Source organism: Malus domestica, chromosome 15, assembly GCF_042453785.1.
Source record: "Malus domestica chromosome 15, GDT2T_hap1".
Taxonomy (NCBI): Eukaryota; Viridiplantae; Streptophyta; class Magnoliopsida; order Rosales; family Rosaceae; genus Malus; species Malus domestica.
In genome coordinates, this window is record NC_091675.1 from 30988666 (window position 1) to 31049613 (window position 60948).

The 60948-nt window shown below is 40.9% G+C and overlaps 4 protein-coding genes, 1 non-coding gene and 1 pseudogene across 6 annotated transcripts; 3 read left to right on the plus strand and 3 right to left on the minus strand.

The window, feature by feature from the left end:
- Positions 1 to 3089: 3089 nt before the first annotated feature.
- LOC139191852 (uncharacterized) lies at positions 3090 to 3602 on the minus strand. The gene has a single exon (XM_070812879.1). The coding sequence runs from the start codon at positions 3600 to 3602 to the stop codon at positions 3090 to 3092; it is 513 nt and encodes a 170-aa protein (XP_070668980.1).
- A 2320-nt stretch (positions 3603 to 5922) lies between these two features.
- Positions 5923 to 10569, plus strand: LOC103431627 (putative U-box domain-containing protein 50). The gene is made up of 8 exons (XM_008369797.4): positions 5923 to 6369; positions 6591 to 6703; positions 6824 to 6951; positions 7031 to 7445; positions 8436 to 8576; positions 8656 to 9195; positions 9428 to 10141; positions 10244 to 10569. The coding sequence occupies exons 1-8, from the start codon at positions 6207 to 6209 to the stop codon at positions 10439 to 10441; spliced, it is 2412 nt and encodes an 803-aa protein (XP_008368019.3). The 5' UTR covers positions 5923 to 6206; the 3' UTR covers positions 10442 to 10569.
- A 698-nt stretch (positions 10570 to 11267) lies between these two features.
- Positions 11268 to 17890, minus strand: LOC103431626 (nucleobase-ascorbate transporter 11). Of its 2 annotated transcripts, XM_008369794.4 has the most exons (10): positions 16891 to 17890; positions 15956 to 16053; positions 15701 to 15871; positions 15361 to 15461; positions 14798 to 14933; positions 14623 to 14673; positions 13596 to 13883; positions 13023 to 13257; positions 12497 to 12777; positions 11268 to 11776 (listed from the first exon to the last, which is right to left on the minus strand). In XM_008369794.4, exons 1-10 carry the CDS (start codon positions 17576 to 17578, stop codon positions 11564 to 11566), a joined length of 2262 nt encoding a protein of 753 aa, XP_008368016.3. In that variant the 5' UTR covers positions 17579 to 17890; the 3' UTR covers positions 11268 to 11563. The 2 variants fall into 2 exon arrangements, with proteins under 2 accessions (XP_008368016.3, XP_008368018.3); XM_008369796.4 differs by lacking the exon at positions 15701 to 15871 and having other exon boundaries at positions 16891 to 17836.
- A 4612-nt stretch (positions 17891 to 22502) lies between these two features.
- LOC114821857 (U6 spliceosomal RNA) lies at positions 22503 to 22610 on the plus strand. The gene has a single exon (XR_003769696.2). It is a non-coding gene; the product is annotated as a U6 spliceosomal RNA (small nuclear RNA).
- A 16370-nt stretch (positions 22611 to 38980) lies between these two features.
- Positions 38981 to 42189, plus strand: LOC103416066 (exosome complex exonuclease RRP46 homolog). The gene is made up of 8 exons (XM_008354341.4): positions 38981 to 39284; positions 39519 to 39632; positions 39750 to 39850; positions 40492 to 40512; positions 40895 to 40967; positions 41045 to 41112; positions 41627 to 41756; positions 41867 to 42189. Exons 1-8 carry the CDS (start codon positions 39179 to 39181, stop codon positions 41965 to 41967), a joined length of 714 nt encoding a protein of 237 aa, XP_008352563.3. The 5' UTR covers positions 38981 to 39178; the 3' UTR covers positions 41968 to 42189.
- A 7530-nt stretch (positions 42190 to 49719) lies between these two features.
- Positions 49720 to 50455, minus strand: LOC103416074 (uncharacterized; annotated as a pseudogene).
- Positions 50456 to 60948: the final 10493 nt, after the last annotated feature.

Here is a 60948-nt window from a genome sequence, read left to right on the forward strand (position 1 = left end):
TATTTGTATAGGCAAGAACTAAAAGACATATATACAAGTATGAAAAATATGAAAGAATATATAAATACTCGTGATTCATCATTATTCCTCCACGAGTAGATAATGTTTACACTTACATTATCGTTTAGATTTTTAAAATCCTCCAAACCCTCATGATTAACGTTTTTTATTTGAGGGCAAAATTAATAAAATTAATAATAATTATTGTAGAAGTGTAGAAAATGTAACAAAAATATAAAATCACTCATAGTGACAAGCTTTACGACTTTCATGAAGGGGTGAGCTTCGAAATCCAACACTATAATCCATAAACCTTAAATTTATATTTAACCGTCGATTGTCATTTACGCTTTATTCTTCTTACTGAATTTCGTTTTTTTATTTTCTTTTTTGAAAACATGATCATCTCGCGGATGTAAGAAAATGAACGGTTTAGATCTTTAATATCACGTTTCGATATTTACGGTTAACTGAAATATGAGTCAATGTCATATAGTTTGTAGAAACTTTATAAACATCAAGCAACATTTTCACTAACTGTAAAACTCTGAATATAATATCAACGATCCAAACCGTTCAACTTCCTGCATCCTCTAATAGATCATGTTTTCAAAAAAGAAAATTTGAAAAAAATAAATAAATTTGATGAGAACAATGAACCGTAAATGTAAACAACAATCAACGATTAAATTTTGATTTATGATTTATATGATTATAGTGGCGAATTTCGAAGTTAAGCTCTTCATGAAAGTTGTAAAGCTTGTCATTACGAGCGTTTTATATCTTTTCTATATTTTTTACACTTCTACATTAATTAAAAAAATATTAAAGACTTTACTTAAATAACAGCCGTAAGATAAATGAGAGTAAATCTGTACCTTTGGATTCTATTTCACTTATATTATTAGAACTTTTTTGGACGGAAAAAACCCTTTCTCTATTCCAATATTTTCCAATTTTACCATTTGATCAAATTAGGTAATCAAAAATATACTTAAAAGAAAATTGCATTTTTATGTTTTGGATGTGACAATATGGTATGTATATACTTATTTAGTATTATGTTTTTCATTTGATTATTTATTGGTTTAAGATATATTTTCCTTAACGGGTAATGAGTCGGGTCATATTACCTATTAATATTATCAGGTCGATTTCGGGTAGAGTCATTTTACCCGTTTATTTTAACGGGTGTTACACGACACGACCCGTTAAGATATCGGGTATGACACAAAAACAACACGAACACAGAAAACACGACACGAATGCCAAGTCTACTCGAGGGTAATCTTGTCTTTTTCACCCAAAAATCCATGTGTCGCCTCCATATTTTTCTTGATTTTTCTTGCTCCACAAATGCCCCCACACCTGTTGGGCTGCTCGCAGGAAAGGGCAGCAGGTGTAGAGATCTTCTTGCTTTAGGAAACGTAGGATTGTTTCCTATTTTGATGTAGATTCCCTCTTTAATTAGAAATTAGATCCTTCTAGGAAAAGGAAATAAATCACTTCTAAAGTCTATTTAAGTCTACCTTAAGTAGATGATTAAATCAACTTTAGAAAGCAATTTATTCTACCCTACAAGAGAGAGAAAGCTAGAGGATATTTGTTCCCCCTCCCCTAGCAATCTTTACACTTGCTTGTGCAAATGACCGTCTTTCGTTGCTTTCTTCATCTTCTCCGCGCCACACTAAGGTAAGAAAAATTTAATTTTCCTTGTCTTCTCATTGGATAGTGTTGTCGCGAGGTAGGCCAGTAATAGCCTGCGTTAAGAGCCCTTTGTGCTAAGGATCGGCCTCCGGAGTGATTTCCACAAACGCTTTCATAGATTAAGCTTAGAACCTTTAGGTTGTTGAGAGGCGTTAGCCAGTGGAGATATGGTCCAGTGTAGGATGTCGTTCCACATATAGTAGCTTGTTGCCTTTATTTGGAGCTTTCTAGACTTCAACCTTTCCGTAGGGAGTGTGCCATTGACTAAGTAGTCTATAATAGAACTTTGTCAGTTTGGAGTTGTACTAACCTGTGACACTTCGATTGCCGGCTCCACCTCTATGCTTAGCTTGTCTAGATATTCCACCAAGATATAGCGTTTGAGTTAGTGGTTGAGGGCAGAGCCTAGGCCAGCTAGAGCATCCGGTTGGGCGTTGTCTGCCAGCAAAACTTGAGTAAGGGTGTAAGTCTAAAATGCCTAAAGTTACTTGCATACTTTCTCTATGTATTGCATTATCCTTGGATGTTTTTCCGTGTACTCCCCAGTAGTCTGGCTGGTGATTAGCTGGGAATCGGAATGAATTGCAAGCTTTTTCACTGCCAAGTCTTTTGCCATTCGGAGGCCTGCTAGTAAGGCTTCGTACTCTGCTTTGTTGTTGGATGCCTTGAAGCCTAGAGTAATCGCATGCTCAAGCATCGAATCATCTGGGGTGACAAGGATTATGCCTGCTTCTGAGCCTTTGTAGTTGGATGCGTCGTCGACATGCAAATGCTAAAAGTCTCCATCGGGCGAAGCAGGCGTGGCTAGGGCATCCTTGATTACTTTCGGAGCGTCGTTGGGTCTCTCTGTTGCATCGCCTAGGTTAGGAGTGAAGGCGTGGTAAGGAGCCATGGAGCTAACGTACCAAGAGATGCTCAACTGCTGGTATCGGGCAGCTTTAGAGCTAAATTATAGAGCAAGGGTCGGCTGGGGCTGTGTGACGTGCAGCCGGATGTGGTGCTCAACTTGCCAGTACATGTTGCTCCTATGTAGAATCTTTTGGGGCGACGAGGACAAAATTTGCTTCCTAGTGTCCTTCTAGTGTTCGTCTGCCATTGGCGTGCCTTTTGAGCCAAGTTGTTACGTTCGTAAAAAAACTTTGCATCGCCAATGTTTGCGCCTTTATCGTTGAACATCTAGATTGGGCGGAATAGTGCATCATGAGGATGACTACATGCGTCTGAAGGTATAACTTAAGCTTCCGGGTTGCAACAACTGTAGCCAAAGTTAGCTGTTGAATTTCTGGTAACTAGTTTATGCATTGAGGAGAGCTTTTAAACTATGGAATACAAGTAGTTGGGCCCCCAGCTCTTCTCGTATGAGGGTAGAGCTTATTACTGCTTCAGATGCGGTTGTTTATCCAGTCAGACCTTGAATCTTCTTCAGAGTAGTGGGGGACTTCATATTCAAGATCGTTTAGATTTGCCTTGAATGTGCATCGATGAACCTCATCCCAAAGTGCATGTTTCTCTGCCAGAGCAAAAGAGTCTGCCAGAGTTATATCTTCTTTCATGATCAATTCTCCGAACAGTAGGTGGTCTACTGAGAGTCCTTTTTGGAAGGCTGTTCTAGCTATCGAGTCGTTGCATTCAACTATCTTTTCCTTTTCTGCTTTGAACCTCTTCACATAGTCATGAAGCAACTCATTTGGGTTATTCTTGACGTTGAACAAGTGGTAGGACTTTTTCTTAATGGAGTAATAGGATGAATATTCTTTGGTGAAAACCAAAGAAAATTCGTCGAAACTCCAGATGGATTGTGGTGGCAGGGTGTAGAACCAATCATGCGTCTTGCCTTGTAAAGTGGTGGCGAATATCTTGCACATGAGATCGTCGTTGTTTCGATAGAGGATCATTACGCTTCGGTAGTGCTTTAGGTGTCCATTCAGGTCTCAATCCCATTTGAAGGATGTGAAACATGGCCTGTTGAACTTGCATAGAGGCTCTGCCTGCTCAATCTTATCCGTGAAGGGTGAGCTACTTATGTTGGTCATGTCCCATCGTAATGCCTCGTTAGTGACCTTGTTACGTTGGAAATAATGCAATTGCTCGGTCATGAGCCTTTCTACTTCTTCCTGAATTTGCCTTTGTTGAGGTAACGAATCTCTCAGTTGCCCCAGTCGTGACCTACTGGTCTAGGCTGCTCTTCTACGTGCTTGGCTCGTCTATGCCTCAGCTGCGGTGCATGTGGTTCGTTCCTAACAAGCAAGGGAATTCTTCGTAAGCTGCTGGTTGAGCTTGAGCCGGACTAAGTGACTGCTTCTCTCCGTCCTTCGTGCTGCCTACTCCAATGTGAGGTAGAGAATGCTCCTTATGGGCCTAGCCGCAAATGAACACTTCGCTTGAAATGATGCTCATGTTGACTATCGGAGTGTGACCCCAACCATGAATGTATGCTCGTCCGTGGGCCTAGTCGAGAGCACACACTCCTTCGCGCGTTAAGACTTGAGTATACACTATCTTAGGGGCCTAATCAAGAGTGTACACTGGTCGAACGCTCGATTCTTGGTTGGTCGAGTGACTGCTTACCGGGACATTGCTGGAAAGGTTCTTCGTCTGCCCTTGTCCTACTTCGGGACACCTCGTTTAGAGCACATTGCATCTCGGTGAGCTGCAAAAGCTGATTCACCAAGGTCATCTGTTGTGCGAGGGCGCTCGTCAATGACTTTTCGAGACAAGTGTTATTCTCCATTTGGGTTGGAAGAGCTTGGAATGAATGTGTCTCCTTGAGCAATGGAAGTGTGGTAGACTCCAGGCGCGAGATTTGAGTTAGGAAATGTTAAATTCACGAAGAAATGTGGTGAAAATGCTTCTGGTTCAATTGTAGGCCCAGAAATTTGAAGCCATGATGGTTGAACTAATCTTGGACCGATTTGGGCTGCTTAGAAGGCCACGGGAACAGGCTGGGCCACAGGAAAAGACTAGGCCGTGAGAGCAGACTGGGCCACGGGAGTGGGCTGCTCGGCATGTGGCGCACGTGGGTGTGAGGCTAAGGATCGGCTTGGCAACGCATTGGGTTCGCGTCGGGCTTAAGTGGCTCGGGCAGTCTCGCCTTGGGCTTTGGGCCCATGTGGGCTTGAATGGCATGACTTGAGCTGTGGTTATGGCGTCGTAGGCCTTACCGAAGGTGGTTGTCATGGTGGCCACATTGGTGGTTGCCACAGTGGTGCCCTGTGGGGGTGGTGCCGCTCCACTCATCGTTGTGCTGAGCCTCGTAGATTATCGCGGTCCTAATCCTTGAACGTTGGAATTTCCGTTTGTTGAGGTTTCCGAATCTCTTGCCATTGTACTTTTCTTTTACGTCTTATCGAAGAATTTTTAAAAATAAAAATTCCAAGAATAAGAACGTACGAAAAATCTACAAGTGAACAAGAAAACGAAAAACCTTAAATGCGAGTCTTCTACGAGTGTTTGATCAAGACTCTCAATGAAAGCACCAATTTGTGGATGCAAATTTCTTCCTTCTTGTTCTTGGACGAAAATGCACCTGCAAAAACAATTAACACCTTAGGTCAAGGCTAAGAGCCTCAGTCGCCCACAATGAATAGGGGGAGCTTTGGCCGAAGAACTTCTAAATTTAGAATTTTGAGGGAAAAGTGTTTAAAGAATTTAGAGAATTTTGCAGGGGGATTCCACTTAGGTTTTTGGAGAAATGAAGTGGTAATTATAGGGGTGTGGCCAACCCCCTTTGGAGAGGTGAGAACCTGCCACATTTGGTGGTTTTTGGGTGTAATTGCAAGATATTATGTCACCATAATATCTTGCAATCAATTAGAAAATTAATTAATTAATTAATTAGGAAATCAATTAATTAATTTAGGTAATTAATCCTACTTTGAATGAATATTTGGAGGTTACCCTATGAGGAGGATTTGATGAGGATGGATAGGTTTTGAATAAATACCTATTTTGATCTATTTAGACCTGGATTGAGTGATGATTGTCCGCTGCTCATGCGTAGGGGTTCCGATGTGTCTCAAGGGTAATCTTATTTTTTTTACCCAAAAATTCACATGTTACCTCCATATTTTCTTGATTATTTTTTGCTCCACATAAATCACCCTCTTTCTTTCGCTCTCTAAGATTGTGATGGTGATCGTGAGGGCATGTGGGTGTACTGTCGAATGTTGATTTGTCATGCCCTCTAAAACACAAAAAAGTCCAAAGGTGACCCTCCTACTACCATAAAAAATTAAAGGCAGTTGAATCCTTTTCCAAATTTCTAGTCCATTTGACAAATCCATACAAACCTTGAGAAAATAATGAACCCAACGCTCCCACATCAACTTTATCTTTCCACTTTTTGTCAAAATCTTACTGACTACATACCTATTTTCAATCCTTCTCTGCTGATTGGTGTGGTATGTATTTATTTATGCAGTTCAGTGCATATATAATTAACGGAGGGCCTTACATGTTTCTGGAAACCAAACATATGATTTGAAATACCAAGGAAGACAATGGATACTCAAGCAGAGAAGGTGTATGTTGCCGTAGGGAATGATATAGAAGATGGATTTAAGACCTTGGAGTGGACCCTAAAGAAGTGGAATTCCAAGCCAATTTCCATTGTCATTCTCCATGTAACTCACAACATTTCTCAGGAGTTTGTGTACACCCCATGTAAGTTGCATAATTGGATTTCAATTTCCTTGATTAATTTCAGTATTTTTTGTACGAGCGAGAAATTGGCGCAGGGGGAATCAAACTGGGGACTTTGGATAAATGGTGTGAATGCTCTTAACCAATTGACCTACAAACCTACAAGGCCCTTATCATTTTCCCAAGGTTTAGTTTGATAGGAATTTCTATTTAATTTGCTTTTATTTTTCATTTTGGTTCAGTTGGGAAGCTCCCTGCAAGTTCTGTGAGTGATGAGAAATTGAAAGTTTTTATTAAGTATGAGCAGGAAAAGATTGACGAGTTACTGTCCAAGTACATATCATTCTGTGGCCAGGTTTTTGCAATTGCTTGATTTTTTCCTTTGATTCCTGCTAAAACGGGATTAATTATATTGTCCTAATTACCATCACAAGTTGTTTCTTATATTTTCCAGAACTTTATTTGATGTTCATAGGTGAAGGCTGAATTGCTGAGAGTAGAAAAATGTGAGCAACCAATTCATACAGTCGTCACAGAGTTGATCCTTAGACACAAAATAACCAAACTGGTTATTGGATTTCCATTCCTGAAGAGTTCATCTTGGTCCGCTTCTTCATTTTATTGTATTCTTTTTCATTGTCATTGATTAATTGTGCTCAACTTTTCTCTCTTTGCCATGTAGGAGAATGAAGAGTGCGGTAAGTGGATCATTTTATGTTCATAATCACAAGCCCGATTTCTGCGAATTATTCGTAATTTGTGGGGGAAGACGGGTTTTCCTCAGAGGGGAGAACAGTAAAGGAGTCATAGAGGATGATCAAGGTGTGACGGTTGCAAAAATCAGAGAAAAATCCAGTTTCAAAGCTTGGCTAGCAAAAATGTTCAATGAAAATCCAGCATATTCCCTTGATACAATTTCTCATCCCTCTCTCGGATTTTCAACAAATCCCTACTCCTCAAGCTCACAGAACCAACGGGGAAATTGTGTCCACGAACTTGAAAACTATTTCCAGCATTTGTTGTCTTTGAAAATGGATGAAGGAGTGCACAACAATCCAATGGAGTTGGCTACGCCCGAACATGCGGACTCTGATATGGTAAGTATAAAAATGAGTGCAACTTTGCTCGCCTTCATTGATTGTCATTAGATTAGTATGATTTAATTAATTCAAGACATAAATCTGGAAATTTAAACTAATCTAACGACAATCAATAAAAAAGTGATTATCACCCTTACTTTTAAGTGGTGAGCAAATTTGTTCCCTTATAAAAAAAAAATTATTTAATGCTACGAAAACTATCTTTCTTGGTCTAATTTTGAAGTAGGTAAAGAATGATGAAGCTATTCAACGGCTCCACTAAGCTCTCTTTTGTACCAAATACCATCATTTTGTTTCCTTGCTTAAATTTCTTTTTGACCTTAGAAACATATGATTGTGATGATTATACTCCAAACCTTCTAACGCGTAATGAGTTATTGTTTTTATCTACAAATCACGTGTAATACATATCTTACATGTAATACCAGTTATTTTACCATTTAGTATTACGGTTTGGTGATATTCCTCTTCACTTGAAAGTAAGAGGTCTTAGGTTCGAATCTCGTGGATAGCGAATTCAATACCAAATTAGGTTGCACATTATGTGGTTTAGCCGAACTCCCCATTCCCCTAATGTAAAAATATCGATGTACTTATTTTATTTTACAAACAAATCACATTATGACACATGCAAAACTAATTCATTAAAATTACAAAAGAATAGTTTGTGAACATGTCAAATTTTAATTTGCATACATAAAGAAATAACTTATAGCATGTCAAGTTGTAATTTGTGTGGTATATTAAGTATAATTTGCTGTAGAGCCTCCTTGTCAAGTACAGTTCATGCCTATCCTGTCCATGTGTTTAGACTTTGCTTCCCCAAAATTCAAATAGGACCAACCCCTTGTATTTTAAATTATAGGAGAACCCAAATTAAGTATTCTATATGAAATTCCTTTGATCTTAACGTATAGTAACAGTTCATGTTAAACTGTTCTATTTCTAATATCTAAAAGAAAAATGCCACAACTTGGCTCGTATCAGATTGCTGCAGAAGATATAGAGTCTAGGAAGAAAACTTTAAAGGAAGCTCAAGAGATGATCAAGTTGAAAAGAAAGGAAGCCAAGGCCAATCTTGAAAGAAGCACTAAAGCACAACGGGCAATTTCTTTATGCAATCGTCGGGTAATACACATGATATAAAACAAATCAATTTTGTTCTTCTTTTTTTTGTGAACCTGTAATGAATTTTCATGTTTTATAGGCTGAACAACTTGAAGCAAAGATAAATGAAGAGGCGACTAAGCGAGAAGAGTTGAAGAAAGCATTAGACTCCGAAAAGGAACAACTTCATGAAGTTATATTGGATACTGAAGAAAGCAAGAATAGGCTAAGTTCACTATTGGAGCTCCAGTTTGAACTCTCAAACAAACTTCAAATATCTACATTTGCAAAATCAAACAGTGAGGCCCAACTAGAAAAGGCGGTAAGTACCCGAGCGGAGATGGTTAGAGAGATTGAGGAACTGCGGCAGCAGAGAGATGTTCTTCATCGTAGAATCGAGTTTTGCAAAGAAAAGGATGCAATTGGAATGGTCGCAAGGCTTAGCGACACGAGCTGTGGTTTCAAGGAGTACACAGCCGAGGAGATCAGATTGGCAACAAATGATTTTTCAGAGCGTTTGAGAATTAAACCAGGAGGAGATTGGACTAGTATATATAGAGGGCGCATCAACCATGCCACAGTTGCAATCAAAATGCTCAACTCTGGTAATGAACTCTCTAAGCAAGATTTTCAAGCCAAGGTAAACCCTATACAAGAAAATGTTCATGTTCTATTATGTTGTATTGTGAGGAATGTGTTGTTCCAATTCATAATCCGATAATATAACATATTTGACTGTTTACAGTGAGATCATTACACATTTCCTAAAATATATGCCCCTATAACCGAAGTAATTGATTGATTGGACACCGCATATCAGTTTTGAGGTTGTTTCAAATTGACTGAAAAACGTTGATGATTTGCATATGTAGGTGACAGTCCTTGGCCACATTCGGCATCCAAACTTGATCACAATGATTGGGTTCTGCACTGAGCTAAGGTGCATTGTGTTCGCATACATGCACAATGGTAGCTTGAGAGATATATTCTTGAGGGACATATTGTTCTCCTCCCACCTAAGCTCGAAGACAAGAAAAAGAACCATAGGATGGCACGACCGCATACGTATTGCATCCGAAATCTGTTCGGGCTTGGGCTTTCTGCACATGGCAAAGCCAAAACCGATTGTTCACGGACGGCTTTCCTTGTCCAACATCCTTTTGGACCGCAATCTCGTAACAAAAATCAGCGGTTATGGCCTATTACTTAGCCATGATGAACAAAGTGTTCGATCCGACATTCGTGCTTTCGGAGTTTTGATGATGCATCTTTTAACTGGAAGGAACTGGTCGGGGCTAGGTCAGGCAATGAACATGGACCAAGCAGCTGTTATCCGAGATTTAGATGACTTGGCTGGACAGTGGCCATTGGATCTAGCAGAGAAACTAGCAGGTTTAGCATTGACGTGCTTGACAAGTAACCGCAGGCCTAGTAGAGATTTGAACCTGGCAACATTGACGGAAGAGCTTCATGAGTTGAAGAAAAGAGCTGATGATTTAGTGGCAAGTGAGCGGGTGAAGGAAGAAGGTGTAAAAGCGAAAGACACGCCTGATGTACCTAGTTTTTTCCTGTGCCCCATTTTTCAGGTGTGTTGTCCCTTCAACTCACATAACAGTGTTTCGTTTGTTTTACTGCTAATCATACAAGAAAATACATAATTTACTAACAGAGTGCGCTTAACATTGCAGGAAGTGATGAAGAATCCACATGCGGCAGCGGATGGGTTTTCATATGAACTCGACGCCATAGAGGAATGGCTAAGAATGGGGCATGATACATCGCCCATGACAAACTTAAGGCTCAAGCACACATTTCTTACCCCTAATCACACCCTCCGTTCCCTCATCCAGGACTGGCATAATAAGAGATTACTTCCACCCCCATAACATGTATATACTGGATCAGATTGATTTAATTTCCGTAGCAATCAAGAAAAGAGAACTGTCATTTCCGCCCAAGGAACAATTAATCATGCATGCTGATAATCAATCCCACGTTTCTAATTACAGTTGTATGTCTGCAGTCTCCCTGGTGACACTATAGATATCCAACACCAAGTTAAATATAATATGCATCTCACTCCCGGAAAATCTATATTTTCAAGTCACAGGACCAAGTCTGCTGCATGTCAACGACTCTAAAACTAGGCAACTGTAAGTCCATTACATCGTTTACAACTTCTTTTTGCTTCTTTTGCCACCCTCCTATATGCATTCCCACTTTTTGAGACCATCGGCTATCGAACTTCGAAGCCAATCAGACGTAGGTGCACTATAATCTTATCCTTCCGTTCTGTCAATGTCTTTTGTCCAAGGAAAAAACACTCTTGGTTCTTCATATTCTTTTACATTATGATGAACTGCAATGGAAAATCAACTTTTGGATAGTGCACAGGTTAGTCCTGAATATTGGCGGATTGCTTTACGGCTTGCTTCACCGTTGAACTCGTCGATCTGAGGGAAGTAATGGCATGATCTGCATGAATCGAGTTCGAACTCTGGGTTGAATGACTGCAGTGTCACTATCTTTTCTTTAACATCCTCCACCTCATCTTGTTAAGACAAGGTCTGGTAACGAGGTCATTTGTTGGAATGATGAGGTTAGTCCAAGACCTAGTGGGCCGTAAAACTAAGTGGGATGTTGCTAATATAGGAATCACACTCCTACGTATTAGGTCCGAAAAATTGAATAATTTTTCCACTAACGCAAGAGTCGGTTAATAAATTTCTATTTAGGAAGAATAATTGTATTATAAAGTTACAGATCACACAGCTAAATTTGTAGCCCTTACTAAACTTTCCCAGTCATTTGCAGAATCAATTGAATTGATTGCATACTATTATCTAACCTCGTAATTTTAAAACATTTCCAATTTGGTGTAGGCAGCTAATTGCTATGTGTATATGGTTATTTTTCTTCACTCGAGCCGTATCCAAAATCTACCAAGTGCCCTTGAATTTTTATTCTACTCGGAGCTCGTACGTGTGGTCTGCTAAAATATCACCCACCTAGACGTTTCGCCTGGCAAAAATATCTGGAAGCTTTCTTGGCAAGGAATAATCTTCAAGCGAGGATGGATCCGTCGAAATGTCTTCTGGACGTGACCATAAATAAACCCCTCGTTCTTGCCGGCTGCCTGGGACAGTGTTTTCCAATACAAATGCTACCAGAAACGTCACCACCATGTTCAAAGACATAAGTCCATTCATAGCAAAATCAAGCTGTCAGACATTTAAACAGTGAATCAGCTCGTATCTAACTCGAAGGACATAAACAGAATTTGAAACTGTTCAAAGAATAGACTCGGACAATAAGTTTCTTTAGTTGTTCTAAAATGGACCCTGGACACGTCATATTATGATCATCTTTACCTGCCTAGCAAAAAAATTATGGGCTTTTTACACATAAGCCGCTGATAACATCACAATTTGGAGAAAAACACTTCAAACCCAATGTCTTAGAGAAAAACCCAACTTATTTTGCAACACCAAAGGATTTTTCACAGGTAAGAATCAATTAGAGTATGACAAATGGATAGATGATGGTTTTTTCCTCCAACTGAGCGCTTGTCGTGTTTTTTTCTATAACATATAGTTGTGGGGATCTTTTCTCTTATTTACTACAAACTTAATACCTAAAAATGATTTTAACCATTTTCAAAAACCAGGTCATCAGAATAAGTGGTCTTGTAACTAACTAGAATCTGAACTAAGCTGGACAGTCCATGACAATCAAGATAATCAGCAGGAAAGTTTATATAAATGATATCTCAAAACTAGCATGTTTCAGCGGTTCATCACTATTTTCATAGAAACTTCTCTATTTATTTTTCTTTCTTTCTTTGTCTTTTAATTTTTAGGGAGGGGTGGTAAATCTCTGATATTTCATGTGTTTGTAAACTTAGAACCATAAAGGAAGCAAAGATAAAATAGCTTTCTTACTTGTTTAATGTTGGTGTGGACAGGTCCATTAGATGCTGCAGCATAGGGAACAAAATAGCTAGGCAGAATGAGGCTGGTTTCGGGTTGATATTGTTGAAAATATGCTGGGATAGAGAAACCAAGGAATAAGGAAACACCAACAATCATTATGTTTCTAAAACTTGCTGCTCGACTATATTGCAAAGTTGAGAGACCCAGTGCCACCACAAGGGCCCACGTGAAGCAGAGTACGGAAGCAGCCAAGGATAGTGGTATAGAGGCAAGAATGGCACCCACTTTTCCTACAGCATGAGTGAAAGCAATACATGTTATTCAGAAGAAGAAAAGAAGTTCTAAAATATCCACCAAGAATTGCCAGCCAGCTAACTATATCTGTCAACAAGGGCAACCAAATGGCATGCGAACTGGTATTCAAAAATTGGGATCTCATATAATATGTTTACATGCACTAAATTGTCAAATATGATACAATATGTATCCAGTACATATCATAATTTAACACTTATTACTTTGTGCTTCACTTTACCTATAAATGAGAAGAAGATTAGGAGAACTGCTCCAAGTTCCACGGCCCTGCGACTTGCTACCTTTGTTATGTCAACCGTATGCATATTTTCTGTCAATGTTGTTGACCCAGTACCTGAACCCCAAACTCCAGCTAATATACTGCAAAAACCCTCCAGTGCAATTCCTCTGCTGACAATTCCTGGGGTTGGAGGCTTCAAATTAATTCGCACAGATGTAGTGTGGTATGTTCCAACCTAAACAAGTTATTGTACCATATGCATCAGTGTCATGGTGGTATATCAAAAATTTTGCTTATATACCATCCTAAACATACAGATCTAAAATTTCTTTAGCATTAACAAGACAGGGATTGGCCTTGGTCAAGTACAAAGCCTTCACCATAGCACAAATTCATAGCGTTCTTCAAGGGCATTTTACTAATCCCCTACTCAGAGACTGGAAATTTTGGGAGTTTATATGCTTGCCTTACCAATGGCCTGACATAAGCAGCAGTGGTGTGTGCACAAACACAAGCATGTGACATCATATTTAAAACTGATTTTCAGCTGCATTTGAGTTACAAGCTACCCACCGAATCAACTGATGCAACAAGCGACACAAAGATCAGGATAATAGAAGTCCTGAAATGGAAGATAGGAATACCCCACTGTAAAGGGTAGGGAATCCGAACCCATGCAGCAGTTCTCAATGCATTCGAAACATCGGTCCTGCAATGTCTCATTGTATATGCATGCTTTCTGCAAGCATCTATTAAGATATTTGAACTAGGTACATCAGCACTGCAGCCCTTGTAATCATATGCTCCACCGGCTGTCAAAAAGAATGCATAAGTCCAGATGATCATAACACTCAATGGAACCTGCAATGAGAAAATGTTTGCAAGATCAATTAAGTCACAATCTCGGCTTGTACCAAAAAAAGTTACAAAAACATTGTAAGTGATACCGACAACTAGACAGAAGGGAGCAGAGTGAATTATCATGTTATTCTTTCTTCTTTTTTAACTATCAAATGAAAAACTGTAAATTGTTTGGCCTTCTTGTTCATGGGCAGGGTTTTAGGAGAGGCTTCAGATTGGTGGTTTGGCTTGGGTAGGTTTTTAGTCCTACAATTTGTCCAATGCATCTCTTATTAAGAATTTGGCACGTCAGACAGTCATGGGCAAAACAGTCGTGTCCAACACAGTCCATAACTGATGACCATAATGATATACAACAAAATTACCCGGCCAGGATTTGGAAAACAGATACAGCAATAGAGCTTAGATGTCAATTAAAGTACATATTCGAACCTGGGAGTAAGAACTTGGATACTTTTAATCTTGTCCCAAAATGGGCAAAGCTTAGATAGCATTAGAGGCCTCCCCTAGAATGATGTTGGGAATTCAAGTTTCCACCATGGCACAATACGTGGACCATATGACCTCTTTTGCCCATCAAAAGAGCAGGTAAATTATAGGATAGGGTTCAGTCACACATAGCAAACACTGAAATCTTCAAGCTCAAAAGACTTCAAAGAACAATATCTAATTTAATAAATAAATACGGTTTCACTAAAATAACACGTTTGTAAGGAAATTAGCATTTGTTAACACTTACCGCATAAATCTGAAAAAAGCGATTCCCAAAGATGGATACCCCTCGAAGGTACTATAATTGAAGCAAAAAAGTAAAGGAATTAGCATTTGTTAGCACTTACCAAAAGCATTTAAGACAGTCGATGAGGTATAGAACTACAGGCTTCATAGGCATATGTAGTACCAAACATACTCACCAGGGTGAATGTGAGAACCAAAAGTATCAGTGGAACACTGATTTCCACACAACTACCAGCTTGAGGAAAGCCATAGCTAAAAAACGCTAAACCTACTGCGGCAACTGTTGGTGCAATGACAATGGGATTTATCAATCTGAAAGGAGTTATCATACATATCAGAAAGGGAAATTGCATAACTTATACATGCACAAGCAAACATTAATCAGTTTTAAAGTATTAGCCATAACAAATGCACTAGGCCTCCTGAAACAAACTATATATGCAATCATGATTTGATTTCTCAATACTACGGCTATATTCTATCCAATTATCTTTGCTACGTCCCCATGACATGATTAAACAAGCAAAATATGCAAAAATAATATGTCTCCTAAGTTGTTTTACACTGTCAATTGTCATAAATAAAGAAAATGAAAGATAGATAATCCAGTAGGATTAGGAGCAGAGCCAATGTATCCAAGAAACACATTTTCATTCCAGAGAATATATATTATTTGTCTTTTCAACAAGCACTGAAATATTCGCAGAACGAAAATTTTACAAGAAACCGCTTGGATTACCTCAGCAGAAAGGACATTAAACCACTAAATCCCAGGAGGCTTTGAAATATCGAACCAACAATGACAGCTCCTTGCAGTTCTCTCATTATATGCCTAAATTTCTGCAACAAAATTAATGAACAATAAAACTATGAGGTCCCTGTTACTTCTAACATGAAAATAAAGACAGTCAACTTCGTTTATAAAGGGTATAATTTTTAAATACTCAAGATGCAACAGCAAAAGCCACTAATTCAAGTAGGAAATTCACCTAGATGTAAACTTTCTAGATAATTATGGCAAAACTCAAGGAAATTACAGTTGATAGAATCTCAACCATTGTTTTTTCTACTGAACTTACATGCTCTGTAAGATTTCGATATTCCTGAGCATTAATGATAACTAAGGCCGGTGCCAAGTATACAAATGAACTTCCTTGAACTAACGGAAGTCGGGTTCCAAAGTAAGAGTGTAGTATTGTTGTAATGCCAGAAACCAGCAGCACTGTTGAAATAACCGTGGCAGTATCCTTCTATGGTTATATAGGCAAAAACATACAGTGAGTTTTCCAGTTTAAGTTGACAGACAAAAAGAACGCAAGACAACACATGCTTACATCTGTTCCACCCATGGCCGGTACCATGATCAGGGGGATGAATATAAGTGAGCCAGCCAGTGATAAATAGTGCTGCAGACCATAATACAATAGTGGGACTGCAATAAAAAACAACCAAATGAGAGTAAGGAAAACAAAAGTTGTGATCTATTCCAACAACATTCAAGAGTGGAAATTCATTCTTCCAAAAAATGTTTTTCAGTAGTAAGAATGCTTTTCAATTACTAAACAAAGCCAAAGGAAATCAATCAATTTATTCTAAGAGAAGACTGCAACTTATTTTACTTTTGAAAGCTTTGTCTGCACTACATAATAACATGAAGAAAAAAAACTTACGCTAACCCACTAAGCTTGAATCTAAAGCTGGGAATCTTATTTAAACTAAAAATGTTCGAGAAAACGTTTTCAGCTATGCCTCTCTGGAAAAAGAATAGTGGGATAAATTACAAGCATGTGTGTTCTTTCTCTCTGCTACTTGCCCATATCTGTTGGAAAGGAATGGAGGTTGCTTAAGGGAATCCAGCCTCCCCTGTCACAAGAATCCGTCTATTTGTTATTTGCCGAGGTTTACTCATATTAAAGAGTGAAACATTGAAAGTTTAATTCCCCCATATCAGCTTCTTTTCCCTAACCTTTTCAAGTACTGAAAACTTAGCAAATCAACAACTTTGTCACATAAGCATACAAAATTTGACTTACTATAGAATTTTACAAAGAATAAAAACAAAATAGCTGTCTTTTTACTAAGATGGCTAAAGCTATTAATAAGGCTAAATTGATTCTGTCCTATGGAACATTATTGTATATTCCTAAAATTAATGACTGCAACCATCACACAGCAACTGCATAAACAAATACGATTATGTGAATCAACCTATGAATCGACACAAAGACCCATCAACAAATTAGCACAACAAATGGGCGAGTACACTAACCAATCCCCGGATTTTCTCTCAAGCCAAGCTTCATTGAAGACGGTCTCTGCCACCCTCCATCAAGAGGTTCTTCCCCATCTGCATACAAATTCATTTCCACATCTCTTTCATCTCTCCCATCAATTATCTTCGGCTCCACCGCCGTAGCAACTGCTGTGACTCCATGCACATTCCCACTCCCATTCCCACCCCCATTCCCACCCCCATTCCCATTCCCATCCCCATTCCTATTTGCATTCCCACCATCTGAAGCGCCCAAAACAGGCACATTCCCAATCCTCCTCTTACCCTCAGCCCTCACCGCTTCATCACCCTCACTCCTCACCCCTCCATGTCCAGCCCCGGCATCCGGCTCAATCTCAACCCCTTTACTCGGTTTAGTGCGACCCAGAACCGGGTCGATCTCGATTTTCGGAGAGGACCCGCCGCCCCGCCTCCTATCAACACCCCTGCCCAAACCGAACCCAGCACTATCATTCCTCTCACTGCCACTAGCAGCCGTCTCCCCTGAGAAAGTAGAGACGAATCCGGTTCTTTTGGCCCAGGATTTCAGCTCTCTCGGACTGTGATCCCTCCTCGGCACAAAAGCCGAGATCTTGGGTTCAACAGAGCCGATTGCAGCTCCACCCCTCGGACCCCTCCCCCTCTCGGCCTTGGCCAGTGATTCGGAGCCCGACCCAGGATCCATTTGAGCTTCTTCTCAATTGGGTCCAAGTTTTTTTAACCAAATGGAGCTCCAAAATCAAAGAAAAGAGTAGCTTTGCCTCAGTTACTCGCCGGAGAAGAACACCAACTAAAAAACCAGAAAATAGAAAATATTAAATTGGAAAAAGCTAGAGGGAGAGTGAAAGCAAAGCAAGAAAAAATTATTATGTTGATGTGTGGAATTGAAAAATCTGAATTGTAATGATGAATTGGTGATCAGGTCGGCTGGTGATTAAGATTAGTATGTGAGTGAGTGAGGATTTGATTTGAGCATCTTATTACCGCTTTTGGATGTACTTTGCCGCTCGCTAGTTGCTTTCAGCTGAAGGTTTTGCCTTTTTGCTGGAATTACTGAAACGCCCCTTTTTTCTGGCCGTTAGAAAGAAACTGCCATTTCAAACTCGGTCATTTTCGTATGCCATTTGCCAATGTAGTACCCTCTTTTAGATTACGTATCAGTCAACAATTGTCAATTATCTTCAACAGCGTACTACCGACCAAAGCTTCATGTAGACGTGTCAGCGGTTTATTACTAATCACTAACTTATTTGTTTTTATATGCACAAAATGTTAACTGTGAGGGTTTGCTTATAAAAAGTTTTGCTGTACTTGGACGTGGAATTATTCAATATAATTCTTAATTAATTGTGTCCATTTTCTCATGTAGGTATTACTCAATACGCCTCTCGTCAAGTGGAATCACCAGGTAACATGCAACTAATTTCACATTGGTCATTCAAGTGTGGAACAAGGGAAGGTGGTAAATCTAATAAATCAACAAAGGCAAAGTAGACCCAATTCGAGTCCAATCAAACGACTTGATCTGATAACATATTAAGTTGTTCAAAGAGACAACCAAGCAATCGACCCACATATGCGATTCAGTAGGTGTGGTGTTTTATAACAAAAATATCTTTGTACAATTAGGATTAAAACCATTTAATAGAAACGGCATGTCATTTCATGTTTCTTGTTTGTAACTCATTATTCAACACTCGCTCGCATGGAACCATGTCATAGACCACACGTGAATCCACTCCACAACGGGTTAGTCAGGCTACACACATGAATATTGTATACTTGGTATAGAGTCAATAATTTGCGTCCAATTCAGCCTATATTAGAAAGTATGTGACAAAGAATAAATGGTAGAGTAAAATGAAGAGCAACTTGACAAACAAAAAAGAAAATTCTATTTGAATGCAATATTTATCTCTCTGCACCTAACTTAAAAATTAGATATGCATTGCCTAATTTACTGTAATATGAAATAATCATTAAAGACAAATGTGTATAAGATTTAAAAAAGTCCCTGTTTTTTTCCAAAAAAATTGGGATAAAACACATTTTGATAAAATCCATGTTAATACAGGGTCCTTTTCCGATCCTTAGGAACAATACATGCCCAAGAGAAGGCCTGACTAAGGCCTAGGGAAAGGAGAAGACCAAGGCCCAAAGATTGAAGGAAAACCCCAAGGCCCAAAGATTGAAGGAAAACCCCAAGGGCCCACATAGAAAGGGATCTCGCTGAGCGCTATTGCCAACTGCCACCAGCTCGACTCGACTATGTTACATAAACTACTTTCCGACTAACATGAGTACATGGATGGACTGACAACTTTATAGGACAAGGCTCAAGGAACATGTTTATTCAATCGTCAACTCACGACACGTAACAATCATCATTCAATGTAAGAGTCTATGACGGGACGTAGGTGTGAAGGGAACGATACTCGGTTGGGCATAATTGGGTAACCGAGCCCAAGCAAGTCGCTTGGCTCCCATCACTTATAGAGGGATGCACACCCGAATGTGCAACTGTCACTTTATCACTGAATAATTGACTAATGGATTAGAGCAGCACTCGTCATGTGGTGCTCTGCATGAAGCACTAGGCAAACTACTAGGAGGATACTCTACAAACGACCGCTTCCCGAGAAGCTCTACAACTAGACTACCATTAAATGAAGGCATGTTAAACAAGGCAAAATATTTATTAGACTAGATATTTATTGGATGGATAAAAGGAGGCCACGTCACCTTCTCCTTGAGGCCACACATTAGAAAATGTGTTTATTTGCCTATTTAAGGGGAGTGAGGCAGAGGGAGAAGGGGTTGGCAGAGTTGGGGTGAAATGGGGGCATTTGCTCCACCGTTTCACCAGGCCAACTTAGGGTTTTGAGCCACTTTGTATGTAACCCCGATTATGGGCGAATCATCATATATCCTTGTGTAACTATTTAGCCCAGTATTTCACATTGCATGTCCCAAGCCCACCAAGTGCTCAGTATCTTTGACTGTTTCGTCTAGAATCTGTGAGCATCCACCCGGATTCGTCCGAGTTTGACTTGCAAATTTTGAGCGTTAACAATCCATATTGCAAATCCTAATCAAGAACTATCAGAATTGAGACCTTTAATTCATGCAAACCCTAATGGAGAAGTTGCTTCCTTGGATTGAAGAAACCAACATGATCACATGCTGACATTTTGTTTTGATGGCATGCTTATCTTAAACAAAGTAAAGCAGAAACTTAAGACCATCCATTAGTATCATTTCTTGGGATGAAATGAAACTAATCAAACACTAATGAAAGGAAGATTAACACACTAATGAAAGGAAGATTAACACAAACACCGATGATGATGGTGATGATAATATCAACGAGAAAAAATCGGAAGTTATATGGACTTTTGGGTTTGTGTATCCAAAAATATAGGGTTGTAACATTTATATGTTTTTCCTTTGTTTGGTTGGGTGTAGAAAAAGTAATAAGAGAATCAATGTGAGACGTGGATCATAGTGATTGAAGGTATTTAAGGGTTTAGGGAGATTATTTATTTATTTATTTATTTAACAAACAATATTATCTATCTTAAGAAGGGAGTGGGCTTGTAACATCCCGCATCATCCAGGGAAGAGGATCATGTAAGCCTTATATGTATATTCTCATCTCTACCTAGCACGAGGCCTTTTGGGAGCTCACTAGTTTCAGGTTCCATCGGAACTCAAAAGTTAAGCGAGTTCGTGCAAGAGCAACTCAAAAGTTAAACGAGTTCGCGCGAGAGCAATCCCATGATGGGTGACCCACTGGGAAGTTCTCGTGTGAGTTCCAATAAACAAAACCGTGAAGGTGTGGTTGGGGCCCAAAGCAGACAATATTATGCTACGGCGGAGTCGAGCCCGGGATGTGGAAGGGGCCCGAGCCAGGATGTGACAATTTGGTATCAGAGCCAATTCCTGGCCGAAAGTGTGCCGACGAGGATGTCGGGCCCCTAAGGGGGTGGATTGTAACATCTCACATCGTCCAGGGAAGAGGATCATGTAAGCCTTATATGTATATTCTCATCTCTACCTAGCACGAGACCTTTTGGAAGCTCACTAGCTTCGGGTTCCATCGGAACTTCAAAATTAAGTGAGTTTGCGCGAGAGCAATCCCATGATGGATGACCCATTGGGAAGTTCTCGTGTGAGTTCCCAAAAACAAAACCGTGAGGGCGTGTTCAGGGCCCAAAGCGGACAATATCGTGTTATGGCAGAGTCGAGCCCGGGATGTGATGGGGGCCCAGGCTGGGATGTGATAGGGCTAAACCTCATAATGGGCTAGCAATAATGTGGTTCGAATTCGCCTTTAATAAGAATCGAATTTAAAACCTCTCACTTACAAATCAAAATGAATACCACTAAGTTTAGAGAGAAATGTTGGGTTCAAATATAATCTCCCTAAAAACAACGTGAACATTGGGTGTAGAGTGGATTATTTCACTTTCTAGGTCAAAAACTGCGCTTTTAGTTTTGAGGGTATTGTGAAATTTTCTTTGTGTTTTGAGGGTATTTTGAAATTTTCTTTTGTTCTCAAATTTATTTTTCTTCTCTTTTAGTAAGAATTCCTATTCCTTGCAGTGACATTCATAGCTTAAAAGCGATTAAAGATGTTATTAGTGAATGTTACTTTTAAGTTAAAGACAATTAAAAGATGGCTTTTTTGTTGTTGGAATTAAAGGATAACTCACTCAACCTTTGGTTCGAGGCTTTATACACATAATTAAAAGTTAGTCAAGAGATTAATTGCTGGATCTCTTCACTACTGTTTGGATACTTTTATTTCAGTTATAATAATCAAAGAATAATCCCCAAGTCTATTTCTCCATTATTTTGCTTCTTTTCACTTTTAAATGAATCTAAGCCAGAGATTAGAGAAAATAATGAAGGAATATAGTAGTAAATGATGCTTTATTGCACTAGTGAAAAACAATTATGCTCATGTACTGTGGTGGGGTTCGATCCCCATTGATTCTTTCCTTAATAACTAAGTATTTAACTCACTAACGCTATTACTTTATTAGTCAAGATCTCAAGTCAGTCTCATTGCTAGTTGCCAGGCAAATTCAAAAGAAACTTAGCTTGTAAGAAAACTCAGACGTATGAAAAATACATTTCGTTTCATTCACTTGATAATTCAATGTACACATTTGACCCTAACATTTACAGCTAATTACAAGAAAGCCCTTGACTAACTCACTCCAACTATACTAGAACTATTAGACTCTTTACACCCCCTCAAGCTGAGACTTGGTGCATGAAATGTTCCAAGAGGAAGCTTGGACTGTAGGAAACTAAATCTTTGCTTGGACAAAGATTTTGTGTGTATATAAGCTATTTGGTCTTGACCGTAAAATGACAATCTCCTAGTCCTGTAATTATCGTCTAATCCGAAAGAAATTGGGTCCTTTTGCTTTGCTTAATTATTGTCAAAGCAGTGGAGACACTTATCGTGAAATATAAGTAAGGTCGTTGATAAGATAAAGACGTTTTTGTAAGATTCCGCATCTTCGTTTTCCTTTCCTTAATAAGTGATTGGCCTACCACAAAGTTATTTTGGCCAACAAGAGCTACCATACATAATTGTTCTTTCGGGAACATTCTACAAAATTAGAACGATGCAATGAAGATTAGTATGACTCTTGTGCAAGGATGACATGCATGAATTGAGAGTTAGCATATAATCAATTATTACCGACAATGCCATGAAATTCCATTCACGATCGGCAGTTGAACTTTAATTTTTAGAAGACAAAAATAGGACATTTTCTTTATCTTGGGGATAGAAATAAGACAATTTGGCCATGTACAAGCCATGCACACCATGCATAAAACTGAAATTACTAAAATACCCACATATAAATACTAAAAATTATCAACTCATTCCATCACTTTTCTCATTTGGAAGAGAGGGATGTCGAGAGAGCTCTATGAGCTCTAAGTTTTTGAGTTGAGCTCATATTTCGAAGAGAGGGAGATCCAAAGAGAGGCGAGAAGAGTGAGCTCGGTTTTAGGTTGACCTCATACCTCTAATTTTGAACAAAGGGATGTGAGAGAGAGGTGAGAAGAGTGAGCTGGGCTTTGTACCAAATTTTCTGTTTTAGCCGGAAGGTTTCATTTTTTTCGGCGACTGAAGCTTGGACAAGCATAGTAAGGTAGAGTGTTTAGTTCTGTTTGTACCATACTTGACCAATCCCGAAACTACCGAGCACCGGCCAACGCTATACTGTCAAGGACCCAGAAGAGTTCCCCTCCGACCAGGAGGCCAATCACTACTCGACACGTGTCAAGATTAGAAGCCAATCAGAGCGCAGCACGTGTCGACATCAAGAACCAATCATAACATGACACATGTCAATGTGACAAAGCTACAAGTTTTTCTATAAATAGGGGTCATTCCCCCACAATATTGGCTAATGCCATTTGTGTTAAATCATTCACAAAAACTCACTAAATTGAGAGCTTGATCCTTTGTACTTGTGTAAGCCCTTCACTACTAATAAGAACTCCTCTACTCCGTGGACGTAGCCAATCTGGGTGAACCACGTACATCCTGTGTTTGCTTCTCTGTCTCTATTCATTTACGTACTTATCCTCACTAGTGACCGAAGCAACCAAGCGAAGGTCACAAAACCTGATACTTTCTGTTGTACCAAAGTCTTCGCTGATTTTGTGCATCAACATTTGGCGCCGTCTGTGGGAACGACACTTATTCCTACTCTCTTCAGCTGTGTCAAGCTGGTTTCTATCATTCGTACACTTTCTTTTGACCAGGCATCCCTCTCCAACATGGGAAGCGAAGGAAGCCACAGCACACAGAATGACACCCCCCTTGCACATAGTGCGAAGCAACGAAAGAAGGAAAGAAAACGAGTTCTTCTTCAAGCTAAAGTCGATGAGTTGGAAGCTCAGAACAACAAGATAGCAATGAGGAATGAGGTCCTCCAGGAGCAATATGAGAAGCTCTTCGAGACACTCCACGAAGCTAGGCAAGCTCAGACACGCGAGCTTGTTGCCCCCGTGGAAGTCAACCATCAACTGGGTGCCCTCCAACATGGAGGGTCACATGCATTCGACATAGATATCCCTGATAGGGAACAGATTACCCCTCGACTTGATAATCAACATGAGGCTTCTCTTAACCCAGTTGCTTCGACCCGAACCATGAGAAGTGGAGGGAGACACCTCTTTGCTGAAGGGGCAGAAGGATCGAAAGCCGTCTTTCGCGATTGTCGGGATTTCCTGAAGCAACGTCGAGAGAATTCCATCCATATAAGCTCAAAGATCAATGACCCAAGGATTTCTGAGAGACTCGGTCCCCTGCCACGGCCCGAGCCGGCCACCAATTTGGGGAAGGGGCAACAAGTCCTAGAGAGACATGAGGGTACAGGGGACTCAGAGGTGTTCCGACAGACATACCCTGGAAGCCAGTACAACGAGTCCAGGGAAAAATCACATGCCCTTGATCAAACCTTCCTAATTCCAAGAGGAGATGGAGATTTACGAAAGAAAGCTCCAGTGGCACATAACTCCGCTCATGACCCCCTTGTCCTACAACTTCTTGAGGAAGTAAACAAGTTGAAGGCTGAACGTCAGGCTGAAATACCTGACTGGAACCAACCCAGGCCTGGCCCTCTTACAAGGAGGATCCTCAACACCCCCTTCAAGCAAAGACAAAGCAAAAGCTTGGTTTGCAACTTTATACTGGAAAAGAGGACCCGATTGAGCACCTTAACCTCTTTGAGTCCACCATGGCATACCGGATGCACACCGACGAAGAGCGATGTCTTCTCTTCCCCTCCACCCTCTCTGGCGGAGCTCTAAATTGGTATTGTCGTCTTACACCTGAGACGGTAGACTTATTTGAGGAATTGAGGAAACTATTTGTTTCCCAACACATTTTCCAAACCGATCGCTTGCACTCTGCAGATGACCTGTACACTATCCGCCAGAAGCCAGACGAGTCATTACGTATGTATGCTGGCCGCTTCAGCCATGAATACTCCCGGTGTGCCGAGGCAGACGACAAGACTGCCCTCAAAGCCTTCACGGCAGGCCTACGTGATTGTTTCTTTAAATACATGATCAATGCCAATACTTGGAAGACTTACTCTGAGGTGATGGCGCAGGCTTATAACCATGCCTCCGCCGAGGCAAAGACATATCAGGAGAAACCCCCTACAACCATCCTTTATCAACAAGTGGGAGGTGGAAGCCAGACTCACCTAAATGAGAAGACCTCGACTTTCCAAACAGCAGTGGCACCTCCCCATGCCTTGCATAATGCTTCGCCGAATCAACAGACATATCAATTTCAAGGCAAGAGGAAGGATTTCCATCCTCACCACTCTCATTTCAGTAAAAAGAGTAAGGGACACTATCCCGATAACCAAGGGTATCGCCACAATAACGCTCGCCCCCAGGCAGTCAATGCAGTGGGTCAAACCCGCGTCAAGATACCCCCTACCCCAAGGTATGAGACATACACGCCCTTGAATGCCACATGCGCGGCCATTTACCCCAGCATAGCTCACCTGATACCAAAGCCAAAGCCGAGGCACCCAGATTACACGCCCCCGAATAACGCGGGCATGTTTTGTTGCTACCATGAGCATAACGGCCATGATAGCGAGAAATGTATCATCCTCCGTGATCGTATTGAAGCTTTGGCACGAGAAGGAAAAATTGATCAATTCCTCCTTCACCCTCAAAGGGATAACCGTAACCAACGCCAGGTGAATGTCATATATTCCATAAGCGGCGGCACACCCATATCTGAATCTTCCAATAGGGCCATGAAAAACAGTGAACGAATTCTGAGGCCTGGTCACCAAGTGTTTCACGTGGAAGACATCAGGGGAGGGAAGTATCAAAAGCCTAACTGGGATCCGATATGTTTCTACCCTGAGGAAGAAAGAGGCATCATCTACCCTCATAACGACCCATTGATCGTGGAGGCTCACATAGCCAACTTTGATGTTCGACGAATCCTCGTAGACACAGGGGCTTCGGTCAATATCATGTTTGCCGAAGCTTTCAGGGCACTCAGTGTAGCTGAACACTTGCTCGATCGCTCGATTTCTCCTCTGATAAGCTTCTCCGGTGATATCGTGCAACCCTTAGGGAGCATACATTTACCCTTTACTATTGGTACAGGCCCTTACACGGCTACCATTACCACTAACTTCCTAGTGGTTGACTGCCCAACGGCATACAATGTCATCTTTGGGCGCACAGGCATCAATGATCTCAAGGCTATGGTATCCACGCATATGCTGTTGATGAAATTTCCAACCCCCCATGGCAACGGCTACATCAGAGGAGATCAGCTTAGTGCACGATCATGTTACAACACTTCAGTTAAGCAACAACACTTGCCCGGACCCAAGGAAACCCTGTCTGTACATGACCAAGTCACAAAGACCAGCCTAGATGAAGCGAACTTGGATCTTCCTGATAGCAACAATCAACCCGATGATCCTCGAGATGACTCTTTCACCCAGCAAGCCCAACCTGCTGAAGAGTTGGAGAAGGTACATATCTCAAGAGATTATCCAGATCGCATGGTGAAGATTGGCACCACATTGTCACCACCCCTTCGGTTAGCATTGATATCTTTTTTGAAAGAGAACACTGAAGTCTTCGCCTGGTCATACGAGGACATGCCAGGCATCTCTCCCGATGTCATCTGTCATCGTTTGAGTATTAACCCCAAGATCAAGCCGGTGAGACAGAAGCGAAGATCTTATGACGCTGAACGATACGAGGCAATGAAAGCAGAAGTTGAAAAACTCAAAGGCATAGGCTTTGTCCGCGAAGTCAATTACCCGACATGGGTAGCAAATGTGGTCCTTGTTAAGAAAAATCCGACCAAAGAAAGTCTTTTGCTTCAAAAGGTCTTGTGGAGAATGTGTGTTGACTACACCGACCTAAACAAAGGGTGTCCGAAAGATAGCTTCCCTCTTCCTCTTATTGACAGACTTATAGACTCTACGGCCGGGTGTGAACTCCTGAGCTTCATGGATGCTTACTCAGGATACAACCAAATCCTCATGAAACCTTTGGATCAAGAACACACAGCCTTCACTACCGACAGAGGACTATACTGCTATAAAGTCATGCCTTTTGGCCTAAAGAATGCATGAGCGACTTATCAGAGACTAGTCAACTCAATGTTCGCCGAGCAGATTGGGAAGAGCATGGAAGTTTACGTTGATGATATGTTAGTCAAGAGCAAACATGCTGACCAACACATCACCAACCTATCTGAAACTTTCACTATTTTGAAGAGGTATCGAATGAGGTTAAACCCCAACAAATGTGCCTTCGGCGTAGGCTCTGGCAAATTCTTAGGTTTCATGATTAGCCAACGAGGCATTGAAGCTAATCCCGAGAAGATCAAAGCAATCCTCGACATGAAGGAACCGGTAACTTCAAAGGACATCCAGAGCCTTACTGGCAAGGTGGCAGCCTTAACCAGGTTCATTTCTAAGGCCACAGACAAATGTGCTCCCTTTTTTAAAGCACTTAAGGGAAGTAGGAAGTACATTACATGGACTGATGAATGTGCCGAGGCATTCAAAAACCTCAAGGAGTACATGAGTAAAGCCCCTCTACTCTCCAAGCCCGAGGTAGGAGACATTCTCATTATCTACCTATCGGTATCAGCTTCAGCCGTAAGTTCCGTTCTCATTCGAAAGGATGGGAATATTGAGCGACCTGTCTACTACGCTAGCAAAGCCTTACAAGATGCGGAGACACGGTACTCTAACATTGAGAAATTGGCTCTGACATTGGTCATGTCTGCTCGAAAACTCCGCCCTTACTTCCAAGCGCACTCCATCATCGTGCTTACCAATTATCCTCTTCGACAGATACTCCAAAGTCCTGACACTTCAGGGCGAATGATCAAATGGGCAATAGCGTTGGGTGAGTTTGACATCTCCTACCAACCAAAGCCAGCTGAGAAGGGCCAAGCAGTGGCAGACTTCATTGCCGACTTCACATATCCGGTTGACATTGCTTCTACACCTGAAGCAGTGGCTTCATTACCCCCGGAAGCTCAGAAGATAGAACCAACAACCCCAGCATGGAGTCTGTATGTTGATGGCTCATCCAACCAACAGGGCTGTGGAGCGGGACTAGTCTTGACTACACCCGACAAAGTAGCAATGGAGTATGCTCTTCGTTTCAAATTCAAGGCATCAAATAATGAGGCCGAGTATGAAGCCCTTCTAGCAGGATTACGTTTGGCCAAACACCTCGGGGTTAAACAAATTGATATTTTCAGTGACTCCCAATTGGTGGTCAACCAGGTTACCAACAACTTTGATGCTAAGGACAGCTCCATGGCAGCATATCTTGCGCAAACACAACTTTTGCTCAAACACTTCCACTACCAGATCACCCAAGTTCCTCGAGCGGCAAACAGTCATGCAGACGCCCTGGCTCGCCTCGCCTCGGCTGTGGAAGACAAGATTGGAAGAAAAATTCATGTCGAACTGTTGGCAACACCAAGCACCATGGCCGCAGAAGTATGCAACTTACAACAGGGGGATAGTTGGATCACCCCGATCTATAATTTCCTTGCTCATGGCATCCTCCCAAATGATAAAGTCCAGGCTAAGCAAATTCGATACAAGTCTACCCGCTACCTGATCATCAATGATCAACTCTATAAGCGAGGTTTTAGCCTGCCATACTTAAGGTGTCTTACGCCTGCCGAGGCGGAAATCGTCCTTCGGGAAATACATGAGGGAGTCTGTGGAGATCATGCTGGATCTCGGTCCCTAGCACACAAGACTTTTCGCCAAGGATATTACTGGCCAACACTCCACCAGGATGCCATCAAAGTATCCCGCTCATGTGATAAATGTCAACGATATGCGGCTATTCCTCATTCCCCTCCAGAGCCTCTTACTCCTATGATCAGCCCTTGGCCCTTCGCCCAGTGGGGACTTGATTTGATCGGCCCAATGCCGGCAGGGAAGGGCAAAGTCTGTTACGCAGTCGTTGCAGTGGACTACTTCACAAAGTGGGCCGAAGTAGAACCCTTGGCAACCATTACTGAGGCAAAGATAGAAGACTTCGTGTGGAAGAACATCCTTTGTAGATTCGGCATTCCCAATGCGATAGTCACTGACAATGGGCGACAGTTTGACAACAAGAGGTTCAGGTTGTTCTGCTCTAAGTTCAACATCAACTTATGCTTTGCCTCTCCAGCTCATCCCCAGTCTAATGGACAAGTTGAGGCCATCAACAAAATAATCAAGCGCACTTTGAAAACCAGCTTGGACAAAGCTAAAGGCTGTTGGCCAGAATTTGTACCCCAAGTTCTTTGGTCATATCGCACTTCATATCGGACTTCAACAGGAGAAACTCCATTCTCACTTGCCTTTGGCACAGAGGCGGTTGTCCCTGTTGAGCTCGAGCAAGCAACATTCCGAGTCCAGAACTACATTCAAAGTGAAAATGACAAACAACTCACCCTCAACTTGGATTTAGTCGAGGAACACAGAAACCAAGCTCACTTGAGGAATGTCGCCTACAAGCAGCGCATCTCCAACTATTATGACTCTAGGGTCAAGCCTCGTTCTTTCAAAATAGGAGACTGGGTCTTAAAGAAAAGATTACTCTGCGACAGAGTCCCGAGTGAAGGCACACTTAGTCCAAACTGGGATGGATCGTATGAAGTCATTGGCATCAGTCGCCCTGGCTCTTACACACTTAGAAGCTCCGATGGCAAGACCCTTGGCCATCCATGGAACGCTGATCACTTGAAGTACTACTACAAATAGACTCACGATGTACAAGTGTTGAGCTATAGCCGTTCGACATCCTATGTAATGAAGGCCATTTGGCAATGAATTCAATAAAGAGGTAATTTAGCCAACTCAGCCCTCACTCTTTTACATTCATAGCAAGCGATGCCGGAACCCTTCTCAATCAGAAAGCAATCCGTCTTCCACAGTCACTACAAAACAAGCAAATGAAGACCGTGTCAAGCGCCAAAAAAAAAAAACAGCTTCATCCAAAAAGCTTCACCCGAAAAGCTTCACCTCCAAAGCTTCACCCACAAAGCTTCACCTAAAAAGCTTCACCCAAAAAGCTTCACCCAAAAAGCTTCACCTCCAAAGCTTCACCCACAAAGCTTCACCTAAAAAGCTTCACCCACAAAGCTTCACCCAAAAAAAAAACTTCACCCGAAAAGCTTCACTTAAAAAAGCTTCACCTAAAAAAGCTTCACCTAGAAAGCTCCCTCTACATACTTTCACCATCAAAGCTTCACCATCAAAGCTTCACCTAGAAAGCTTCATCTACAAAGCTTCATCTACAAAGCTTCACCATCAAAGCTTCACCTAGAAAGCTTCAACACCAAAGCTTCACCTACAAAGCTTCAACATAAAACCTTGCTCCAAATAAACAAATTTTGTTCACAAAACCCAAGATGCCCTTGAACTTGTACAAAAACACTTGGGTAAACATAAACATTTTTTGTTTTACACCCACAAGGGCCCAAAATTTTCCTTCTTATTTATTCACTTATATATGTTCCCAAACATATTATAATAGATCCAACAACAAGCCAAAGTCCCAAGTTTCATAATGGACAAAAGTACAAGCAATTCATCAATAATGAAGGTGCTACAAAAATTGGAATCTGCCCCAAAATAGAAATCCAACCCAAGAGACTTTTTCTCTCTCTCCCTCTTCCGCCTCCTTTCATCTATCAAATTTCTGCAACCTCTGCTCTTCTCCAATGGAGCTGAATTTTAGACACCCTATAGTTCTTGAGCATATGAACAACTTTCAAGAAGGAACCATTTCTGTTTGAGCGACGGAAATTACAGTGTTGAAGCTTCAAACATGATAGTCGGCTTCTTGCAGATTTCGAAGCTGTTGTGATGTTTCGAAGATCTGGAAATATTTAACCGTTAGTTCATCTTGAATTTTTGATATGTTATGAAAGCGTCGATGAGGAACAACTTCAATGAATAAAGCATACCGATCTGAACAAGAGAAAATGGAGTTTCGAAGCTCACAACAAATCTGACGGGTTGACAGAAAAATAATAACCAGTCATTCATCATACCTGGATTTCTGGAGTTATACTGCTCCGAGGGATCTCACATTTGGATATGGTGTAGTTCACAAGCTGAGGAACAACTTCAATGAATAAAGCATGCTGATCTGAGCAAGAGAAAATAGAGTTTCAAAGCTCACAACAAATCTGACGGGTTGACAGACAAATGATAAACAGTCACTCATCATACCTGGATTTCTGGAGTTATACTGCTCCGAGGGACCTCAAATTTGGATATGTTGTAGTTCACAAGTTAAGGAACAACTTCGATGAAGAAAGTATGTTGATCTGAACAAGAGAAAATGGAGTTTCGAAGCTCACAACAAGTCTGACGGATTAACAGAACATTGATGAACAGTTACTCATCATACTTGAATTTCTGAAGTTGTACTACTCCGATGGATCTCAAATTTGGATATGTTGTAGTTCACAAGATAAGGAAAAACTTTCATGAAGACGACTTTGCAATCTGAGCTATAGAGAAAGGTGTTATCTTGCATCCACTCAGGCTGATTAGTGGAAACGAAAAGCAATTCCACCAAAGAAAAGATGAAAAAGAGAGAAAAGCTACTAATTGCACTTGATCTTGTCTAGTCAATAGCATGCAGCATCAAACACACAAAAGTTGGAAATATTTTTAGATAAAGCATATACGAATGTGTGACATCGAAACAAGGATTCGTTACTTTGACAAATTAGTAACACGCGAGACACCTCATTCGGCAACTCTCTTCGCCTGAAGACTTGGGGGACTCCCACCATATGCTACTGCACCTTGATACTCGGCAGTCTCACAACCACTCAGTGACTTGGATTTTTCAAGTCTCCAACCGAGAAGTTTTCCTCACTCGGGAAATTAAGGGAACACTACCTCAAACTACATGCTTCACTCACAAAGTTTCAACAATACAGGTTTCAACAAAAGCAAAAATTCAAAGAACTTTATGAAGAAGGCTTTGGTGTATTTAACACAATATGTTGAAATGAAGCAAAGCTTATTTATTAATATTTTCGATAAGCCACAAATATGTACATATACATGAGTCAAAATAAACAAACAAAAGGGAGCCTTCACAAAGGTTGCTTAGGGGAAGTCTCAGCAGTCGGTAGAGCCCCAGAAAGAGAAAGCACCGGAGGGTGGTTATCCGGAGCCTCAGTACTTGACAAAACCCCAGAAGGAGGAGGCATTGGAGGTTCATCATTTGAAGCTTCATTACCAGGTACAACCCTAGAGGACGAAGGCAATAAATGCCTTTGGAACAAACCCACAAACCGCTGATGATCAAGTAAAACCTTACCATCAGATTCCTTCATCTGGTCAAGCTTCCTCTTCATGTTTGTAGCATAGTCATGGGCGAGCCGGTGCAACTGCTTATTCTCATGCTTGAGCCCTCTAATCTCCTGTTTGAGACTCATCACTTCAGCAGCCAATGATTCAACTTGGCGGGTTCTAGCAAATAGGCGTTGGGCCATATTAGACACAGAACCTGCACACTGAACACTAAGAGCCAGAGAGTCCTTAACAGCCAACTCATCAGACCGTTTGGAAAGTAGTCTGTTATCTTTGGGAGTGAGAAGGTTCATGGCCACCACTGCAGCGGTCATATCATTCTTCATCACAGAATCCCCAACGGTAAGAGGACCAGTAGGGGATATGAAGGATGGGCGCCATATGTTGTCTGGAGAAGGCGTGGCTGTCTCTTCTCCAAGGTTCAAGTCAAAACGACGGTCGGAGGGTCCAGACATTTTCAAATGTGTTGAAGAAGGAAGAGGTCAGACAAATCAAGATCTTAGAAGTGCAAGAAATGAGCTTCTACTGGTAGAGATTCAAGTGTGCTGTGGAACTTAATGCCAGCCTCTATAAAAATCTGCACTCGACGGAGCTTCAGAAATCGAAGAGGCGTTTGCTTTCTCAAAAGCTGGGCTGCTCAGAGACCACGAGGGCCGATCTCAGAAATCGAAGAGGCGTTTGCTTTCTCAAAAGCTGGGCTGCTCAGAGACCACGAGGGCCGATCTCAGAAATCGAAGAAGCACCTGCTTTTTCAGCCTCGTCAGCACCTGTCACATGCACACTCAGCTTTGCGAAAATTACGGGCAATCTGTCGAAGATTTCTGGTGAAGTAGAAAGCACGTGAATCTTACTGTTCAATCACCGCTCTCCATATGCACCATCAACTCCTCGGGTACCACATATAACTTTGTCAAAGATCTCTGACAAAGTTTAGGCACGAGAATTTCGAAGTTCCAGCTACTCTACTATTACCCATAAGGGTAAAGGAACAGCACCACTGCTTGACAACTGGAAAGTCCCTATGTGTGTCGACCTCCGTGTTTTGCGGCAAGACAGGTTGGCAAGAACGTCCAACCTTTACTCACATTCGAGAAAAGACTCCCAACATAATTACTTTCTCAAAAACCGGAGTAGCACCGCTTTCCGAATCTCGAGAGTCAGATCCTCGACGGGATTGCTTGTTCGAAAACCGAAGAGGCACAACTCTCAGAACTTTGAGAGCCAGATTTCCTTAGATAAAGCTTGTCTGTAATCTTCACACGTAATATCAGCTTTCCAGATACCACATACCACTTTTTCAAAGTGCTCTGACAAAATTAAAACACGTGAAGCTGGCAGCTCCCACTACATTGCTGTGACCAAGAATGGTAAAGGAATAACATTACTACTTGTTATTGGGAAATCCCTATATACATTGACCTCCCTCCTCAACGGACAGGCAAACCTGCAAAAATACTCAACCCTTTCTCGCATTCGAAAAGGCACCCTCAACATAACCTCTCGAAATACTCAGCTTTATTTCCCCCCGATAATACCTCAGCAAATAAGCCACACCAAGAACAAGAGTATCTCATATCATCAGGGTCGAAAGCAAGAGTATCCCATATCATGCTTTCTCCCTGTCTTTGTCTTTGTCCTTGTCCACACCTGCAGGACAAGGAGAAAGAGAGCAGTCAGTCGGAACCTGAAATCAAACCTCCAATTTGGAACTGACTGCCTGGAGCCTTTGCTTGGTTGCTTACTTAGCATTGCTCTCGAGTACTCATCCTCAACTGCTGTCAAGGTCACGAATTCCACCGGCAAATACCTCATGACAGTTGATCAGATATTGGCTCTTTACACTGAAGCTGCCAAGCGTGGATGAGTCACTATGAAGGAATGTTCTGAAGGACCATTTAAATGCAAAGGTTGCACACCACTTCTGCCATGCAAAAGATTGAAGCAGAAGGTTCAACGGTGAGCTGAAACAGATCACTACAGCACGACACCTTTCCATACCACATTCATTATTCCGTCAACAGCAAAAGTATCCCATATCATCAAGGTCGAACGTACTCTAGATTTGATGGACTTGTTTTGACCCTCAAATTTTTGAGTCGGCCTTATACTCTGAAGGGCACCAGAAAACCCTCCAGCACAGTTCAAGAATAAGCCTGTGGAAAGTTACTTCTTCAAAAGCAAAAGTATCTCATATCATCTCTTATCCATTTGCTTCTCCTTATCCTGGCAGTTGAATGAGAGACAAGGAGAAGGAGAACAATCAACCGGAAGCCGAGGTCAAACCTCTGATCCTGGGTTGCTTACTTGGAAGTTTGACTGCTTACCTTGTCTATCACCTCTTTCGGCAGATCTCCTAGCTCGGCGACTTGGGGGACTCCTACTATAGGGTTTGTATCGCACTTGACCAAACCCGAAACTACAAGTAAGCTTCAAAGTGAAATTGATACATTACCTTGTGCATCTTCATCAGCTAAATACACCATTCCCGGATGGAGGAAAGGTACTTCCAGAGAAGGGCAGATGAAAATCAGACCACACTTCGGTACTTAGAAGTTTCGTGATTACTCAAGGGATTGGATCTTGCAAGTCCCCAACCGAGGAGTTTCCCTCACTCGGGAACTTAGGGGAGCACTGTTTGTACCATACTTGACCAATCCCGAAACTACCGAGCACCGGCCAACGCTATACTGTCAAGGACCCAGAAGAGTTCCCCTCCGACCAGAAGGCCAATCACTACTCGACACGTGTCAAGATTAGAAGCCAATCAGAGCGCAGCACGTGTCGACGTCAAGAACCAATCATAACATGACACATATCAATGTGACAAAGCTACAAGTTTTTCTATAAATAGGGGTCATTCCCCCACAATATTGGCTAATGCCATTTGTGTTAAATCATTCACAAAAACTCACTAAATTGAGAGCTTGATCCTTTGTACTTGTGTAAGCCCTTCACTACTAATAAGAACTCCTCTACTCCGTGGACGTAGCCAATCTGGGTGAACCACGTACATCCTGTGTTTGCTTCTCTGTCTCTATTCATTTACGTACTTATCCTCACTAGTGACCGAACCAACCAAGCGAAGGTCACAAAACCTGATACTTTCTGTTGTACCAAAGTCTTCGCTGATTTTGTGCATCAACAAGTTCCAAGCTTCTACATCAATGATTTTGGGAATAAATGGGTTGTTTGTAAGATGACTTTATACGTAGGGTTTGAGTTTCAAGTTAGGGTCTATGGGTTGTGGAATAAACTTTACTTTTTGACATGCTATAAAACTGGGATAAAACAATTTATGGTTCAAGTGTTTAATTGTAGAAATTTGTGAAATTTTTTCCGTAATGTGCAAGTGGTGTGCATATGGTGTGCATGGCTACAACTTAAGATAAGAAGCGAGAATGTTCACTAGTTATAATGTACGTATGTTGGGTCCCGGAATTTAACGAGTATGACCACAACCTAGTTGGCATCGGCAAAAAAAAAAAAAAAAAAAAAAAAAGCTTAAAAGACGTTAAGGGTCATGCGTATCTATGAAATAACGATGAGTATCATGTTTTCTACGTTCACGGTTAAGTGACGGTTGATATACATAACAAGACTTTTCAAACTGCCACTGTTACCTTATATACGTAACAATTATGTTTTAATTGTATCCACTATGCTAATAGGTTGCCGTTTAAGTTTCTTATCAATGCAAAAAACAACTTGTTTATACCATATTTAGGGTCTCGTATTTAGACCTCGTATAAATACTCATGGGACTTAAATGTAATTATGTGATAAAGGAAATGGCAAATATGTAATAAGTAAGGAGTCCTTATTCTATAAAAGGACCCCTCACCCTCACAATTAGGGGAGGCCAATTCCTAAGGCTCCTCACCCCTCTCCAAGCTCTCACTCTCAGAGCTCTCTCTCCCTCAAATAAATACATATTCAGTGTGGATGTAGCCCAAACCTTGGGGTGAACCACGATACATTTTGTGTTATTTACTTTACTTGCAGATTCACGGTCGAATTTACGTTGTTCCAAGACCTCCGGTTTTGTGCATCAACACAACTCGTTGCTTGATCTCCAGTTATGTGCATATCATGTGCATGTACTATACATATGATGTGCATGTGGTGTGCATACAATGTATATAGTGGTGATGTCACAAGTGATGACCTCATTTTTCTGATTTAAAAAAAAGAGATGTGAGCTTTGGATTTTTGGGTGTTGAAAATTTTGACATTGATTGAAATTGAAGTTGAAGCAAATAATATAAATTTTTTGTTATATATTATGGGGTATTTTTTTTCATTTTTTTGTCTTATCCTGCTTCTTAGTCCTACAGTGCAACAAACGCTTCACTAAGCTAGTTTAGGTTAGTCTAATCTAAACCAGTCTAGCTTAATCTCTTAAACTAGTTAAGTTCGAGACAGTTCGGTGCAACAAACGCATATGTGTTCCATATAAATTGAGAACTAAGAAGATTGCTACTTTTGTAACAAATCCTAAAACTGATAAGGTATTGTAACCATAAATAAAGTGAGTAAAACTAACCATATTCAGGGCCAGTAGGTTTGGAACTGCTTGTGAAAGGGCTAAAAGCGTTGTTTATTTTATTTTTAATATACTAATATATTTATACTAAAGGATAGGGTGATAAATTATTCTCATACTCTCTCTCTTCTGCCAGGACCGGTGAGTTTGTGAGTGTAGCAAAATATCCAGCTGATACGCGTGAGACTAGTAATTATTCTCATACTTATCATTCACAAGATTCGAATCTAAGATCTCTCATTTACAAATAAAGAGAAATACCTACAAATGAAAAGAAATACCACTAATTATCATACTAAATGATTAAAAATGTTTTTGACAACCAAAAGTACATGTGAATGCGTTTGGCATAAAGAGTATGTATTTATAAAGGGAATTGTTATTAGCACTCCAAAATCTCATTTGGCACTCCAAACTTTCTATAATTAGAAAGAAAAATACACTTGTGAGGAGTGTAGAATGAGATTTTTGAAATGGTAATAACAGTTCTCTTTCTAAATCATAGAAGCACTTTACTTATTTAAGAAAAAAAAATTCCAATAATTTTTAAGAAGCACTTTTTATGTTTTTGTTTTTTTTGTATTTTTGTTTTTTTGTGAGGAGTGTAGAATGAGATTTTTTTAATGCTAATAACAGTTCTCTTTCTAAATCATAGAAGCACTTTACTTATTTAAGAAAAAAAAATTCCAATAATTTTTAAGAAGCACTTTTTATGTTTTTGTTTTTTTGTTTTTTTGTTTTTTTTTTTGTTTTTGTTTTTATAAGAAGAGTACGATATTTCATTCATGGATAAAAAAGGCATTACAAATACATATCATAAGGAATTCATCCCAAAAGGGTCCTTGCAAACTAGATCTAAAAATATTACAATAAAGCATCACAAAGCAATGAGTAGACTTTAAGCATTTGTCTGAGCTCATCAGGAGCAACACGATTACACTTATCAATAACTGTTAAACTTCATGTTACAAGGAGATCAAGTGAGAACAATATCTCAAACATAAATTGGGACAGGGGGTCAATCGCATTAGCTAATCACCGCCATGATCCCAAACACCAAATAAAGTAGATCCAGCAAATCAACTGCTCCACCCTTCACACATAAATCCAAAAGAGGCAGCACACCAAAATGAAAATGAAAATCAAGCACTCTCCTAAAGAGAGCAATCATACTAGCAAACTTTGCACATAGAGAAATCAAACTAAACTCTAGGACAATTCCTGCAAATTACTAAACAGAAGCAAAATAAAAAGACAAAATCATGTCGCCACTTCGCATCCTTCGAACATCCAAAAGTTGCATCATTGCACCGGCTAAACCCAAAATGTCGTACTGACTAAACTCGATCCCGACACAATTTGACATCTTACATGGCTTACTGCTTCAAACCTATATCGAAGGTGATAACTTAATCCAAAAACCTTGTGATAACTATGTATGTTGGCCAAAAGACGACTACATCGTTTCACATGACAATTCAACACCAAATAAAGTAAACGGAGAGTGAAAGAGAAGAGACGAAAAATGATTTTCAAGAGGATTGCTGTTGACCCCAAAACCAAAGGCAGGAGCTGCGGCAAAGAATTTTTCCTTTAATTTTCTTTGAATAAAAATTACAAATCCTATTTTTAATAGAACTTAACACAATCTGGTGTGTATTCCTACGTTTGTGCTTCATAAACCATATACTTTTTTTGTTCGAAAAGGAATATAAACCATCTTCGTAGTTGCCACTTAGTATTACAATCTAATTGTAAAGTGAAAGATCTTGGATTCTCTCTATTAGTGGAGATAATAACGTTTGTTTAAAAAATAAATAAATAAATAAATGTTGCAGTCATATTTAGAATAAGAATATGATAGTGTAAATCTTAGTAGATTTGAGAAAGTATCTTATATTCCTTTTAGGAGTAGATTACCTATTAAATGTTGTAATCCTAAAGGAAAAGATTTTTACCTATCCTACTACAATAAATAAAGGCACAATAGTTTGAATCAAACACACCTCACAATTAAATCACTCTCTCTTGTCCCTCAATATTGCCGGCCCCTCTCTCTCTCTCTCTCTCTCTCTCTCTCTAAACCCTAGATCGTTCAATCAAATAGACCTACTAAACACTATTTTGTAGTTGACCAAAATCAAACACATGAAGAGTGCAAAGTCAAAATTGACCCTCAAAAACCCGAACGGCCATTCCCTAAACCCCATTAACGGAACTCCAACTTTTGCCATTCTTCTTCTGCTTGGGCTACAATTTTTCACATCTCTCAGTATCGCTTTTGAATCTCAGCTATTTTGCCTCTCGGAAGTATCGATTTCGTTAATTTTAAAAGCCAAAGACAATGGAAATTGACAGAGTCGACGGACGCACGCCAAACCAGTTGAGACCATTGGCTTGTTCTCGCGGCTTCCTCAACCGCGCTCACGGCTCTGCAAGTTGGACTCAAGGTTCTTACTTCACTTCAAATCCGCATACATTTTCTGTATTTTCAATGTGGCCGTTAGCTGAAATGATCAGATTTTCAGTATTTCGTCAAACATTTGATTGTTAATTTTGATAAATTGAGCGGCTGAGATTTGATTTCTGGTTATTTTGGCTAAAATTTGAAATTCCATTTTCTTATCTGTGCTTTTGATTGATATTGGTATTTATGTTTAGGTTTGTTTTGTTGGTTTTGATAGGAGATACGAAAGTTCTGGCTGCAGTTTATGGACCTAAAGCAGGAACAAAGAAGAATGAAAATCCCGAAAAAGCTTGCATTGAGGTTGTTTGGAAACCTAAAACAGGCCAGAGTGGTGAGTTTTTGCCGCTACTATACTTACTCTTATTGCTCTGGACTGGACAATGGGTACGTAGAGTGGGGGCGAATTCTGTTATTTCCGTCTAATTTGAACATTTTTTGCATTATATAGGAAAATTGGAGAGGGAATACGAGATGATATTGAAGAGAACCTTGCAAAGCATCTGCATACTGACTCTAAACCCAAATACCACAACCTCGGTCATTGTTCAGGTGAGGCAATTTTATTACATGAAAAACTTCGTGTCCGAATCTTAGGCGTTGTTTTGCAGAGTCAAGTAGTGGATGACTTTGAGGATAGGTCAAATTTTAGGAGTTTTAAAGGGCTTGTGGTGGTAAATATGGGCATTGGCCCCTTTACATAGACAGGTAAAAGTTTCCAGGAAGTGTAACTGTGGTTTGGCTTTTGAGCTTGTGCATGAAAATGCATCTGCCGATTATAGCCTGTTTGGTATCCTTCTTGGATCCAATTTTGTCGTTTTCAAAAATGATGAATGTAGCTAACTTACTTAATACTCATTAGTTTCAAAACCAAAAATTGGATTCAAGAAGGATACCAAACAACCTGGTGGCGGTAGTTTTTCCAACCCGTAAGATGAATTGTTATGTAAAGCCAGTATACTTAGTGTAGTCTCCCCTTTCTAAATGCCGATTTTGTTTGAAGTTATGTCCATCTAGTAATATAGGTTCCCATCTCTTATATATCTTCATGTATGCGAATTGACCCTTTTATATGCCCAGTAACTGAGTCACCGAATACTGCTTCAGTTTCCTTGGGTATGTGTTATTAACTTGTTTACAACTATGGTTAAGTAATCGTCCTTTTATTTAAAAACATTATGTTTCTGCTGCAGGTTGTCAATGATGATGGTTCTGTATCCTTCAACGTTTTTCATTTTTCGTACATTAGAAGAAGTTTAGCAATTTTAATAGGCTAATTGGGAGCTCCAGTTTGACATTCATTGAATGTCCTTATTGCCAGTGTATTCTTTCATTATTTCTGTTTGGCCCCGGAAAAATAAATATCTTTATATAACCTTGCGGGGTGCTGGTAGTGCCGTTATTCTCTATGGGTTACATAAAGTTCCATACTGCACAAGGGACAAGTATTTTTTATCGGTGGTGAATAACCTCGAGGCATTTAGATATCATGTTTGACATTTTCACATATCCAAGAATGTGTTAGCTACACCCTTGTTTGTTATCTTCTTTTACATGTTGATACAAGTAGAAGTACCTTAACAACTACTTGTGTAGCTTCTGCCATGTGCCATAAATGCAGCGTGTGCTGCCCTTGTTGATGCCGGGACTCCTCTAAAACATCTTGCTGGTAAATGAGACCTATGTTTTGGTCTTCTATCCTATGTTTGATGAATATGTCCTGAGGTGTTTTTATGCTTTTTGCAGTCGCTGTATGTTGTTGCCTGGCAGAGAGCGGATACATCATATTGGACCCCAGCAAGCTGGAAGAGCAGGTTTTTCTTCATTCATATCTCTGTAAACATCTAATTGCATTTAGATTATACTCCAAAATTCTATAGCTTCTTTAAGCAATAAAAGGGGGGGTCGATTCACACATGCGTGTCTACATTACATCTGCAGAACTGTAGTTTTGTTTTGTGCCAAGAAATGCTTCGTGTTGTTGGACTAAAGATAACAGGCACCATGCTGTAATCTTACTGGAGTTATAGAAGTCGAGTTGTTTTCATATCTAAATGTGTGCACGCGAAAAATGTAATTATGTTAGTATAACAACTATGTCTTACTCCAACCTCAACCCCCCTGAACCTGGTGAGCCAAGAGTAAGGGTCAATCTCCGTATGTGATATGTTTGGGTTTGTGTGTATTTGTTATTCTCTACATCGGTAATACCTTGAACTATGACTCGCTACGCCTCCAACCCATACCTTACCTGGTGAGCCAAGGGAGTCACATTCTTTGGCACTACATAATTCTCCATCCTTAATGGGGTTTGAATTTGTGACGCAGAAAATGAAGGCGTTTGCGTATTTGGTCTTCCCAAACTCTCTCACAACCCTTCCAGAAGGAGGATTACTGGTGGGAGGTGAACCCATGGAGCATGGGATCATCACCTCAGTTACCCAGGGCGCAATGTCAGGTGTTTACCGCTCTTCATCTCCCCTTTCCTGGTGTTTAATGCTATTTTGGTTGTGTTGGTAAGATTTACAATACTTGATCTAATCGGGTTCTCACTCTATATTTTTCCAGTGGACGACTATCTTCACAGTTTAGAACGAGGGTGCGCCGCCACTGCAAAGATGTCGGCATTTCTCCAAAAGAGATTGCAACCACTGCTTTCAGATGATTAAATCTAAATCTGGGAGATATCGCACAGCGTAAACGTCTCTGTAGCTAGATTTCGCAGCTCTACTCGATTAACATGAACCATACGTACAATATTTTGTGTACTCCACTCTATTAGAACCTCAGATCAATGTAATACGGTAACTTTCAACGTAGCCCTTTGGTTAATTTTGGAAGAACAAAACTGTTCCTGCGGTTATAATACAGCGGTAATTACTCTGTCAAAAGCACCATTAGCAGAATAGCACATGATTAATTTCGAATAATCAGCATTCCATTGATGGTAATTTGGTATAATACATGCATAAACAGGGCCGGACAATCCATTCAGACTAGGCCTGGCAAACGGGTCGTGTCTGTCGTTTTCGTGTAACATCTGTTATTTTAACGGGTTGTGTCGTGTCACACCCGTTATCTTAACTGGTCCTTAACAGGTCGAGTCACTTTACCCAAGTTACCCGACCCGTTATGACCCGTTAAGAAAAATATTTTTTTTCTTCTTAAATTTGCACATACAACACATTGCCACATAAATATTACTTCAAAACATTCAAACACAGTTTTCGTTTAAGTACTACATCTACACTCGAAAATAAGAGTCTAATAAACAAACATACATACACCACTAGTCTATTACAAAATATTAATGGCGCGTTTACTAATCTGTAATCAAATTGAGAGGAATTAGATTGAGGGGGAATTGGATTGAGGAGGAATTGAAATGAGATGGAATCAGAATCAGATTCCTGTTGAAGTTGTTTACTAAAACTGTCAGGAATCGGAGTAGGAATGATGTTGAGTCCATATAAGTTGTTTACTAATTCATTTCAATCGGAATGAAAACTAGGTTGATTACTATATTGCCCTTACATAAATAAATTATTTTCATACTAATAATTTAATTAAATTCTTAATTAAATTTATATAATAAAATTCATCTATATAAGCATGTATAAATAGGTTTTATTTATTTATTAAAAGATGGCAAAAATGATATTGAGTCTATATAAGTTGTTTACTAATTCACTTCAATCAGAATGAAAACTAAGTTGATGACTAAATTGCCCTTACATAAATAAATTATTTTCATACTAATTAATTAAATTAAATTCTTAATTAAATTTATATAATAAAATTATCTATATAAAAAAATATAAATAGGTTTTATTTATTTATTAAAAATGACATAATGAGTGTCAAATGAAGGGCAATGTTGGGATAATAAGAAACAAGTGAGGGCATAATTGGAATAAAATATGCATTCTTGATTCCCTTGCCCTTAGGGAATTCAAATACCTCACAAAACTAGGGAATCCGGTTCCTCCAATTTCAGGAATTGGATTCCTTGTTTCGTGTGGGCTCCACCACTTTTTTGATTCCTTAATATTTAGTAAACACCGGAATACTCCGTAATCGGAATTCAATTCACTTTCTTTATTTCGATTACCCTTACGTAAACATGCCATAAATGTACAAGGATATGCAAAATGAAAGAGTTTTTGTTTTCAAGGTTGTGAAGCCTTTCACAAAAGTTTAAACCTTGTCAATGGAACTCAAAGCTTGCATGTTATTCCTTTTACAAAATCCTCAATTTTCATCGATTATCATGACATAAGATTTTGTGGTATCCACTAGTATAAATATTTTAAATTGAAGATCGAATTTATTCATTGTATTCATATATGGTCAAGGAGTGTAGCTGTAAAAGAATTATCAAAATCGGAGTTAAAATAACCGTTAAATCGTGATTTTTCGTTGATAATGGTCGAAAAGTTTTGTCCCGTTACTTGATCTCTGAATGTTTGTTTTTTGTGATTTTTGGCGTATGCAATCTTGAAGCATATAAAAACAAGTTTGATGATTAGATCGTTGAAATTAGTTTTGTAGAATGTGTATCCCATCAAAACGATAGATTCACTTTAAAATTAGTTTCGTAGAATGTGTATCCCATCAAAACGATAGATTCACTAACACTTAGAGTTTATTTATACTTTCATTAAGTATAACATAAGATTTTGAGGTATCCACTAGTGTAAATATTTTAAATTGAAGATCGAATTCATTCATTGTATTCATATAGGGTCAAGGAGTGTAGCTGTAAAAATCATCAAAATCGGAGTTAAAATAACCGTTCCATCGGGATTTTTCATTGATAACCGTCGAAAAGTTTTGTCCCATTACTTGATCTCTGAATGTTTGTTTTTTGCAATTTTTGGCGTATGTGATCTCAAAGTATATAAAAACATGTTTGACTGTTGGATTGTTGAAACTAGTTTCGTAGAAAGTGTAACCCATCAAAACAATAGATTCACAAACACTTAAGAGTTTATTCATACTTTCATGAAGTATAACATAAGATTTTGTGGTATCCACTACTGTAAATATTTTAAATTGAAGATGGAGTTCATTCATTGTATTCATATAGGGTCAAAGAGTGTAGCTGTAAAAAATCATCAAAATCGGAGTTAAAATAACCGTTAAATTGTGATTTTTATTTGATAACTGTCGAAAAGTTTTGTCCCATTACTTGATCTTTGAATGTTTGTTTTTTGCGATTTTTAAAGTATGATATCTCGAAGCATATACAAACAAGTTTGACGGTTGGATAGTTGAAATTAGTTTCGTAGAATGCGCATCCCATCAAAATGATAGATTCACTAACATTTAAGAGTTTATTCATACTTTCATTAAGTATAACATAAGATTTTATGGTATCCACTAGTGTAAATATTTTAAATTGAAGATCGAGTTCATTCATTGTATTCATATAGGGTTAAGGAGTGTAGGTGTAAAAAATCATCAAAATCGGAGTTAAAATAACCGTTAAATCGTGATTTTCGTTAATAACTGTCGAAAAGTTTTTTCCCGTTACTTGATCTCTGAACGTTTGTTTTTTGCGATTTTTGGTGTATGCGATCTTGAAACATATATAAACAAGTTTGACGGTTGGATCGTTGAAATTAGTTTTGTGGAATGCGTATCCTATCAAAACGATAGATTCACTAACACTTAAGAGTTTATTCATACTTTCATTAAGTATAACATAAGATTTTGTGGTATCCACTAGTGTAAATATTTTAAATTGAAGATCGAATTCATTCATTGAATTCATATATGGTCAAAGATTGTAGCTGTAAAAAATCATCAAAATCAGAGTTAAAATAACCGTTAAATTGTAATTTTTTGTTGATAACCGTAAAAAAGTTTTGTCCCATTACTTGATCTCTAAATGATTTTTTTTTGCGATTTTTTGGCGTATGCGATCTTGAAGCATATACAAACAAGTTTGACGGTTGGATCGTTGAAATTAGTTTTGTAGAATGTGTATCCCATCAAAATGATAGATTCACTGACACTTAAGAGTTTATTTATACTTTCATTAAGTATAATAGGGGTGGGCAAACGGGCCCTGGGCCCGCGGGTAGGGGCGGGTATTAGCGGTTCGGGGCGGGTCCTAATTTTGAAAAAGAGAAACGGGGCGGGGCGGGGCGGGCCTTTGAAATTTTAGGTTCGGGCCGGTTCCAAAAGTGTAGAAAAATGGGTACCCGGACCGGCCCGTTTGCAAAAAGACCCCTTTGTTGGGTACTGTTATTGTCTCCCAGCCTCCCAAGCCCACTTCTTTTGTTCCTCTCCGTGGGCCGTGACATTTCTCAATCTCCAACACACACACACACACCCCATTTCTCAGTCTCCGTAACAAAATCGCTCGAACCTTCCTCATTCTTCTGCTTTGTTTTTTCTCCCCCCATCTCTGCAACTCTTCTTCCCGGAGCACAAACACACCACACCCACACCCCACCGAGAAATGATATGCTGCCGCCGCCCTCCTCCCCCACCAACTCCTCCGTCTCCTCCTCTGATCTCAACACCGAGGTAACTCATTTCCCTAATTTCTTCCAATTTCGTCAATTTCTTAATTTTGATTTACAAAATTTGTGAAAAGTTGTGAAATTTTCAACCGCATGTCTAGCTTCTGGCACTCCTTGTCCAGGATGAAGATGGTCTTGGTTGGTGGGAACGAGTGCTCAAAGGATAGCTTGGGGTTCGACCGGATCTCCACGTTTGAGTCGTCCAGCTGCAGTGGGGAGTGGTGGAGAGAACTGAGAAGGCGCACAACGTGATCAACTTAAGCTTTCTCTCTCTGGCGAGGAAGTTGGATCTGTGCAGCCTATGCTCCGGCGGCGCTTTCTCCGTTTTTCTTTTGTTGCCAGATGCTCAAATGGGAGAGAACTGAGAACACCTCATTTCTGTAGTGGATTACAATATGACCCATGCTTTGATTTTGTCTGTTTCTTTATCATATTTGCAATGTTATTCTGAATGATACATCTTCTCAGATGTTATTGTTTGTTTGTTATTTTTTGATGTAAGAAGAGCAAGAGAAGCTGGAGAAGAAACTGAAAATTAGAAGGAAAAAAAAAAAAACAGGGTACCCGTTGGACCCGTAGGAACTGGCCCGTTTTATACGGGCCGGGTTAGGTCCGGTTCTCAGTTTGAAAATAGTAGAATCCGCCCCGGCCCGGCCCGTTGTATTTTCAAGCGGGTCCGGTCCGGTCCCTTCAATTTTGGGCCCGGCCAGGCCCGTGCCCACCCCTAAAGTATAACATAAGATTTTGTGGTATCTAGCAGTGTAAATATTTTAAATTGAAGATCGAATTCATTCATTGTATTCATATAGGGTCAAGGAGTGTATTTGTAAAAAAAATCATCAAAATCGGAGTTAAAATAACCGTTAAATTGTGATTTTTCGTTGATAACGGTCGAAAAGTTTTGTCCTTTTACTTGATCTCTGAATATTTGTTTTTTGCAATTTTTGGCGTATGCGATCTCGAAGTATATATAAACATGTTTGACGATTGGATCGTTGAAACTAGTTTCATAGAATGTGTATCCCATCAAAACAATAGATTCACTTACACTTAAGAGTTTATTCGTACTTTCATTAAGTATAGCATATGATTTTGTGGTATCCACTAGTGTAAATATTTTAAATTGAAGATCGAGTTCATTCATTGCATTCATATAGGGTCAAGGAGTGTAGTTGTAAAAAATCATCAAAATCGGAGTTAAAATAACCGTTAAATTGTGATTTTTCGTTGATAACCGTTGAAAAGTTTTGTCCCGTTACTTGATCTCTGAATGTTTGTTTTTTGCGATTTTTTGCTAATGCGATCTCAAAGCATATACAAACAAGTTTAACGGTTGGATCATTGAAATTAGTTTCGTAGAATTCGTATCCCGTCAAGTTCAATGGTATATATATATATATATATATATATTAAGTAGATTTAAATTTATTTATTTTGTACATATAACACTTAAGAAATTGAAAGGTATGTATATTTAAGCCGATCCAATGGTCACCACTTTTTAATATTTAATTTAATATATATATATATATATATGTTGATGCACAAAACCGGAGGGGTCTTGGAACAACGTAAATCCGACCGTGAATCTGCAAGAAAGTAAAGAACACAAGATGTATCATGGTTCACCCAATGTTTGGGCTACATCCACATTGATGTTGATATTGTTTTACTCTGAATAGTGAATATACAAGAAGGCTAGAGTCAGTGTGCTCTCTAGCCTATTTTCTGTGTGCTCTCTTCCCATGGCCTAAAACTTGGCCTCCCTTAATGAGGAGAGTGATGAGTCATTTTATAGAATAAGGGCTCCTCACTTATTACATATTTGCCCCTTCATTTATTACATAATTACATTTGAGTCCCCCAAGTATTTATACGAGATATAAATATGGAGGCCCGAAGTATGGTACAAACAGTAGTCCCCCAAGTCTTCAGTCAAGAAAGTCTTTTGGCTGGAGACTTGAAATTCTGTCCATGTGTGTGCCGAAGTAACTATATGTCGTCTAGAACTGAATACTCGATATAAGGCGGTGCTAAATGTGAAATGATGCTCAACTAGAAGTAGCACATGTTGTGAGGCTGCTCGGCTTGTGGCTTATGTTGCCTTGGTTGGCTCGGCTTGTGACGTTGAAGGTGAGGGAGTGCCTTTTATAAAATAAGGGATCGCTCCTCAATACATAAATGATGGGCTAGAGTTGATGCTCGCGGCGAGGCGATTGCTCAGCAGGCGGTGATGCTCTCTAATGATGGTGAAGGAGTCCCTTTTATAGAATAAGGGCTCGCTCCTCAATACATAAATGATGGGCTAGAATTGATGCTCACGGCGAGGCGGTTGCTCAGCAGGAAGCGGTGCTATCTTATGATGGTGGGAGAGTCCCCTTTATAGAATAAGGGCTCGCTCCTAAATACATAAATGATGGCTAGAGTTGATGCTCGCGGCGAGGCGCTTGCTCAGCAGGTGGTGATGCTCTCTAATGATAGTGAGGGACTCTCTTTTATAGAATAAGGGCTCGCTCCTTAATACATTAGTGATGGGCTAAGAGTCTCTCTCTAATGAAGGTGAGGGAGTCCCTTTTATAGAATAATGGTTTGCTCCTCAGTACATAAATAATGGGCTAAGTTCCCCAAGTATTTTTCATGAGACCCAGTTGCGGAAGCCCAATATATGATACATAGTGTAGTCCCCCAAGTCTTCAGTCAATAGAGTCTGTTGGCTAGAGACTTCAAATTCAATCCATGTATGGGCAGAAGTGGCGGTTGTTCGGAGGCGGTCTTTGTATACCATGCACTGAAGCTTTGTAGGTGAAGCTTTGAAGCTAGAGCTCTGTAAATGAAGCTTTCGAAGTTGGAGCTCTCGAAGTTGGAGCTCTGTAACTGAAGCTTTCGAAGCTAATTGACATGAGTAATGCTCATGAATGTTTATGTTGATTGACATGAGTGATGCTCATGGATGTTGACATGAGTGATGCTCATGGATGTTGACATGAGTGATGCTCATGAATGTTTATGTATGATTGACATGTGTGATGCTCATGAATGTTTATGTATGACTGATATGAGTGATGTTCATGTATAATTTTGGAGTACTGGACGTACTTTTGATCGCCTGGTTGGTGATAATAGCGGCAGGCTGCCAAATAATTTTAGAGTATTGGACGTACTTTTGATCACTTGGATGGTGATAATAGAGGGTGAACCTTAAGTGAAGGGATAGAGGTTGGAGTTTGAAGCCATATGGCTTGGCTCTTTTGGGCATATGGGCTTTCGCCCTCCACATAACATTTCAGCCCACTATTTTGGGCTTGTGGGCTTGTCGACATTTTGCCCCTTTTTTTTGGCATGTTGCCTTCTTTATTTATTTATGATTACCCTTTATTAGGGTTATACAGATGTCTCCAAAAGATAAGAAAAGTAAATCACATCATTCAAAACAAAGGTTTCGACACAAAATCTTCGACAGTTGCAGATCGTTGGTGTGTACTAGGTTGTTGCAAATCTTTTTCCATGTGCATACTGCGCCTACTGAATGTTTTACCTTTTCCTTTCTCTTTATTTTTCTTTCTTTTGGTAGATGACAGACAAGGGAATAATGAATTGTTATGAGAACAGGAATCTTATCTCCGCTTTTCTAGTGGCTTCTTCAGAAAAGTGGGAACATGCATGATGAAAGTTTTCTTTTTCAAAAGTTGATGGCATCTTCTGATGGCTTGCCTTTATAGTACCCATTTTTTCCGAGAAGTTCATCCACAAACATGTGCAGCCTGGTCATGATTTCTCTTTATCCTCCTCATTTTTCTTTTTCTTACTTTTGCTTTTCTCTTTTCCACCGTACCTCTCTCACTCATTCTCTTTTTCTTTTCCACCTATAGACATCTTTTTCCTTTTATATTATTTTCTTTCCACTGCACCTCTGTCAGCGTTTTGGTTGAAAGATTTACGGAATGACCTGAGCTTGTCCCAGTGATAGCAGCTCGAGTAATACAGAACAAATAACATAATGCAAGAGCACACAAACATGGGGATGAGACCAAATATCCAGAGGAAGAAAATGAACGAGAGGTAGAATGCTCGCAATCCGAGGGTCTAAAAATAGCTTTCGCGATTCAAGTTTTGGGCAACGTACTCGAGGTAATCCTTCTGGCCTTTCCATGTGGGCACAGTGGCTAAGAAGCTAACATGTGCATAGTATCTAATAGACTGCACATTCAAGAGAAAGGCAACAAGAAAGCAAAGCAAGATGGAAAAGTACTTGACTGAAGAGAGAATGAGACTCTTGTTCCCGTAAACTAGTCTGGATGCTGTGTTGCCGGAGTCTGATGTAGTGCTGACAAATACGCCGATGAGAGAACTGAGAGTGATGGCTGTTGTTGCCAATAGCGTAGACGCCATTATGTTGTTGCGTATCGTTTGAACAGCCAAAACACAATTCTTCAAGGGGTCAGACATGATGGATAAAACCCATTGGTGGCGAGACTGAGCGTTGAGGCCGACGACGGTTCAAATAAGATGGCGATGGATGGTGATCAGCAGCCATACGTGGTATGCACCCAGCACCAGCAGACCCATCGGCACTAGCACATAGTCCACCTGCTTCGCTTCCATCCCCTCCCTCTCTCTCTCTAAAAATAATTAATATGGAGTTTAATGGAGAATTGTGGGCATGTGGGAGGAAACTGTGAGGCGGAGGCAGAGGCTGAGGCGGAGAAGGTAACAGCTTGGAGGAAGAGTAGTAGACTAGTGTTTGAGAACACGACGTCAGAAATGCCAGTGACATGTTTGGACCTTGCTTCTCTGCTGTTTCAGTTGAGTTGTTGCTTGTTGGGTGGTTCGGTTCTTGGGTTTCTGCAGATTCATAGTGAAGGTATGAAAAATTGAGAGAGAACCGACATAACTTTTCGTGTCGTTTCTCACAGACAGCGCCAAATGTTGATGCACAAAACCGGAGGGGTCTTGGAACAACGTAAATCCGACCGTGAATCTGCAAGAAAGTAAAGAACACAAGATGTTGTAGACATCGAAATTTCGGTAAATAAATGTTGACCGATAAATCAAAGTTTCAACGCTCATGTATTACATAAATTTTACACGTTGCGTGTGTCTAAACAAAAAATCGAAATAAGTTGGAAAAGTCATCAAACAGGACACATGTCAACACCTGGCAGAAATGACTTATTTCATCTGGAATATTATATTCAAAATTAGGCCTTGGAAAATTCTATAAATAGAAGCCAATTTCATTCATTTCAAGGAACCAAAATCATTAGGCAAAATTCTTGAAGCTCTGAAGCTCTGAAACTTTGAAGCTCTCAAGCATCAAGGTTCCCGAAGAATCAAGAAAGCTCTCTTCGTTCTTCGTTCTTCGTTCATCATTCATCCTAAGATCAAGCCCAAATGGCCATTTGGATCAACAATCATCCACCAATTCAAGATCAAGCCCCGACGGCCCTTGAAGAAAGTGTTCTTCGTTCATCGTTCTTCCAAGATCAAGCCCTAACGGCCCTTTGGATCAACAATCATCCACCAATTCAAGATCAAGCCCCGACGGCCCTTGAAGAAAGTGTTATTCGTTCTTCGTTCATCGTTCTTCTAAGATCAAGCCCCGACGACCCTTGAAGAAAGCACCATCGTTCATCATCCATTCATCTTAAGATCAAGCCCCAACAGTCATTTGGATCAACAACGTCGACAAATCCACACATCCAACCGTTCTTCAAGATCAAGCCCAAAAGCCCTTGAAGATTCGTTCATCACCGTTATTCAAGATCAAGCCTCAACGACCCTTGAAGAAACACTCATCCTCAAGATCAAACCCCAACGGCTCCTTGAATATTCACTCAAATCCACCTTCAAAGATCAAGCCCACGGCCCTTGAAGAAACTTCCAACAGTTCATCCAAAATCAAGCCTCGACGGCCCTTGGATCAATGAAACATCCACAAATCAACACCTTACGGAGATCGAATCAGAGGATCAAATTATAGAGAGATTGTAACCCCAAAATCATTAAATACAAATATTATTTTGTGCACGTGTTCTTGTCTCTTTCGTTTCAGGAAAATTTCGTGTTCACAAATTTGGCACGCCCAGTGGGACAATCTCTACCTCTCATCTCTTTCTCCGTTCAAGAAAATCAAGCACACTGCCAAACTCAATGGCATCAAGCAAAGGACAAGCCGTTCTCACAAAGGGAAGAAGCTTGAGCACTTCCGCCATGAACGGAGCATCCATTGGTGCCACAACCACTCCTTAACATGCCACTTCAAAGTTGGTGCCGCTAAAGGAGCAAGGGGAGCATCAAAGGCGCGAGTCCGTCATTAACCTGACCTCGCTGGGGGCACCGAAGCATGATACTGAGGCACACAAGATGACATCACAAAGCAGCCAACGACGTTCTTTGTTAGCATCCTGGATGTCTAAAAGAAAGTCACGTCTATTGGTTACACAAGTCATGACTATCGGCGTTACCTCCATCGAAGAACAATTGGCTCAGATGAATGAAGCAATCGCAAGGCTAACCCGAACTGTGGAAGAAAAAGACTTGCAAATTGTAGCACTAGTCAACCGACTGGAGGCGCAGGACGGCGAGAAACCCGACCCAGAGGATGATCCACTAAAAAGAGGAGCTGGCGAAAAAGATGAGCCTCCGATGGAGAGAATCGATGTGAAGCCGGAGCCAGACCAAGCAGCGGCACTCATGGGATCTCTTTCTATCCAGCAGCTACAGGAGATGATCACCAACACCATCAAGGCACAGTACGAAGGGAGCTCAAATACCTCCGGGTTATACTCGAAGCCGTATTCAAAGAAGATTGACGCCTTAAGGATGCCGAGGGGTTATCAACCGCCAAAGTTCATGCAATTTGATGGAAAGGGAAACCCAAAACAGCACGTTGCCCACTTTGTTGAAACTTGCAACAACGCAGGGACCGAAGGGGACTACCTCGCCAAGTAGTTTGTGCGCTCGCTGAAAGGAAATGCCTTTGAGTGGTACACAGACCTAGAGCCTGAGTCCACCAACAACTGGGAGCAATTGGAGCAGGAATTCCTTAACCGCTTCTATAGCACCCGCCGCACCGTGAGCATGCTAGAGCTAACGAGCACAAAACAATAGAAAGATGAGCCGATTATTGACTACATCAACAGATGACGCACTCTAAGCCTCGACTGCAAAGACAGGCTCTCGGAGACCTCTTCAATCGAGATGTGCGTCCAAGGTATGCAATGGGGTTTGCTATACATCATTCAAGGCATTAAACCACGAACCTTCGAGGAATTGGCCACTCGTGCCCATGACATGGAGTTAAGCATCGCCCATCATGGGAAGAAAAAACCAATCGCCGACTACAAGAACGACAAAGTTTTGGGGCCAAAGGTGGATAAGGCTACATGGAAACCCACCAAGGAAGCGATGACGGTCAACATATCTCCCGTCAAAATCTCCACACGAGGCAAGGTGATTCAAATCGAAGCTTTTCGTGATTAAGAGATGCATAAACGCACTTTGAAGGAGCTTGAGGAGAAGACTTATCCATTCCCCGACTCTGATGTGGCTGCCATGCTGGATGACCTATTGGACAAGAAGGTGATCGGTTTGCCTGAGTGTAGATGGCCGGAAGAGATGAATCGTACCGACAGTCCAAGATACTGTAAATTCCACCGCTTCATCAGTCATCCGACAGAAAAGTGCTTCGTGCTGAAAGTTCTCATCATGAAGCTGGCTCAGAAAGGAATCATCGAGCTAGATCTTGACGATGTGGTGAAGTCAAACTATACCACCATCATTTCTGGCTTTTCCGACTCAAAGTTTTTACCTCAACCGCCTGGGGCATCCTCCAAGACAAGCAAAGTTGAAGGATGGACTCAAGTCACTCCTAAGAAATTGCACAAGAAGCACACGTCTCATCCACAAGTCCGCCAATCGGAAAGGGGGCAAAACAGCTCTTGTCAACCTTCAAAGCAACGTGAACGTGTTGAAGATGATGAAATTTCGACACATAGATCATCCATCCCCATCACGATGCGCGATTTCTTTCCTGAATACTTCTTCAATCACTTAGTCAAGGCTCCTTGCTATGAAGATTACGAGGAACGACTCTCCCGGATCGCTTGACGAACAATCAACGCTCCTGGTCTGCATGAGCATAAAAGGCAACATCAACTCTCCTGGTCTGCACGAGCATAAAAGGCAACATCAACGCTCCTGATCTGCACGAGCATAAAAGGCAACACCAAATGCTCCTTGTCTGCACGAGTTGAAACTGCAAACGACATTAAGCTCCTGGTCTGCACGAGCATAAAAGGCAACACCAAAAGCTCATTGTCTCCAAGAGCCTAAACTGCATGGCACAACGCTCCTGGTCCGCATGAGCATAAAAGGCGACACCAAAGCTCCTTGTCTGCAAGAGCCTAAACTGCAAGACACAAAGCTCCTCGCCCGCACGAGCCTAAACTGCATGGCACAACACTCCTGGTCTGCACGGGCATAAAAGGCGATACCAACTGTTCCTTGCCTGCACGAGTTGAAACTGCAAACGGCACCAAAAGAAAATACCAAGAAAAAAAAATGTATTTGAACTACGTTACGACTTGATCTCTTCTTTGGAGGGGTACGTAAGCAGCTCGAATATTCAAAATTTGAGTTCAGTCACACCAAAATAAGGAATAAAATTTTTTATTAAAAGTTTGATGTTATTACAATTTCTTTGTACAAATATATATATATATATATATATATATATATTAAAATGGGGTCTTTCTGGCCGGTCCAAAACTCCCTTCTTTCCAAAACCAGCAAGCCCAGGTACGAATCTACCCAAGCATATTTGCAGGCCCACCATGCGGTCACCAATCTACGAGCCTATCTACACACAGGTCTTAGCAGCTGAGGAACACAGCCCAAATACCATGTGCAGTCCATGCTAGCGCCAGTTTCTCGACCCAATATGAGGCAAACCCAGCAACCAAGCCACCTCTATTTCTGAAGCATTTCCAGCTGATGGCTTCAATAATTATTAATAAGGGACCCATCCAGGGTCTGGATGGTCTCAGACCCGCAAAACCTCTGAAACTAAATTTAGGTCGGATCCAAATCAAGACCACCCGCCACAGCGCCTGTCCACCATAAGAGCCAGCGACAGCGACAGATCTCTAGGGAAGACCCGGCTCAGCAACGCCGAGTGCGAGGACGCCGTCGTCGCAGGAAACGCACCACGACGCCAGGATCCACCGCCAACCTCATCCTCAAATAGACGCAGCAGCCACTTGGGTGTCCAAAGATGTTTTCAACGTCTCTCATTCCCTCTTCAGAGATGCAACGAAGAAGAATAGCTCAACGCCTAGGAAATTCGGCGCCTCACCAACCTCGGCGTCGATGCCAACTTCGACTGCATAAACTCCCCAAAGTCTCTACCTCTCTCAGTCCGTACACCCCTCAAGCCCACTGCACATCTGTCTCTCGGCTTCCTCATCATCACCCACCTTCAGCCATCGCAGTTTGAACCAAACAGCCTTTCTTCACCAAAGCCCATGAACAGGGCCAAAAGATAACCATCTCCTCCATTAAAACCCTTATTCTGCTAGGGAATTCTCTCGTCCAAACCTTAAAGTGGAGCGGCCTCCAGAACACTCATGCTTTCCGATTGCACCGCCGCCGCCATCTGTTGAGCTCGACAAGGTACTGGAAAATGGCGTCGTTCAGCTCCGTCGCCTACAGCTTCGTCACCATGGGAGCTATAGCAATGGCATAGATTTCGTCACTCTCCAAACAGCAGCTCCAGCTCGCCCAAGGCCTCCGTGTTCTTGGTCCAAACTTCACGGCCGTGCCCATCCACTTCTGTTGATAAATCTCAGTTTGATAACCATGCAACAGCAACTGCAACACATGCGTTGTGTGCGTGAACCAGCTAGAAGTGAGTATGAACGAAACGAGGGAGTTGCGGGACTACAACAGCTTCGTCTTCCCCTCTGCATGGCACAGCGCCATCTCCCCATTTTTTCCTCTGCAAGGTAAAAAAAAAAAATATGCAGTGGCTGTGCAATGGCGGCGATGCAAGGCAACAAGAATGCAATGGCAACAACAGACAGTGCAACGGGTGTACAGTGGTTGTGGTTAGTGGTGGTGCTGAGTGACAGTGCAACGAGTGTGCGGTGGCTCTACGCTAGGTGGTTGCAATCGGTGGTTGTGCTCAGTGGTGGTATTGGTGGAGCTTCTCCCTTTGTCTCCTCGCATTCCTTCTGCCCATCAGCTTCAGCAGCACGTGCAGCCCCTCATCCTTCGTCTTCTCTCGGACTCGGCCTGGGTTTTCACCCACAAACCCAGCCTTGCAGAGCACCATATATATATAAAAAAATGGTGGAATCTTGGTGGACAGCACCATGCAAAAAAAAAAAAAAAAAAAGTTATAAAGGTTTCGGTGCATCAGGCACCATCCAAAAGAAACAATAAAAAAATATTATAATGGATGGTGCATCAGGCACCATGTGCAAAGAAAATATATATATATATAATAAATGGATGGTGCATCAGGCACCATCTGCAAAAAAAAAAAAAAAAAAAAAATTTCTTTATGCTTTTGGCACTAAATATATATACACACACACACAAAGAATGAAATAAGGCTCATTTATTGATTTCTTTGAAAATTTACAGAAATGTACATTTTACATCAGTAAAAAAAAAAAAGAACAAACAGGAGGGAGCCTTCACGAAGGTTGCTCGTGTGAAGCCTCACCACTCAGTGAAGCTTCAGGAAGAAGAGGCGCCGGAGGTTGACTGTTGGAAGCCTCACCACTCGGCGAAGCTCCAGGAAGAAGAAGCACCGGAGGTTGACTGTTTGGAACCTCAACACTCGGTAAAACTCTAGAGGACGAAGGCAATAGGTGCCTCTGGAGTGAAGCCACAAACATCTGATGGTCACTCTGAATTCGACCTTCGGATTCTTGCAGCTGGTCGAGCTTTCTCTTCATGCTCGTCGAGTAACTATTGGCAAGCATGTGCAACTCTCTGTTTTCACGCTTGAGCCCTCGGATCTCCTGTTTGAGACTCATCACTTCAGCCGCCAATGATTCAACTTGACGGGATCGAGCAAATAGACGTTGGGCCATATTAGACATAGAACTTGCACACTGCACACTGAAAGCCAGAGAATCCTTAACAGCCAACTCATCAGACCGTTTGGAAAATAGCCTGTTATCTTTGGGAGTGACAAGGTTCCGAGCCACCATCGTAGCGGTCATATCATTCTTCATCACCAAATCCCCAACGGTAAGAGGACCAGTATGGGATATGAAGGATGGGCATCATATGTTGTCTAGAGAAGGCGGGACTGCCTCTTCACCAAGGTTCAAGTCAAGACGACGGTCGGAGGGGCCAAACATTTTCAAAAGTGTTGAAAGAAAGAAGATATCGGACAAATCAAGATCTTAGAAGTGCAAGAAGGGAGTTTCTACAATCGAAAATTCAAGTGTGCTTTGAAACGAACTGCTTCCTCTATAAAAATCAGCACTCGACAGGATTTCAGAGATCAAAGAGGCGAGCTTAGAATTCGAAGAGGCCAATTCAAAAATCGAAGAGGCAAGCTCAGAAATCGGAGAGGCATCTTGCTTTTTCAGACGTGTCAGCATCTGTCACACGCAAACTCAACTTTGCGGAAATCACGGGCAATTTGTTGAAGCGCCGATCCCAGATATCGAAGAGGCGCCAATCTTTTTCAGCCTCGTCAACACCTGTCACATGCACACTCAGCTTGGCGGAAATTACGAACAATTTATCGAAGATTTCTGATGAAGAAGAAAACACGTGAAGCCATACTGAACAATCACTCAAATGGTTGCCAAACGAATGAAAGAATAGTACTTCTACAGGTATTAAAAAACTTCCCATAACTGTCCACCTTCACCCTCCATAGCAAGGCAGACATACAGAACCTTTCTTCATCTCTGAGAATGCTTTCCCAACAAAGCTTCTCGAGTCACTCAGTGTTCCTTATTCCTTGGGGTACCTCTGCAAGCAAATAACACCTAAGCAAAAGTATCTCATATCATCAGGGTAGAAAGCGAGAGTATCTCATATCATGCTTTCTCCCTGTCATTTCCTTTGTCCTTGTTCTTACCTACAAAGACAAGGATAAAGAAAACAATATGCCGGAACCTCCACTCAAACTCGGGTAAGGAATCGACTATCTGGAACCTTTGCCTGGTTACTTACCTGGCATTTCTCTCGAGTACTCGTCTTCCACTGCTACTGTACTTCCAAAGAAGCTGCCACATCTGCCTGAAGAACAGATAAGGCGAGTGAAAATGATACCTTGCAGCATGTGGAGACAACGTGCAGAAAAAACAAGCAGAGAATAATGCAGCCTGCACAGTCAACTCAGTAGAAGGAGTCTGAGTTGAGGAACTCGAGGAGATGCCACATTTTCCTGGAGAACAGATAAGGCAAGTGAAAATGAGACCTTGAAGCATGTGGAGATAACGTGCTGATTTCCTTCAAAATCAAGTCTCCCATTCCCCGCACAATCGACTAACCCAGCAGAAGGAGTCTGAGTTAAATCCAAGAGCTCAAGAAGCTTCAACAACATATTGACGGCACCATCGCCGAAGAGCAAAGCCTCGATATGCAACGCTGTCAAATCACCACCACTTCTTCGAAAGCAAGAGTATTTCATATCATGCTTTCTCCCTGTCATTTTCTTTGTCCTTGTTCTTACCTGCGGGATAAGGAGGAAAAAAGCAATCACCCAGCACTTGGTGTCAAACTCCCAGTCAGGAACCGACTGCTTGGAACCCTTCCCTAATTGCTTACCTAGCACTACTCTCGAAGTACCCATTATCTCAACATCTTATGCTTCCAGAGAAGATACCACATATGCCAAAAGAACAGATAAGGCAAGGGAAAATGATACATTAAAGCATGTGGAGACAAGCACAACAAAGCACGTGCCGATTCATCCGCTACTTCTTCAAAATCAAAAGTATCTCATATCATCAAGGTTGCAATCACTCTAAGTGGAGGACTCGTTTTGACCCTCCAATTCTTGGGTCGACTCGCTAGGCGTTGTGGGCTGCACTTGCCGATTCACCACCCTTGAATCAAATCCTTAAAGATCAAGTCACAAACTGGAAGAAAAGCCCATCAATCTTGAAGATCATACCGTTGACCAAACTGCTCAGGTGTGAATTAGAAAGATTGAACAAAGCAACAAGTCGTCACCTTCACCTCGTGCCTACTTGCCATGTGTTCGAGTCAACCTTCAAGAATCAAGCCTTAACGGCCCTTGAAGAAGCTTCCAGCCAAATTCAAGATCAAGCCTCGACGGCCCTTGAGGAAATCACAAGTCCAATTCAAGATCAAGCGTCCACCATATTTGAATCAAATCCAGTTCAAGAATAAGCTGTGGAAAATCAACAATTGGAGGAATCCAGAAAATCCTCTAACCCAGTTCAAGATCAAAGTTGTGGAAAGTCAACAAGCGCAAAAACAAATACGTGCCGATTCATCCACTACCAAAGCCAAAGATCATCTACCACATGAAGCTCCTTGTGGTCCAATTTCAACCTTCAAGATCAAGCCTCGACGACCCTTGAAGAAATTTCAAACAAAGTTCAAGAACAAGCCTCAACGGCCCTTGAAGAAATCTCCGACCCAATTCAAGATCAAGCCTCAACAGCCCTTGAAGAAATCTCAAAGCCCAATTCAAGATCAAGCCTCAACGGCCCTTGAAGAAATCTCCAGCCTAATTCAAGATCAAGCCTCGATGGCCCTTGGATCGACATCTACAATGAGGGACTTCAAAACACATCTCCTACACATGACAAGCACATGTATACGACGCGCCTTGAAGTGGGGGCATTTGTAGACATCGAAATTTCGGTAAATAAATGTTGACCGATAAATCAAAGTTTCAACGCTCATGTATTACATAAATTTTACACGTAGCGTGTGTCTAAACAAAAAATCGAAATAAGTTGGAAAAGTCATCAAACAGGACACGTGTCAACACCTGGCAGAAATGACTTATTTCATTTGGAATATTATATTCAAAATTAGGCCTTGGAAAATTCTATAAATAGAAGCCAATTTCATTCATATCAAGGAACTAAAATCATTAGGCAAAATTCTTGAAGCTCTGAAGCTCTGAAACTCCGAAGCTCTCAAGCATCCAGGTTCCCGAAGAATCAAGAAAGCTCTCTTCGTTCTTCGTTCTTCGTTCATCGTTCATCCTAAGATCAAGCCCAAACGGCCCTTTGGATCAACAATCATCCACCAATTCAAGATCAAGCCTCGACGGCCCTTGAAGAAAGCGTTCTTCGTTCATCGTTCTTCCAAGATCAAACCCCAATGGCCCTTTAGATCAACAATCATCCACCAATTCAAGATCAAGCCCCGACGGCCCTTGAAGAAAGTGTTCTTCGTTCTTCATTCATCATTCTTCCAAGATCAAGCCCCGACGGCTCTTGAAGAAAGCACCATCGTTCATCATCCGTTCATATTAAGATCAAGCCCCAACGGTCCTTTGGATCAACAACGTCGACAAATCCACACATCCAACCGTTCTTCAAGATCAAGCCCAAAAGCCCTTGAAGATCCGTTCATCACTGTTCTTCAAGATCAAGCCCAAAAGCCCTTGAAGATCCGTTCATCACCGTTATTCAAGATCAAGCATCAACGGCCATTGAATAAACACTCATCCTCAAGATCAAACCCCAACGGCTCCTTAAAGATTCGCTCAAATCCACCTTCAAAGATCAAGCCCATGGCCCTTGAAGAAACTTCCAACAGTTCATCCAAAATCAAGCCTCGACGGCCCTTGGATCAACGAAATATCCATAAATCAACACCTTACGGAGATCGAATCAGAGGATCAAATTATAGAGAGATTGTAACCCCAAAATCATCAAATACAAATATTATTTTGTGCACGTGTTCTTGTCTCTTTCGTTTCAGGAAAATTTCGTATTCACAGATGTATCGTGGTTCACCCAATGTTTGGGCTACATCCACATTGATGTTGATATTGTTTCACTCTGAATGGTGAATATACAAGAAGGTTAGAGGCAGTGTGCTCTCTCGCCTATTTTCTGTGTGCTCTCTTCCCATGGCCTAAAACTTGGCCTCCCT

What these genes read in the sequence shown, in the direction of transcription:
- LOC139191852 (XM_070812879.1), bottom strand. Translation starts at nt 3,602, where the DNA reads ATGATCCTCTATCGAAACAACGACGATCTCATGTGCAAGATATTCGCC.
- LOC103431627 (XM_008369797.4), top strand. Translation starts at nt 6,207, where the DNA reads ATGGATACTCAAGCAGAGAAGGTGTATGTTGCCGTAGGGAATGATATA. An exon ending in AACATGCGGACTCTGATATG is followed by an intron (nt 7,446 to 8,435) that starts GTAAGTATAAAA and finishes GGCTCGTATCAG; the next exon opens with ATTGCTGCAGAAGATATAGA. An exon ending in TCCTGTGCCCCATTTTTCAG is followed by an intron (nt 10,142 to 10,243) that starts GTGTGTTGTCCC and finishes TTAACATTGCAG; the next exon opens with GAAGTGATGAAGAATCCACA.
- LOC103416066 (XM_008354341.4), top strand. Translation starts at nt 39,179, where the DNA reads ATGGAAATTGACAGAGTCGACGGACGCACGCCAAACCAGTTGAGACCA. An exon ending in CAACCTCGGTCATTGTTCAG is followed by an intron (nt 39,851 to 40,491) that starts GTGAGGCAATTT and finishes TTTCTGCTGCAG; the next exon opens with GTTGTCAATGATGATGGTTC. An exon ending in TTGTCAATGATGATGGTTCT is followed by an intron (nt 40,513 to 40,894) that starts GTATCCTTCAAC and finishes CTACTTGTGTAG; the next exon opens with CTTCTGCCATGTGCCATAAA.
- LOC103431626 (XM_008369794.4), bottom strand. Translation starts at nt 17,578, where the DNA reads ATGGATCCTGGGTCGGGCTCCGAATCACTGGCCAAGGCCGAGAGGGGG. An exon ending in CGGCCATGGGTGGAACAGAT is followed by an intron (nt 15,872 to 15,955) that starts GTAAGCATGTGT and finishes ATATAACCATAG; the next exon opens with AAGGATACTGCCACGGTTAT. An exon ending in GCTTTTTTCAGATTTATGCG is followed by an intron (nt 13,884 to 14,622) that starts GTAAGTGTTAAC and finishes TTCTCATTGCAG; the next exon opens with GTTCCATTGAGTGTTATGAT.